Genomic DNA, 72,089 nt, shown 5'->3' on the forward strand with positions numbered 1-72,089 from the left:
TCCTGAGAGTTCTGACGTTGAAAGTGATACCACAGATGATTCTGATTCTGAAGCAGAAGGCGAAACAGAAAGTGAAATAATTCCAGATTCTGAAGATCGACAAGAAAGTCGACATCTGGAAACTGTGCCAGTGAATGGAAATTTGACAAGAAAAGACTTGGAAATAATTGAAATAGATTCTGAAGGTGAAGAGAATCTGTTAAAAGGAAAGATAACTGAGGATTCGGTTGTCTCCATTGAAGACAAAGAAGCAGAACAAAAAGAAGTTTCAGACCAGGAGAGTATCGAAAGGCAGAGAACAAACTCTGAAGTAAGGAACAGAAATCCGAAATCTGGGAAATTGGGGGTAATTGAGGAAGAGAAGGAAGACAAAGTGAAGTTCCTGAAGGAGTGAAATTGCCGAATAGAGAAGTTCCTGAGTCAATTGAAATTTCAGACTACGAAACTGAAGAAAGTGACGTGGAAGGTGAAAGTGAAAACAAAAAGAAAAGGACTTGGAAGTCAGAATCAAATAATTCTGAACCAAAGAAGAAGTACTTGAGAAAAGTAGACTACTGGCCAGGTGGAAGATTGAGAGTCAGATTGATCAAGAAGCCAAAAGAACAAGTTGAAGAAATCAGTAGTCAAAAGAGTCCTGGAAAAGAAGTTGGAGTTGGAAGAAAAATTGAAGTGATATCGAGAAAAGGGAAGAGAATAATAAGACCAAACCAAAAATACAAGTCTCCTGAGTGGACTTACTTAGTAATTCCACCTGTTATTGACATATATGATAGTAGTGAAGAAGAAAACGAAATCCAAGAAATTAGTGACAATGATTGAAGTATAGAAATATTAAATTGGCAAAAGGCTGAAGAAAATTTGTTAGTTGACACAAGGTCGAAGAAAAACTGTTTAGTTGAAGAAAACTTATGTATGACATAAGGTCGAAGAAATCTTGTCTAGGGTTTAAAAAAAAAAATATATATATATTTTAAAAGGGGGGTGTAAATATAAATTTAGAATTTTAAATTTTATTTTTATTTTTGAGACTAAAATTAACTAAAATTAACCAAGAATGCCTTATGTTAAGGAGAGCACTTCAAAGTGTTCTGTTTTTAAAAGATGCTGTAAGATGACTCTGGTGTGTCTGCTCATTTTAATTCTGCTCTGGTTGGTTCTAGCTGTGATTATCCCTTTAGAGATGAATAGAGAATTACACAAAGTTAACATAACAAGCAAAGCTCTGGTTAGTCAAACTAAACATAGTGCGTCTGCAAAAGTTATTGATCATCAGCCTAACATTCATCAAGATAAATCAATTGGTGATTTCTCAAGTAATACATTCACAAAGCTATTGAGTGAATATGTTAAGGTAATGGATGCAAAAGACTGCTACGTCTGTGTTAAGTTACCTGCTTCTGTTTCTGAGGGAGTAACATATAATATGCTTCCTCTCACTTATGCTGTAACATGTAGTGTGTTAACTAGTTTATTTTATCAAACTGGACGTTTAGAATATTACTATTCAAATTATGATGAAATTTTTGCAAATATTAAGATCGATAATGCTTTAAATAAGCATAAGAAAGCAAAACAAATGAGAGAATTTTTCCTTGTTACTAACGAGCTTACTTATGAGTATGCTTATAAGAATAATCTAACATGCAAATTAAGTGCTGAAGGAAAGAAATTTTTGAACATGGTTGAAGAGAGAAGAGCAATTTATAAGAGGAATTAATTAGTCAAGCAGACTAAGTCAAGTTTCTGGCAGAAAGAGGATGAGAAGTTAAATGGCAAAATGCTTGAAAATATTGCAATTCACATAGACAAACCAGTTAGTGGAAAGCTTTGCATTAGAAGAGATAATACACTTTTTGATAATTATTTTGTAGGTGCAAGTAACTGTGAAGATACTTATCAGATTTTGGGAGGTTGGGGATTTAAAGGTGGAAAAGATCCTATCTTTCCTGGGATTTATTTTGTTTGTGGTGACAAAGCCTACTACAACCTTCCAGACCACTGGTATGGAACTTGTTATGTGGGAATTGTTTTTCCTAAAGTGTTTCATGTTGACAGAGATTCAGAAGGATTGTTTAAAATTCATAATTATGTAAATAGAGTTAAAAGAGAAACTTTTACTGAAGTTCTGGGAGATATTTTTCAAGCTGTAATACCTTTTGTTGGTATAACCCTAAATGCAGGGAGAATCAGAAAATTGTCCACTATAGTTGATAGATTATCAACTGACACAGCTGATGGGTTTCAATTAGTGAATGTTGAAGTTATTGCAATTAGATCCATGGCAATTCAAGACCGCCTTGCTTTAGACATACTCCTAGCAAAAGAGGGAGGAGTCTGTGGCATTCTACATGTACAACATTGTTGTACATATATACCTGACGAAAGTAAGAATATTGAAATGTATATTAAGAATATTACACAAATGCATTCAGAGATAATTCCTTTAGAAGAAGATGATTTTACAGGGAAACTTTCAAAAAGGTTTCAAGCAATTAAAAACTGGTTTCATGATATCGGAAGTTCAATTCTTGGCAAGATTTTGGCACCTTTGATTATAATAGTATTCATTTTTATTTTGACCAAAATAGGTTGTTTGTTACATAAAAGAAAGAAACAGTTGAAAGAAAAGAAAAGAATCTATAAACTCAGAAAAGAAGAAGAAAGAGAGATAGAATTACAGGAGTTACATAGAGAGCGTTATGCTAATTCCAAAGATTATGCAGAAACAGACTTTTAGGTTTACTGATACAAATGAATTTGAATCGATTTCTTAAGAAATTTAAATTATCAAAATTTTGAGTGCTGGTGTGGTGATTTGTTAATCACCAGATGAGGGAGTTGATGGAGCGAGATAGAAAACAAAATTTTGTTTAAACTCGTGAAGTCACATTTCCATAACATGAATAATAATATTAATGATTTGTGATATGTCGTGCTAACACAACTTAGATTAAACTTTACACATGGGGGGACTAACATGTGTGCTCATAAACGTGCATAATTGTTGCATCTTTTTGTTCGTGCAAAAATAATAAAATAATTTATTGTTTTCGTTTTTGTCATTACTAACTGCTGCAAACTTAAAAGAAGCATGTGCTTGTTTTGCTTTTCCTTGTCTGTGTGATGTCGTTTCTACTATTCTAGGTGCATTTAAGTCTCATGGAATAACGGAGACTGGTAGATATAAACGCTGCTTTATTTGTTTGCAATGGCTAGGTAACATTTTGATTAATCGGGTGGGTTAATTAATTAGTAAATCTTGGGGTGGATACAGAATCTACATTATTTCTTACATTAATACTTTTCTTGTGTTTGTTTTATATTAGAAAACATAAGTTGTCTGGTTTTGGGCCTTGTCTGCCCGAGCTACAATATGATGAATTTTACTCCTGCAAAAGTGCTGAGACGCCCATTCTGAAATAAATTGTTCGTCAAAAGCTGCGTTCACAAAGCAAAAACTGACGTGCTATCATCATTCTGTCGGACATGACCAAGGTCGAAAAAGAACATTTTGTCAGTCTTTAACTTGGCATCCGCGGAAGTCAATTGGAAGTCAATGGACGCTGCGAGAATGACTTTATACAAATGTTGCAATCCTAGGAAGCTCCTGGTTGCACTCGGAAGGGACAATGGTCTCTAAGAAAAGTGACTTAATGGAAGTTTTGAAAAGTGGGTGACATGTCACTTGTCACTCTCAGCCAATGGGACGTCGAAGATTTCTGAAAACTTTCCTTTGCGTAGTTTAGTTAGCGTAGAAAGGTATAAAAAGTCATGCCCCTAGGGATGGGCTGGCTGCTGCTTTCTGACTTTCCGATGAGGGTGAAGTGCTGTCGGACTTTGCGTGGAGCACGTAAGAATCCTCAAAGAGCTTTACTTTAAATTCTATCTATTTAGCTTAGTTAGGGAATTAGGTTTTAGAAATGCTAAACTTTATATATTCACTTTAATTTTGATTCATTTGCTTAAATTGTATTTTACTCACGTTTCTTTACAATCATGCTAGCTTTATTGCTAATAAAATTCATTTATAAAACTATCAACTTATATACTATAATTTAGAAAATAAAATCTTACTTTTGACAAACAAGCTGGTCTTGGTTATTCAGGAGTGTAGGTTACTATTAGCTAGATCACGTCGCCAATGGTGGTCGTTTAAATGATTAAGTTTTATTTTAATGACAATATTCTTTCCGCAGATATATAAAATGTATATAGTTTGTAGATAATGTGTATATAGATTTAATCTGACCACCTGATTCAGTAGGCCCAAAATATGTCAGGTTTATAAATGGGTCCAAATTTTAGTATAGAATTTTGTTTATAGGTTATGAAGTTGGGTAGCGTTGTTTATGATATATTTTCTATAGGCCGCTGGATCAGTAGCTCGTGGGTTACGTTCTCTCTCTGGTGTATCCTTGCCTCAGATGTTTTGGTTGCTCTCTTTTTCTCCGATCAGGCCTTCGTGCCTTGATCTGTTCATTCTCTCTCTTTCTGTCCTTCACCAAAAATGGCACAGACTGGAGCTAAACCTAAGAGGCCTAAGAATAACCCGGCTTCCCCCATTAACTCTTCGTCTAATCCTGTCCTGGATTCCATCCTTGAGGAGGTGCGGGGTCTCCAACCTTTTATGACTGCTACTAATGCAAAATTACAGCAAATTGAGGAGCGTTGGGTGGTCATGGAGGGTAAGGTTTTGAGTCTGGAACAGCGTGTGAGCGATGTCCAGGATGTATCCACTAAAATTCCATTGTTGGAACAAGAGATCCATAAACTCAAGCTTCATATCGAGGATTTGGAAAATCGCAATCGAAGAAATCATCTATGCGTTTATGGTGTTCCGGAAAATTCGGAGGGTGTGGACATGGTATCCTTTATGCGGAAATTTCTTCAGGAACTTTTGGACCTTCAACCATTGTCACATCCTCTTAATATCCAAAGAGCCCATCGTCTTGGCCGTATGAACTCCAATTCCTCCAAACCACGTGGCATCATCATGCTGTTCCTGGAATTCATGGAGTTGATGACTGTCCTGAAGGCTGCCAGGATCAAACGCCGTCTTCAGTGGTCTGGTCATAACATCTTTATTTCACAGGATCTTTCATCGGCTACGAATGCTCGGCGCAAGGAATTCTTGAATCTTCGACCGTTGATGCGACAGCTGAACATTCAATATGGAATTCTGCATCCCTGCTACTGCAAGATCACGCATGGTGGCCGTACCAGATCTTATGATGATCCGCAGAAACTTCATGATTATCTCCTGAGTGCCTCTCCTCCCACTATGGACACTTCTAACTAATGTTTTTTCTCCGTGTTTTACTCTCTATCGTTGTTTTTACTTTTTCTACTCTTTCTGACCTCTTCTGATCCTTTCCTCTCTTCCTGACCTCCTTTTTGAGGTATTATCCTCACATCCTTGTGTCTTTTCTATCTGTAAAAGTCCTTTTCTTTGGTAGCTCGTGGGTTACGTTCTCTCTCTGGTGTATCCTTGCCTCAGATGTTTTGGTTGCTCTCTTTTTCTCCGATCAGGCCTTCGTGCCTTGATCTGTTCATTCTCTCTCTTTCTGTCCTTATCTATTTTTCCTCTTTTTCTCTTCTCTTTCTCCCTCTCCCTTTTTGGTTTCTTTACTCTGTTTCCCAGTCTCAATGCTATTCTAGTCCTAAACGATCTCTACCTCTGTTTTTGTTTTTCGTAATGTCATCTCTCTTATTTATGGGTCTATTTGGTCTAGATATTGTGAGCGTTATGGCAACCCACTTTCTCACTGGTATTTTTTGTCTTCCCTTTTGTAGTGATCTCCTTGCCATGTGTCTGATCCATTTGTTGCCCATCCTCCCCTCCTTCCAACATGTGTAACTTTGTCTCTTGGAACGTTCGAGGTCTTGGTCATCCTGTCAAGCGTCAAAAGGTATTGTCTCACTTATCCACATTTCATTCGCAGGTTGTATTTCTTCAAGAAACACATTGTTCTGATGTTGAATCTCTTAAGCTCAAAAGACATTGGGTGGGTCAGGTTGTGTTTTCACCTGCTGTTCACAATAAAGGAGGGGTTGCTATATTGTTTCATAAAGCCTTAAATGTTCAGATAATTTCTTCTCAAAGTGATAGTGAAGGGCGTTGGGCAATGGCTAAGGTTGTTATTCATAACAAGACAATAGTATTGCTTAATATATATGGTCCAGTCCGTCCGGATCCAAAATTTTGGAAAGATATCAAAGTTCTAATTGCTTCCATAGATTGCCCAGATGTCATCATTGCTGGTGATTTTAATCAATGGATAGACCCTTTTTCAGATCGATTATCCTCCAGTAAGTTTCAACCGGACAAGTCTCATAAGAGTTTTCAATCTGCCATTGCTTCTCGCCCTTTATATGATTCATGGAAAGTATGTAATCCTGATTTATTAGAATATATATTTTTTTCTAATGTTCATCACACACGTTCGAGAATTGATTACATCATGGTTAGTAAGTCTCTTTTGCCCTCCATTCAAAAATCAGATATTGGTTCTATTTTTATTTCTGATCACGCCCCTGTCTATACTACCCTGGATCTTTCTCTTATTTCCTCTAAATTTAGTCGTTGGAAATTTAATTATTTTCTTTTATCTGATACCATTTTCATGAAAAAAAGTGCAGAGTTTTTCAATGAATATTTCTCCTTTAATAATCCCTTGGACACCTCTATTCCCATCACTTGGGATGCTTTTAAGGCTTCTTTTCGAGCTTTTACTATATCCTATGTTGCTTCCAAAAAGAAGCTTAATAAACAAAAATATGAGGACCAGCTCAAAAAAATTAAAAACCTTGAACACTCCTATTTTACTTCTAAATCCTCCTCTGCCCTTCAGGAGTTAATTCTTGCCAAAACTGATCTTAATAAAATTATTACCAATGAAGCTTGTCACACCCTTCTCAAAATCAAATCTAAATTCCATGGTGGCCAGAACCAAGCAGGGAAAATGTTGGCAAATTATTTAAAAATAAAATCAGAACGTAAAACTGTTGGTCCCATCTTCAATGACTCTATCAATAAGTTAGTCACTTCTGATGAAGATATTGCTGAAGTATTTCACAATTATTACCAAACCTTATATTCTGATGATACTCATCCCTCGGAATCGAACTTACAAACATTTTTTGAGGGCCTTCCGTCTCCCCCTTCCCTTCCGGTAGACTTTGCTCTCCTGGAACGGGAAATTACTCTCCAGGAAATTACTACAGCCATTAACTCTCTTAAAAAGTCAAAAGCCCCTAGTCCTGATGGTTTACCTGTTGAGTTTTATTCCTCTTTTCATTCTTTTTTTGCACCTAAACTTCTTCAATTATTTAATTCATTTATTTCAGATGCCAAAGCCTCTGGATCCTTTTTGGATGCTCTCATTGTCATTATCCCCAAACCTGACAAAGACCACTCACAGTGTAAAAACTACCGCCCCATATCTTTAATTAATTATGATTGTAAAATTTTTGCTAAAATACTTGCCTCTCGTCTTGATTCAGTTATCCCCCGTTTAATCAATACAGACCAAGTGGGATTTGTGAAGGGTAGACTTGCTGCTGATAATGCTCGCCTCTTCTCTAATGTCATTGCTCATAGTAAAAATGTTAATGTTCCATTGGCAGCCTTATCTCTAGATGCTGAAAAAGCTTTTGATCGCATTAATTGGCAATATATGTTTCATACCCTCAAGTGGTTTGGTTTTGGCCCATTTTTTATATCCTTGGTTAAACTCCTTTATTCCTCCCCTCGTGCCAGTATATTTGTTAACAAACAATTTTCCAGATTTTTTTCATTAAATAGAGGCACAAAACAGGGTTGTCCCCTTTCCCCTTTGCTCTTTATTTTATGTCTTGAACCTTTTTTAGAACGTATTCGTTCCAACCCTGGTATTAATGGAATAAAACTTTCCTCTGTAGAAACTAAGTTATCTGCATATGCTGATGATGTCCTCATTTACATGTCCAACCCAGAATCCTCCCTCCCATATTTTCTCGATGAAGTGCATCTGTATTCCTCCATATCAGGTTATAAGCTTAATCTATCTAAAACAGAAGTTCTTCCCTTAATCCAATTTGTTTTCAATACATGTTTAATAATACTGATTTTGCATGGTGCCCCTCCAAAATCAAATATCTCGGTATTTGGTTTTCCTCCTCTCTAAAAGATACCCTCAAATTGACATTCGATCCTCTAACTAAGAAAATTCAATCCCTTCTTCAAATTTGGTCCCCCTTATTCCTTTCCTGGTGGGGTAGATTGGATACCATCAAAATGATGATTACCCCTCATGTTCTCTACACTGTTTCCATGCTTCCGTTTAAAATTCCTAAATCTTATTTTGCACGTATTAATTCTCTGTGTATAAAATTCCTTTGGAATAACAAACATCCACGAATTGCGTTACATAAGTTAATTCGACCCAAAAATGAAGGTGGTGTTCGATTTCCCGATTTTAATTCGTACCATTCGGCCTTTTTGATTAAACAATCCTTCTCCTTGGCATATGACTTCATGGATAATCCGATTCCTAAGTGGGTTCTTGTGGAACGCTCCCTTTTGAAAGAATTTTCATTCCAGCATGTTACTTTCATGTCAAATTGTACGTTTTTATCTAAATACCCTATTTTGAAATACTCCCAAGCTTTATTACAAAATGTCTTCTTCTCTACCCTATCCCCTCTTCAATGTTTTCTATCCTCTGTGGTGTGGTACAACAAATTTCTTAGATACAAAGGCAAATCTTTTTACTGTAAACACTGGAAAGAAAAGGATATCCTCTTTGTACATCAATTTTTTATTGGTTCCTCCCTCATTTCCTTTCCAGTATTGCAAAATATGTTTCATTTGCCTGCATCATGTCTCACTGAATATACTATTATAACTTCTGCAATTCAATCTTATTTGTCTTCCCTTTCTTCTACTGAGCCTTTCTCCTCCTTCACCCCTACCCCTCCATTGTATCCCCTATTTTCTACTCAATTACCTAAAGCTGCTCTAGTTTATTTAACTTTGTTAGCTACTATCTCAGATCGTCCTAAATCTAGTGTAGAGACTGTTTGGGAGACTGACCTTGATGTCTCCTTATCTATTGCATTGTGGGATCGATTATGGTCTAAACTTTTTAAAGTGTCTGTTGCTGCACGCGTTACGCAATCTTTACTCTTTATATATCATAGAGTTGTTATTACCCCGGTTAGTATTCATAAATTCTCTCTTGCTTCTTCACCTTTATGTTGGTCTTGCTCCAAGGAACTGGGTACCCTTAAACACCAATTATATGATTGTACCCCTGTTTTATCTTTTTGGACTGAAATATGGAATATTTGCATGCCAATGTTTTCTTGTTCTTCTCAATTATCTTTTTTAAATATATTCTTAGGTTCTTTATCCGATGAGATGAATATTGATGTATCTTCTTCTGCTAAATTATTAGACCTGTTTATTGCTCTTGCATTTAAAGTTATTTTATCGTGTTGGAAAGATAATTCTAAACTATCTGTCCATACTTGGTGGAACTATATTTGTGATGAACATAGAATTGCTTTTGCATCCTCTACCTCTGTCCCTCTAAAAATTAAGTCTGATCTATTATGGCTCCCTTTCACTTCTTATCTTTCCTCCAATCCTTTTCCCCTAACTCGTACTATTAATCCCACATGATATTTCCTTCTCTTTTCTTTTTCCTTCTTGTTTTCCCTCTCCTCTTCTCCCTCTTTCTTTCCTTTTCTTTTCCTTTTTCCTTCTTCCTTCTTTACTGTCCTTTTCCCCCTTTTATCATTTCTCATATACTTATTTTGATATGGTCATGGCTTTTCACATTACTTTCTTATGTATTTTTAGCTAATTACTTATGCCATGTTTCTATGCCACTTTTAAATTGCCTAATAAAAATTTCCTGAACAAAAAAAAAAAAAAGGTACCTACCTCTGCCAATTAGAGACCCCCAGTTCTAACAGAGCCTCTGCTCTCATCCGCGGGATCTCTGAGCTGCAGTTTTCCACTGGGGAGATCCCACCAGGTGTACTAAGCCCCCGCCATGAGTGCGGAGGCTCTTCGTATATCAGGCCATAGTTGTTTTCAGCATGTCATTAATTTGTTCTTTTCTGGCCTGACATGCATTCCCTAGCATTCCCAAACAGGAAACAATATGTGGGAACCTGTGCCCATATTAGGGCAAAACAACTGATGTACTTTGCCTGTCGGCCCAATGTAAGGCTGTTGGTAAAATGTTCCTAGCGGCAGAAGCTAAAAGAGAATCCCCTCGTGAAAACATTGTAGTTCCCACCAGACTCAAAATACAGTGGGGTAACTGCAAGCATTGTAGACATGGTACACCTCCAGGTTGGTGGCAGAGTACCCTAACTTCTAAATCCTAAAAAAAGGCCTTAAGTGTTGGAACATGTATTGAGAGAGAAGCTAAGCAAAGAACATGCAAGAAAATAAGCAGTAATGTGTCATGTATGGGGAGATGCACTACTCTACCCATCATGGCAATTACAGAGCAAAGAGTATAGCCTTTGTGGAATGTCTCACAGATCTTGAGTTTAGAGAGGTGGACAGACGCTGGGATCAAAGAATTTGTTTATGAACCTCCTTCAGATACCATGCATCATTTGGAAACATATATAGATCAGGGGTGAAAGTTTCACACAGCTTTTAGGAGAAGCAGGACATAGTGCAATATATAGTATATGTAATTACTTTCAGACCAAACTGTCCATGATATTTAGAATTTTGCAGCCTGAACTTAAAAAATCACTTCTTTGTTTTCAGCAGAGGCTTCCACCGTACTATCAGCAACAATTATATTTTCAGATGCTGCGCTGTTGACAAAGGGTTTGATTTGCAGGTTAATTTAGATCCACTCACATGTAGTGTGTCATTGGATTAAGCTCTATGCTCACCGAAGAATCGGGCATTGTTTATGGAAAAAATACAAAGGAAGAAATCAGAAGTAAGATATGAAAGAGATGGCTTTTAAGGATATCCCCAGAGAAAAGACGGGTGGTCAATTAGAAAATTCAAAGCCACAACAAGAAAAAGAAAGATGTTTGAGGCCCTAATTTAGAAACATGTAAATGTACAGCAATTTGTTTTTACATTACCGCACATGTTATTACAGTGTTACTGCAAATTTAGCTTTAAATTAGCAGGAGAAGAAACGTGAGAGTAACATTTTCATGATATACTCTGCGTAATAACAATAATTGATGATATTGAACATTTTATAGTTGGTCCAAATTTCAAAAGCATAGTCCATTTAGTGGTTATCAAACATATGAATTAAATCTGAGATTCATTTTAAAGTGATTGCAAAATTATTCAGCCAAATAAAACTTGTGGACACAAAAAACCTTTCATGCAAGATTTTCTGGTACATGAGGGCAGTTACACTGGTTTTAAGATTACTACACTACTGATGTTTGCGAAGGTGGGAGCCAGTCAAACAATTGCCAATGCACATACCATAGCGCCAGATTTAATCCTGGCCGGAGAGGACCTCCATTGCAATAGTCCCCAAGACTATTTAAATGTGGACCGAACGTAGTTTGATGCAGCATCGGCCGGCACTAATTGGAGGTAGGGGGCAGGGGATGGAGGAGTTAGGGGGCCTAGGACACGAGGGAAGCAGGAATAAAAAAAAATGAAATAAAAACTCACCCTCTCTCCGCTTCCTCGCCTCAATAGTCCTCCTTCACTAGGCCTTACCAGAAGTACACCCAGGCGACTAGTCAGCCAATCACAACACTGCCTTAGCAGCTATGCAATAGGTCTGAGAATTGTGTTTCAGTGCTCAGAAGCAGACAGGAGGCCTGGGCATGTTCTCCATATAGGCAGTGATGCAAACTGCATGGAGAACATGCAAAGTGTGCAAGACTGTTTTGGCTGGCCTGAGAGGGCTGGCCAAGCAGTCACACACACAAGATGCTGGACGGAATGTTGCACAATGGCAAAACATTCACCCCCAGTCACAGATCTGGGTTTAATCCATCGTTATTTTGCTCACCAAGCCAGCCCAGTTCAGACATGGCCAAATGCAAATCAGTCTTGACCCTGTGCCTCATGGGAACAGTCCAGCCCGAACTGCCAAGCCATGTCAGTTCGGTCTGGACTGTTCCCATGAGTCACAGGGTCAAGACTGATTTGCATATGGCCATGTCTGAACTGGGGTGGCTTGGTGAGCAAAATAACAATGGATTAAACCCAGATATGTGACTGGGGGTGAATGTTTTGCCATTGTGCAACATTCCGTCCATCAACCTTGTGTGTTTTGCTGTGCACCCTATGTGGGAAGGGTATGCCCAGATGTGGGTTCCGTGCTCACTACGCCACTGGAGTCAAGCTATCCTGGCTGAAGACGGCTGATAGCCAGAAACCGCTCCTAGGATGCTTGATTCCGGTCCAGGGAAGACACGGCTTGGCAGTTTGGTCTGGACCCTTCCCATGAGGCACAGGGTCAAGACTGATGTGCATATGGCCATGTATGAACTGGGGTGGCTTGGTGAGCAAAATAACGATGGATTAAACCCAGATCTGTGGCTGGGGGTAAATATTTTGCCATTGTGCAACATTACGTCCATCATCTTGTTTGTCAAACAGTCACTGCACACTTTAGGAGGGTGCTACCACTCTTCCCCTGCCCCTGCCTGCTAACACAAATTGGGCAGAAATAGGAGAAACTAAAATGATAATAACATGAGTTATTATCATTATATTTTTCCTTTGAGTCACTGCAAAAAAGCAGTGGGGCGATGCTCATCCGCCTTAGCGGAGAAGCCACCACTGGTTTGATGAGTGCGGAGGCAGGTGATCAAACTACTCCAATGACCTGATGAAATAAGGGGCGTCAAGGGTTTGACTATATGTCCACCCACCTAATTCAGATGGGCAGGCAGATAACAATTTTTCAATGCCTCTCACTGCCAACAAAAACCTGGCAGTAAGGGACATTAAAAACTGCCTAATGGCTCCTGGCCCATGGCAAGCATTTTCTTTATTCATGGGATTTTGTTTTTGTAAATAAAGAAAACTTTATTTATTGTGCCATATTTTGACTCGTCATGTTGTTGGAGTCGTGCAGCAAGTTTGCAATGCATTTGCAGAAACTGCCATGGCAGCAATTCTTGGCAATGCCAGAAATTTCTGCTGGGCCATTGAATATTTCTAAATTTGGCTGCCGGAACTTCCGCCCGGGTGACTGAGTAAATAATTTTGTTGCCTTAGGAGAGGACCTGCTGGCTGCCAAAATTGAAATCCAGACCATAGTTATGAAGGACTTACAATTATGGACATACACTTAAACGAAGTAGAATATTAGATCCTAAATACACCATCATTGCCTAAATATCAGGGGTGGGCGGAATTTGCGTAAAGCTCCGCAAAATGGTAAAAAATCTCCGCGAGCATGCAAAAGTTCCATGAACACGCGGAATTGCTTGTTCTGCCCGTTCGCGATGCTTTTTTCCTGTGCGCGAATGCTGTTTGCGTGCTCGGGGAGAAATAACTCATGAACTCAGATTTTGCATGTGCAAACCAGCAACAAATTCCACTAAGCAGCTGAATTTTTGGCAATTCCGTGATCTCCACGGAACGCGAAATTACTCAGATTCTGCATATTCCGCAAGCGGAACGGTATTTACCACCCAAGCCTACTAAATATGAGACTGAGTCTCACAATTGCCAAAGCATTTTCAAGAACGTGCCCAAGACAGAATGTGATCAACCACATAAAGTTAACTGTTATATGAAACATAACACACTTATACCTGAATGACATGTCAAGTAACAACACATTGCATGGAGACATGCAATACCTAAATAAAATATGTCTATTACTCCAATTGTCCAAAATACAAACACACTCAAAACTCTTGATAGTCAATAAGAAACACTGCAAGCCAGGAACTAAAATAGCAACACATTAATTCAGCAACGGAGGACCAACCATGTCCATTTTCGAACTACAAGGTACCTGATTCTTTATAACAAGATCATTTCAAAGTTGTGAGTTGCACTATTCATCTTGTGCAAAGTAACTTCTCTTTTACCAGGAAAGCCCCTACCACCTTGGTCGAAGTACAGTTTGGAAATCAGCCCTTCACCACTTAGTTGCTAGGAAGCACTTTTGATAGGCCAAAGCATGTTTGCTATGAGTGTTATTATACAATGACTGGGTGAAAGAGAAGTGGTTGTCAGGTTTACAGGAAGTTTCTGCCTTGCAATTAGCAAAGATCACAGAGAACTCACATAACTTGAGGCAATGGGCTGGAACACCACTCTCAGAACCCACCAACCCTAACACAGGAACAAACTCCCCAAAGCCATCAAGACTTTCAATAATTTGACCATCTCCTGTGCCAACTCCATGGGACCCCACAAACACAACAAAACATGATGCAGACATCACATTCAAATACTCCCAAAGATGTCACCACCAAATGATCCACACTACCAAATGCGCAGCTCTGGCATACCACATCAAAGCCAGCACCAACAGAAGCAAACATATATTCACCATTGCGAATATTTTCACTCCTTCACAGGACCACTGCAACAATCTTTCTCAATTCTTTACTGCCATTTACAACATCTTGAGCATCTTCAGCCTGCAGCCGGACCCTACAGACCTTGCCAAATGCATCCTGATCTTCCGGAAAGAAGCAATGCTAACTACATGGCCTGTCATCACCCAGGAAGAACCCCCCCACCAAAATGAAGTTCAAACACTCTGCGGCCTCATCAGACCCCTTCCCCCACCATGCCTACTACAGAAAACTGCCACCCATGCGTGTCATGTTCACACCCATTCTGAATGCCTCTCCCACTCCCATGATCTTCCCAGATGCTAGGAAACATGCTGCTAACTTCATAATGTTGAAGAAACCTTCTGCGGACCCTTTAACTCTAACCAACTACAGGCCGAACTCCCTGCTACCATTCCTGGCCAAGTTCTTGGAGAGAATCATCAAAATACAACAAATAAAATACTTCAATGTCCACCAACTCCTTGACACCAATCAGTCTGGTTTCAGACCCAATCACAGAATGGAAACTGCCTTCATCATGGCCACAGATGACATCCACATGACTTCAAACACAGTAGATAAAGCACCCTCATTCTCCTGGACCTCTTCACAGTATTTGAAACATTATCCTAGCCCTTTGTGATCCAATGCCTACAGACATCGGATTGCAAGGACTTGCAGTTCAATGGATGCACTCCTTCCTGACTGGAAGAACCCAGTCAGTTAGCCTGGCACCGTACACCTCTGATGCCAGCAACCTCATCTGCGGATTTCCGCAAGGATCCTTCCTGAGCCTGACCCTCTTCAATGCACACATGATCCCTCGAGCCAGCATCATCCATTCTCATTATATCATTGTCCTCTTGCACTCCAACAACATTCAACTCATTCTCACCCTAACGGCCAAGATGCCCAGTACCCGGATCAAGTTCAATGTCTGCATGACTGAAATTACCAACTGGATGAAGACCAACTGTCTAAAGCTGAACAACACAAACTGAAATCATGATCTTGAGGGAGAGCACATCACCATGGGACTCTACCTAGTGGCCAACAGAGCTAGGACTGACACCCACCATGCCAAGAACCTTGGGATCGTGATCAAAAGCAAACTCAACAGGAGTCAAGTCAATGCCGTCAATGCCTAATACTTTCATTCGATGGAGATGCTGAGAAATATTTTCAAATGCTTCCAACCAGGAACCATAAAACCATCATGCACACCCTGGACACAAGTAAGCTGCCCTACGGGAACACCGTCAATGCCAGAATCAACAAGAAACTCACCAGAAGTGTGCAGACCGCCAGAATCACTTACAACCTCTCACACTACACTACACCACACTTGAAGGAGCGCACTGGCTCCCTATTCACAAAAGAGCACATTTCAAACTACTCATTCACACTTTCAAAGCCCTTCATAACACTGCCCAGCATACCTCAATGATCTCATTTGTTTTCACAAACCTCCCAGACACCTCTGCTCACCTGGACTCCTACTTGCACAAACTCCATGCATACGGAAAGCCATATCCAGCAGCACAACCTTCTCTTACTTCGCTCCTAAACTGTGGAAGGACCTACCACTACATATAAGAGCCGCCTCCTCACTATTTGGATTCCCCAAGAAGCTGACCACCTGACTTTTCTAGTAGCCCCCTGGCCCCAGGGGGGGGGAGCTAGACTCACACCTACTTAGAGCCAGGATTCCCTCCCAGGTGATAGTGCAAATCTACAACTCTTCATACCATACTATAACATAACACAACAGGGTAGGTAAGTGAGAAAATGCACAAGGTGCACAGCTCTTTGAAATAACATTTTGTGAGAGTATTGGGGCTACTTTGGACTTCTAGCCTACCATGATTAGGTCCTGGTTGTCAACCTGCAGCGCAGCCTTCAGACTTTTCACCACAGTGATAAATGATTCTGTACGCTAAGCTGCACAGTGATTTAAGTAACAGCAACTAACACCAGGGTTCTGGAAATGGTGGTGGAGGGAAGGCTGACAAAGTTGAGAGAGTGATGTGTACCGGATGAGTTGTTTTGGACATGAGCATCATCAGTGTCCCCTAGCAGCTCCTGCCTACACACTATCCTAGATTGCAAAAATTTCTAGCTCTTAATGACTAGAGGAGGATGCAGTAGATGCTGGAGGAGCTGAATAGAAACAACATTCTACACTTGCTGATAGTAAAGGGGGCGAGGCAGCAGATTGGAGTGAGAGGAACAAAACAAGAATCAAGCAGCTTGACAACACTGCAGCTGCTTGGCCCTTATAAATAAATAAATAACAAGGAACATCAGGAACCGTGTTGACAGACTTTTGCTCAGTTACTCGTGCTTTCTTTTGCTCAGAGAAATATACCAAGAATACACAAAGTAAATTTTTTTTATATTTATTGAACCAGAGTGATTCTTGTATTAAATAAATGGGCTGCGATGATTAATAGACATAACCATATAAAAGTTACAAGAAGTGTCAACATAGAAAATAAAACAAAGAGTTTCACCTTCTTTTTGAGACAGGTTATATATGCATACATATAAGAGATTGCAACAATCAAAAATACCCCTATGATGCTAAACCTAACCTATATGTCAAGGGTGTGAATATATGGTTTGCCAAGAAATCCCCAGTCTGGATGATCTAACACTTTTACCTGATGGGTAAGAGTGTATGGCCCTGTCTTGGTCATGAACTGGACAGCACTCACAGAGATGTCAGTCAGTTGCAAGGCGAAAGCTTTAGCATGCAGGTACCCCTCGAGATCAGCAGAAGTGTCTCCTCTGATTATGTTAGGAAACAAAAGGCTATATACAGAAAATGCCATCATTGACTCAGGATTAGATTGTAATAGTTTGTGTTCTACAGATACCTGTATCACCATATGGATGTAACAATAAAACACATTTGTATTACGCATGTCAGAGGCCTTGTATTTTCGCCAAGGAAGTGTGATAGGATTCTCATGAAGTGTTTTATATGAGCAAAGTCAGTGTTTCTGCAAACCCAATCCAAGCACCATGAATGCAAAATGTGTGTCAAATGTTAATGTGGCAAAGAGAAGGCAACTTTAGGATGTTGGATTTGTGTACGTGCAGGAATTATGCTAATTCCTACCAGGCGTAACTCGGGCACATGACAAAACGTTAGTTTAGGAAAGTGCCCTTTTTTGTACGGTCACCATCCCCCCCCCCTCCCCCCCCACACACAATTTCTGCTCCAATAGTGATGGTTATGACTCTGTGAGTGCACTCGAGCCTGCTGCCCAAGATCTAGTGCCAGGGCTCTCTCCCTAAAACTGACATGTGCGAACTTGTAATCCCAATTGGCAAAGTAGCATTTGATACAAGTGGTACCAAGGGCATGGATGTTAATGGGGTCACCAGGACCTGAAGCACTGTTTGTGCCACCCTGAGTGACCCAAGTAAACTACTGACAGCAGACCTGCCATTGCAGACTGCTGGAAATTGCAAAAAACACAGTTGATGGACAGAATGTAGAACAATGTCATACATTCAGCCCAGTACAAGGATCTGGGATTAAATCCATCGTTTTTTTGCACTCCACACCACCCTGGGTTAGACACTGGCTATATGCAAATCAGCTCTGACCCTGTGCCTCATGGGAACAGTCCAGTCCGAACTACCAAGCCATGTCTTTCCCAGACCGGAATCAAGCATCCAAGGACCGGTTTCTGGCTATCAGCCTTCATTCAGCCTGGATAGCTTGACTCCAGTGGTGTGGAGAGCCTGGGACTCACGTCTGAGCATACCCAGCCCACTCGGGGTGAAAATTGCAAAAAACACAGTTGATGGACAGAATGTAGAACAATGTCATACATTCACCCCAGTACAAGGATCTGGGCCTAAATCCATCGTTTTTTTGCACTCCACACCACCCTGTTGCAGACTGCTGGAGCAGTGCAAACTGCTCAAACTCGACTTTCCCCTCAACATGTGTGGCAAACTCAATGCACTATTTTAAATATATGTCAGTCACCCCTAAGGGAAGCCTCCCGAGCCCAGGAGGCATGCTGCATTATATGAAAGGTGTAGAAATGTAAGTGCAAACTTATATATCCCAATAGTGTCTTTTACCATTAACACCTTAACCGCGGCGGTTTTTCCGCCGCGGTGCGTGCGTTCTAAAGGGTGGGCGGGGCCGCATCGGCCGTTGGACCCGCGCAGCACCAGGGAGGTAGCTTGCGTGACGTCCAACGGCCGACGGCAGCAGCGAAGGGGTTAAAGGACACCATAAGTGATAGACTGTCTATTGGAAAATATGGGCTGGAACTCTGGCAAACCCAAAGTTGACAGCTCCATTTTGGTACCGCCTAAATATATTATGTTTGGTATCAAACAATGTTCTTCATCACCACTGCCATGAATCTCGTGTTGAGGACGAGGTTGCATGCAACCAGGTGGCTACCTTAGTGGTTGCCTTCCTCATTGCGCCAGCCTTTTCTGTGCTCTGGCTGCCAGCACATGGCTGCTGCTGCCTAAACAGGTATCTGACCACCTGCCAGGAAGAGTGAACTCTCCCAGCAATCAGAAACAATAGCCTCAATGTGAAGAAGGTCACACCTCCCTCCCTGACAGGATGGCTAGTAAAGAGGCACATCAAGCAGGTGAGCTTTAAAGACTGCACCGCCTGTGATATGCAATCAGACTGTCACACAAAGGAGGAAGCAATATTTTCCCTACCCCCAGGCACATGTGCACCCAGGCAGGTGGCAAAAGTAGGTATTCAGGAGCCACACCTCTAGGGTGCAACTGCAGTGCCAATAGCATACTGCGTGAAAACACATGCCTTCACGCAGTACGCCATGTGCACTATAGTTCTCGCTGGTAATTATTTGAACCGAAGCAGCCAAACAGAGGAAGGCGAGTGGAGCAAGCCACAGCAATAGGAGCAGAGCAGGCAGGAGTCAGGACACAGTGCGACTGAAGGAGAACGGTAAGTCTCTAACTCCACTCAGCAATGCAGGCACTAGTCTACTATGTGGGGGGGTAGGGTGTTTAGTGGGGGTTTAGCAGGAGGATGGGAGGGAGAGGTGGCCGGGGTGTTAACCAGGGGTTGCGGGGAGAACGGGGGGCTATAAGTGACTCAGCCAGCCACGGAACCCTGCAGAATTTCCAGGACTTTTCTAGTAACTCCGTGAAATTCTGCAGAGTGCTACTACGCCAGCTCCACCCAGGGTTATTGAAAAGGTGACCCACACTCCTGGATGTGTTCACCTCAGGGTGGATTAGCCACTGGTGATAGTAGCCCATTAGCTGTGTGCACCTACTCCCCTAACACCCCTAAACCTAGGATTTAAGGGCTATCCCTGACACCAGAACCGAGACCGGAGTCTGTGACAACAGGAGTTATACAAACCAAAAGAGGGATAGTGTACACCTTGGCAATACTCCTGTAACTGCATGACTAGGACTCAATATATCCCAAAGTTCAGTTCCTCCTGACAGAGGGATCCCTATGAGGGTCAGAAGCAACCTCAGACTCCCCTTGGCCCAGTGGCACTAGTCCCCTGCAACTGCAGGAAACATAGTCCTGACCACCACGAAGCTTCAGGTGGCTACTGTGTTCATCCCGACCTCCGGACACTGAATTACCTTTCTACTGTGCTTAGTGCAGCCTAGATTTGTTGTTGTTGGTAACCAGTCCGGCAACCACCCCCTTTACTCGATGCTGCACCTCGAGGAAACTCCACAAAATATTCATCCGACACCAGCAGTGGCTTTGTTGTCAAATGTTTTCACCCAGTTCCCCACCAGCAATGTGCAAGCAGTAAAACCAGTTCTCCTGCGGCTCCCGCTTCACCAACAAGGACAGCCAGGACAACTCTGCACTCGGGCTTCTCCAGCCGGAAAACTTCAAACCGACTGTCATTCTTTGGTCTTGGGACCCGCATTACCTTTACCCTCTTTGGGTTCCATGCAACTCTTCCTGCAAAGGACCAATTGTCACTAATGCTCTTCCCATTGACTGCAATGATACAGTATTGCAGTACTGTTTTGCACTGATTTAATACTGCTTCTAAAATCCATAACTCTGGTTTATTGATCTGATCTACTTCATTGGGGTGTCTAAAATTTAAAAAAATATATTTTTAGAAATTGGTGTCTGATTTCTTTCCAGTAAAGTCAATTACTTATTGTCCATGTAGGTACAGGGAAATGCTTAACACATGTTCATCTAGTAGAGCCAGACTATTCTACCAGGACTGAGCTAAGGAGTTATTACTGTGAATCCCTGAACCATAGTTGGTGTGTTCTGAGAATATTGCATGATGAAGACAAACCAGCATCACCACATAATACTCCACCTTCTTACAGTTATTCCTTGCCCTAAAAAAAACAATGGAATCCACTAGTTATAGCTAATTTAAGGAACTTAAACTTGCGCAGTTTTGTCATCAATGAATTGATTTCAGATGTCATCAGTGACATTATCAATAATGTGATAGAATATCTCATGATTGTTGTAATATGTAAGGTGATAAGTAGTGCATGTGAAATTAAGGTTTAAATGTATGTATATTTCAGACCTTGGAGAATCAGTGTACCCAGCATATCAAAAGATTAGGTCTGATTGGCTGCCACCATCATCAACAAAGATGTTGCAGCAACCATTTTAGGACTCATAAACTCAACCTTATTCCTGATTTCTTTTTTTAAACATAGTGGGGGTGGGGTAGGGATCCCCTGATCCCCTTGGCCTGTTGGGTTGGGGGTAGAAACTGGTTACCTTCCCGTTCAGTGTTTTTATCAATGAAGCCATTTCAGATGTCATTAGTGAGGTTTTCAATGCAGTCATTAAACATGTAATGAGTGAAGTAATATGTGAGGGTGCAAGCAGTACATGGTGAGAGTGGTAGTTATGGTTACTTTAGGGCACAATTTTTAGTTACTTGATCTAACTATAACAGGTGTACTTTAGTGGTTTTGTCAGTTTAAAACAGTATGTAGTAACTCACATTTTCACCTAACTATAACTTTCCTTTAACATTTGTTTTCTTCAATAAATTTTTGTTTTAAAAAAAAATGGGAAGTAAGACATTATTACAACTTCTAACTATAAAATCTCTTGAACCATTATTTTGTTTCATTGAATTTATATTTTTTAACCTAAAGTAAGATGTCCATTACCATGCCCAGTGTGAGGTCGGCCACAGGGCTTGGACTCCAGCCAGGCCCTGCACTCAATCCTGGACTGCCACCCACCCCCGAGGATACTGCACAGATTTATACCTCTTTGCCTATTTAGGTTAAATAATTGTAATGATCTAAGTCTCTGGAGGGCTGAAGCAAAGTTATGGTAGGAGGGACATATAATGTATAAGAGGTTGCTTCCCTGGGCACTAGCCCTACCAGGGCACAAATTACAAAGAACGGGGCATACCACACTGGGCAAAATGGGAATGATCTTGATTTATTTATTTAGATGGATTTGTGGAGACTTTTAGAGGGCAAATATTCACCCATGGGTATATTTGAGCTTATGGCTTAAAAAGAAATAGCTGACCCAGCAAGCTTGTCTACATAAGTATGGGAAACGCCCGGTCTTTAGATCCGTTAGCAGCTCCTGGTTGATGGTGGTAAAGGGTCCACAATTTGGGGGGTGTTAGACCTGTCTGGCTTTTTGCGTAGTCCCTCCAATTTATTATTTATTTTGTCCCCTTTTTGCCCCTCATACCTTTAAAAATTTTTGTCCACTAACTTTTTCTAGGTGTTGGTCAAAGGGATAGGTGTTCTTTCCCCCCCTCATAGTTTTTCACCTTAGGCCCAGAGGCCTGTTCTGACAGGAAGATAGTTGGAACCACAAAATGGTGGCTACCAACTGCCCTAACTGCCAAACCCAGAACCTGCCCATAGACTAGTATAGGGCGTTCCAGAACCTTCTGGTCCCTTCTGGACCACTGAGGGACAGCCTATATAAGGCGGAATGCTGGACAGCCATTTTGTCTGTCAATGAGGAGCAGCTAGAGTGAAGGCTGAGGTCTGGTAGGGGTAGGATCCTGAAGGGTGGATTGCTCTACAAGGGTAGCCCTCTGTCAAGGCTTTCCCACCTCCCATTTCCTGTTGTCCTAGCCAAGTTAGTTCATCCTGCTGATCCTGGACAGATAGGGGAAGGAGTTAATTCCAGTAGTCTTGGGAACTGAGAAGGACTCTGCCCTGGGAGCAGAAGTAAGAGTTCCCTAGTGCCCCTAAGTCTGTTCAGTAAGGAGGGATAGGGGATTAGTGCTGAAGAAGAGCTCTGTGGCTCTACTCTGAAGGAGCCCCCCTTTTACCCCCCCTCCTCTCTAAAGTGTGGAAAGGAAGCACTTCCTCGATATAACAACGAGATATCCTTACCCCTGACTGGTCCTGCGGTGTGTGGCAAGCCTCCCAGCCTGTTAGGTGGAGAGTGAGGGGTTAGGAACTTGTTCTCTTCCTTGACCTGGGAGCGGGGCCCCTGAGGCACCAATCGCGCTCTGTATCAGCGCCTTCACAGGATCCACTGAGCCTGAGAAGCCTTGCGAGGCTTTCCTTCGTGAGCGGGACCCCGGGGGCGCCTGCCGCGTTCCAGTCGCGTTGCTGTGCAGCGCCCCGGTTGTCAGGGGAAAGTGAAGGTGAGACACTGCCAAAAGGCGCCTTCGCGCATGCCCCAGATCATTGCAGTCATTCCCTCAGGAGGGGCCTAGGACCGAGCAGGCCCGGGTGAAAAGCGTCACTCCTGAGAGCGGGCGCAGTGAGAGGCGGCACCAGCGCGAGCGCTACCGCGCATGACAGCGGGAATAGTGGCCCCGCCGATCAACACGGAGGAAGAGCGCCGGCTGCCACAGCAGCCAGAGTGAGTGTCCCGCCTTTTCCCTCTGCTCGCGCGCCACGCAGAGGAGCTGGCCCGAGTGGGGAGGGAGAGCAGAGGAGCTTCCAGAGGCCAGAGAGCCTTTTCCATACTCTGTTCCCTGGCCATATCGGCTGTTATTCCCCCTTGCTTCTGGCGTAAGACGATTTCAGCATACTCAACTACCAGTAAGGAGGTAAACATGTGGGGGAAGTGACTTCCTCAGGAGTAACTGGTGTCATAGCCTGAGACTTCAGAAGTGAGTAAACAGAGACTCTGTCTCCCGGAGTGCAATGTCCATGAGGAATCCCAGACAGGGTTTTATTGAATGCTGATTTAATTGATTACAACCAGTTCTTCTTTGGCAAGCTAAGAAGGGGAATTGTGGGATTATCAATGTGATGGATATTACCTACCTGACTAGTTATAAGTGCTGAACTTGCCTCTTCTAAAGTAATGCTGTGATGAGAAGTTGCTGAAGAGTAGAGCAGAGTACAGTAAATGCATATCTGGGCTAGTAGAGTAAAAGTGTTACCTGCCAGACTTGGTTAAGAGGCCTGACTAAATGTAATGTACTATAAATGCTGGTTGATAAAATGTTTTAGTAGCTTAAAAGTATAGTTATTGCTTCCAAGACAGTCTGAAATGCCTAAAGTGTAAATTTTGAAACCAAAGAGCAGAGATATTATTTTTATAAACCAGTACTTATTTTTCCAATATTGGTGTAGTGTCCTTTTTATGTGTTATTGCGTGGATTTACTGCTGGGTGGTTTGCAACCTTCACACTTGTGCCTCTAGGATTGCATGTCTTACCCTAGGCCAGACTACCCAAGGTGACCTGACATCCCAGGTTCCAACAGATTGGTGTCTAGCGGTGGGATCCTGACTTGGTTGCAGCTACTCAATAGTAATTCAACGCAATACACTGGCCTACACCAGGAGTTTTCTCCTTGCGGCCCTCCTAATTTGAATTTTGTTTTTCCAAATTTGTTCCTGGTGGGGGGGTGGAGGTAGCTTCAGGTTGCCCTTGCCACTCTATTCTTTTTGTGTGCTTAACCTTGTGTTGCCTTTTGCAAAATGGAATTTGCACTGGAAAAACTGGACACTTATTCATTGGCCCAGCTAAAAGATTTCTGTCAACAATTGGGAGTGTTCTTTAAGCGTGGTGCCAAGAAGGGGGAACTCCAGACCAGTTTGAGGGCTTGGGTGGAAGCGCGCAATGAGGAGGGAACGGTGGAAGAGGAGGAATCGGACAGAGGTACTGTCATTGATAGGACTGCGGAATGTCCCCCGGGGGTGGGTGAGATGTCAATCAGCCCCAAGGCAACCTCACGGGAGGGCAGCAGTGTGTCATCGAGAGGGTTGTCAGAAACCGAGTTAGCTGACAGGAGAGAGGATAGACTGTTAAGGTGGGAAATAGCAAAAATGGAGTTGGAAGAAAAGAGGGAGGGGAGGAGGTTAGAACAGGAGAAGGAAGAGCGGAGAATGGCTCATGAATTCAAACTAAAAGAGTTAGAACTCCAGGCCCTGCAACGGGGACCCTTTCCAACTCCAAATGGTGGCAGCGAAACCAGAGAACCAACCAGGGAGTCCAGACCCTACCTGCCTAAGGATATAATTGCCAGCTATAGTCAGGGGGATGACATAGCCAAGTGGCTGGCAGCCTATGAGGTCTCCTTAAGAGCCCATGGGATCCAGGAGAAGCACTGGGGGGGTGGGTTGTATAAGTACATGCCTCCTACTGGTCGGGACACATTGCTGGCCTTGGAATCAGAGGAGCAGACCAACTACCCCACCATGAAGCTAGCATTGGTCAGGAAGTTTGGCTTACCCCGGAAAGGTATCGCCAGAAGTTCAGGGGGAGCCACAAGTTAAGCACCCAGAACTGGGTGGACTTCCTTGACTACGCACGTAAGGCATTGGAGGGCTGGGTCAAGGGCAGTGAGGTGAAGGACTATGAGGGGTTGTATGATCTATTTTTGAAAGAGCACCTCCTCGAGAAATGCTTTCCCGAGCTGCGCCAACACCTGGTGGACAGCAAGCTGACCAATCCCCGGAAGCTTGCAGAGGAGGCGGACATCTGGGCAAGTACCCGGGTGTCCTCAAAGGGGACTGGAGGGGATTCCCAAAAGGCCGGACAGGGCGCCCCCCTGAAGAAGGAGGGAGGAGATAAAAAGAAGGAGTTCTCTAAAGGTCCCCAAAACAATTTCCAAGGAAAGGGAACAGGTTTCACCCCTAAGGTAAACCCGCCCAGAAACCCTAATCCTGGCCAAAGCCAGCAGCCAAGGGTTCTCCACTGTTTTGAATGTGGTGGTGTTGGACATTATAAGGGAGATGTCAGATGCCCAAAGAGACCACCCCCTCCCACCGGAGGAAAACCACCGGGAGTAGCTAGTGTAGCGCTCGGGGAGGAGTTGCCCTTAGATAAGGGGGGTGAGTGGGCGGGTGTCACCTTAGTGTCCCTGGGAGAACGGGAGATGGTTCCAAAGATCCAGGTGCCCCCAAATACTACAAAGTATGGGCAATGGGTCACCATCAATGGCCAAAGAGGGGAGGCTCTGAGAGATACAGGAGCCAGTATGACTATGGTGAGAAGTCGACTGGTGTCTCCAGAGCAGGTGGTTCCCAATGTACTCCACCCTGCCGCGATGGCTGACGGCAGAATGGGCCACTATCCAGTGGCTGAGGTTCCCTTTGAGTTGGAAGGGGTTGCAGGTTCACTTCGAGTTGCCGTAAGCCCTGCCGTGCCAGTTGATTGTCTGCTGGGGAATGACATGGAGCACAACACTTGGAGAGAGGTGGAATACCGGACGCACTCTGCGATGCTGGGTACACCTGATTGGGCCTGTGTGAGCACAAGGTCTGCGACTGCCCGGAGAGGGAGTTCGCCTGGGTTGGAGCCTGGAACAATGGCCCAACCCACTGCCAAAAAGGGACAGACCCGAAGACAGGAAGAGCCTGCTTCGGCTTCCACACCCCATGTGACAGATCGGCCACCTGCAGTGGTGGACCAGGAGTCTGTGGAGGGGGAAGTAGACTCTCTGGAGGATTTACCCATCCCTGCTGAGTGGCACGTGGAGGGAGGACCTACCAGAGAGGAATTCTGTAAGGGGCAGAGGGAGTGCCCTACCCTTGAGGGACTGAGGCGTCAGGCTGAAGCCCAGGCAGCAGGTGATGCTACAGGACACCACCATATTTACTGGGAGGATGGACTCCTCTACAGTGAACCCAAGGTACCCTTACCTGGCTCATCAAGGGCCTTGGTAGTCCCGCAGCAATACCAAGCCTTTCTGCTGGAATTGGCTCATGCAATACCCTTGGCAGGACACTTAGGCCAGGACAAGACCTTTGCTCGGCTTGTCCTCCACTTTTACTGGCCTCAGATGAAAGTGGCGTCCAACACTTACTGTCGGACATGTGTATCCTGCCAGGCCAGTGGGAAAACGGGGGTGAAGCTGAAAGCTCCCCTGGAACCCCTTCCAGTCGTTAGCACCCCCTTTGAAAGGGTGGGCATCGACATTGTAGGGCCATTGGATCCACCAACAACAGCTGGTCACAGGTTTATCCTGGTTCTGGTGGATCATGCCACACGTTATCCAGAGGCTATTCCTCTGAGGACTGTCACTGCACCTGTGGTGGCTAGGGCCCTGATGGGAATCTTTACCCGAGTAGGATTCACTAAGGAAGTTGTGTCCGATAGGGGGACCAACTTTCTGTCGGCTTACATGCGGGCGATGTGGAAGGAGTGTGGAGTGACTTACCGGTTCACCACTCCTTATCACCCCCAGTCGAATGGACTGGTAGAGAGGTTCAATAAGACCCCGAAGGGCATGATAAGAAGTCTGCCTGAGAGCCTACGGAGGAAATGGGACGTCCTCCTGCCCTGTTTGCTGTTTTCCTACCGAGAAGTGCCGCAGAAGGGAGTGGGCTTCAGCCCTTTTGAACTGTTGTACGGGCACCCTGTGCGTGGACCTCTCAGCCTGGTGAAGGATGGATGGGAAAAGTCTCCCAGAAAGCCTCCTCAAGATGTGGTGAGCTACATGCTGGCCTTCCGGAGCCAGATGGCAAAGTTGTGGAAGCAAGCTTCTGACAACTTGGAGGCCAGCCAGGCAGTAATGAAGGAATGGTACGATCACAATGCTCACCCGGTGGAATTGGAACCTGGCCAGAAAGTGTGGGTGATGTAACCTGGAGAGCTTAGTGCCCTCCAAGATCGCTGGGCAGGCCCATTTGAGGTGTTGGAAAAGAAGGGTAAGGCCACTTACTTGGTGGATCTTAAGACCCCGCGACAGCCCCTACGGGTGCTGCATGCCAATCGCCTCAAACCCCACCATGAGAGGCCAGAGGTCATCCTGATGATGGTGACTGATGGTGCCGAGGAAGCAGAAAGCGAGCCTCTACCTGATCTCTTCTCGTCTCAAGAGAAGGATGGGTCGGTGGAGGGAGTGATTCTCTCCCCATCCCTAACTCCTGAGCAGCGAGAGGATTGCCGCCAGGTATTGGAGCAGTACTCTTCGTTGTTCTCCCTTGTCCCGGGAAGGACCCACCTGTGTACCCATGATGTGGACACAGGGGACAGCCCACCAGTGAAGTCGAAGACCTACCGGCTGTCCGACAAGGTGAAGGCTAGCATCCATGGAGAGGTTGCCAAGATGCTAGAGCTGGGAGTTATCGAACCTTCCAACAGCCCTTGGTCCAGTCCGGTGGTGCTAGTGCCAAAAGCCGCCCCACCAGGCACCACACCAGAACTGAGGTTCTGTGTGGATTACCGAGGACTGAACTCAGTTACAAAGACTGATGCTCATCCGATCCCTAGGGCGGATGAGTTAATTGACCGGCTAGGAGCTGCCCAATACCTAAGTACCTTTGACCTCACTTCAGGGTACTGGCAGATCTCCTTGACAGATGGAGCAAAGGAAAGGTCAGCCTTCTCCACGCCCGAGGGACACTTCCAATTTTGTGTAATGCCCTTTGGGCTCAAAAATGCCCCTGCCACATTTCAGCGGCTGGTGAATCAGGTCCTCTCTGGAATGGAGAGTTTCTCTGCTGCCTACCTGGATGACATTGCTGTCTTCAGTAGCAGTTGGGGGGACCATTTGCAACATTTGCAAGCAGTTCTCCAGGCCCTGAAACAAGCTGGATTGACCATCAAAGCCAGCAAATGACAGATTGGGCAAGGGTCGGTTGTGTACCTTGGACACTTGGTGGGTAGGGGGTCAGTGCAGCCCCTGCAGGCAAAGATTGAGGCAATCATGGCCTGGGAACCCCCCAAGACACAGACTGAGGTCTGAGCTTTCCTGGGCCTCACAGGATACTACCGTCACTTTGTGAAGGGGTATGGCACTATTGTAGCGCCCCTCACAGAGCTCACCTCAAAGAAACAACCTCGACGGGTAGTTTGGACGAAGGCTTGTCAGCAAGCCTTTGAAAAGTTGAAGCAGGCAATGTGTGCAGCACCGGTCCTGAAGGCCCCAGACTTCTCCAAGGAGTTCATTGTCCAGACAGATGCATCAGAACATGGCATTGGGGCAGTGTTATCGCAACTAAATGAAGAGGGCCTGGATCAGCCTGTGGTCTTCTTATCCAGAAGACTGCTTCCCCGGGAACAGAAGTGGAGTGCAATTGAGAGGGAAGCTTTTGCGATGGTGTGGGCTCTGAAGAAGCTGCGGCCATACCTGTTTGGCTCGCACTTCCTGGTTCAGACTGACCATCGACCCCTTCGTTGGCTGATGCAAATGAAAGGGGAAAATCCCAAGCTGTTGAGGTGGTCCATCTCCCTACAGGGAATGGACTTCCGGGTGGAACATCGGCCTGGAGTGGACCACGCCAATGCAGACGGTCTCTCCAGGTATTTCCGCCTTAGTGATGAGGACTCCCAAGGGGTTGGGTAGTTCTCCCCACTTTCAGCTGGGGGGGACGCGTGTTAGACCTGTCTGGCTTTTTGCGTAGTCCCTCCAATTTATTATTTATTTTGTCCCCTTTTTGCCCCTCATACCTTTAATAATTTTTGTCCACTAACTTTTTCTAGGTGTTGGTCAAAGGGATAGGTGTTCTTTCCCCCCCTCATAGTTTTTCACCTTAGGCCCAGAGGCCTGTTCTGACAGGAAGATAGTTGGAACCACAAAATGGTGGCTACCAACTGCCCTAACTGCCAAACCCAGAACCTGCCCATAGACTAGTATAGGGCGTTCCAGAATCTTCTGGTCCCTTCTGGACCACTGAGGGACAGCCTATATAAGGCGGAATGCTGGACAGCCATTTTGTCTGTCAGTGAGGAGCAGCTAGAGTGAAGGCTGAGGTCTGGTAGGGGTAGGATCCTGAAGGGTGGATTGCTCTACAAGGGTAGCCCTCTGTCAAGGCTTTCCCACCTCCCATTTCCTGTTGTCCTAGCCAAGTTAGTTCATCCTGCTGATCCTGCACAGATAGGGGAAGGAGTTAATTCCAGTAGTCTTGGGAACTGAGAAGGACCCTGCCCTGGGAGCAGAAGTAAGAGTTCCCTAGTGCCCCTAAGTCTGTTCAGTAAGGAGGGATAGGGGATTAGTGCTGAAGAAGAGCTCTGTGGCTCTACTCTGAAGGAGACCCCCTTTTACCCCCCCTCCTCTCTAAAGTGTGGAAAGGAAGCACTTCCTCGATATAACAACGAGATATCCTTACCACTGACTGGTCCTGCGGTGTGTGGCAAGCCTCCCAGCCTGTTAGGTGGAGAGTGAGGGGTTAGGAACTTGTTCTCTTCCTTGACCTGGGAGCGGGGCCCCTGAGGCACCGATCGCGCTCTGTATCAGCGCCTTCACAGGATCCACTGAGCCTGAGAAGCCTTGCGAGGCTTTCCTTCGTGAGCGGGACCCCGGGGGCGCCTGCTGCGTTCCAGTCGCGTTGCTGTGCAGCGCCCCGGTTGTCAGGGGAAAGTGAAGGTGAGACACTGCCAAAAGGCGCCTTCGCGCATGCCCCAGATCGTTGCAGTCATTCCCTCAGGAGGGGCCTAGGACCGAGCAGGCCCGGGTGAAAAGCGTCACTCCTGAGAGCGGGCGCAGTGAGAGGCGGCACCAGCGCGAGCGCTACCGCGCATGACAGCGGGAATAGTGGCCCCGCCGATCAACACGGAGGAAGAGCGCCGGCTGCCACAGCAGCCAGAGTGAGTGTCCCGCCTTTTCCCTCTGCTCGCGCGCCACGCAGAGGAGCTGGCCCGAGTGGGGAGGGAGAGCAGAGGAGCTTCCAGAGGCGAGAGAGCCTTTTCCATACTCTGTTCCCTGGCCATATCGGCTGTTATTCCCCCTTGCTTCTGGCGTAAGACGATTTCAGCACACTCAACTACAAGTAAGGAGGTAAACATGTGGGGGAAGTGACTTCCACAGGAGTATCTGGTGTCATAGCCTGAGACTTCAGAAGTGAGTAAACAGAGACTCTGTCTCCCGGAGTGCAATGTCCATGAGGAATCCCAGACAGGGTTTTATTGAATGCTGATTTAATTGATTACAACCAGTTCTTCTTTGGCAAGCTAAGAAGGGGAATTGTGGGATTATCAATGTGATGGATATTACCTACCTGACTAGTTATAAGTGCTGAACGTGCCTCTTCTAAAGTAATGCTGTGATGAGAAGTTGCTGAAGAGTAGAGCAGAGTACAGTAAATGCATATCTGAGCTAGTAGAGTAAAAGTGTTACCTGCCAGACTTGGTTAAGAGGCCTGACTAAATGTAATGTACTATAAATGCTGGTTGATAAAATGTTTTAGTAGCTTAAAAGTATAGTTATTGCTTCCAAGACAGTCTGAAATGCCTAAAGTGTAAATTTTGAAACCAAAGAGCAGAGATATTATTTTTATAAACCAGTACTTATTTTTCCAATATTGGTGTAGTGTCCTTTTTATGTGTTATTGCGTGGATTTACTGCTGGGTGGTTTGCAACCTTCACACTTGTGCCTCTAGGATTGCATGTCTTACCCTAGACCAGGCTACCCTAGGTGACCTGACATCCCAGGTTCCAACAGGGGGCAACTGCTGGAAGTCAGGAATCTCTCAAGCAGAGGCCAGCAGAAGGCCTCAGGTAGGTCCAGGAAAGTCCAGTTGAAGGTGGTCAGATGAGTAGTTGCAGGAAAGTCTCTGGAAGCCTGTCGTTTCCCAGTAGCTTAAATTGGAGTTCAGCCAACTGACTCTTTGAGACACTTTTGGGGGTCCTGGGTTGAAGGCATCTTCCACAGGTCCAGGACTATTCTGATGAGACATTCTGAATGTGCTCTTTGTATACTCAGTGCAAGCCTAGCCATGTGGGATGCCCTCTTTGTCTAACCTTCCCGTTTTTGTGATTTTTTCTCGAAACTGTCTGGAGTAAATAGGACTGGCAGGTCTAGGTGTGAGCTGCATTTGTCAGTGACAGGGAAGGCAGCCTCAGAAGCCAACCTATCTTAAGAGTCTGAGACCCTTAACCTCAGCGCACTTTAGCTGTGCGCGGTTGTCTCTACGACACTCCGCATAAATTCTTAACACATTCAGAACTAGACTTTATCTTCTCAAGATTCAAATTTTATCATGTTTGTAACCAAAAATAATTCAAAACATTGTACAAATTTGCTCTAACAAAGTATTTTTCATTCAATACATGATTATTCTAAAGTTCACAAGTTTCAAAACAAACATATTTCTTTTGCATAGATGACTTTTTCTCTTGCGCCCAATGCATTTCAAGCTCTTGGAGCTCTTCCTCAGGGGCCTGTAAACTGAATAGTAATTTTGCATTACTGCCAACATTGTTTTATAAACACAGAAAACCAAAACATCATTATGTACAGGGAATTATTTCCAAAAAGCACTCAAGAAGACATGACGGAGTGTTAAGACCACAGATAACCCACACCACTGTGAAGAAAAATTTAATCACCCAAAGTTTCTAAAAAAACCGACTCACTGTTGTCAATGTCACCAAATGGCTCAATCTAAACCGGAAATAAACGCAAAACAAGGTGTTTGTACCTCGCAGCTACTTTACACTCGTTATCCCTAAATAAAACTAGACTTTCACAGTGTTCACCCTTCGCTTACCGCAAAATCTCTCGGAGGCTCAAAGCGGAATGTTCAGCTCAGTGGAGGCTCTTGTGGATTCTGAAAAAATAACAGTGAACAAATCTCTCACTACCGGGTTCACAACCCTCCTCACCAGGATTCTTCTGACACGCACTCTGTCTCTCAGCCTCTTACCTCAACTCGGTGTACTGTAGTTTCTAAATCCAACTCTCTATTCCGTTTCTGCTCACTATCTGCCACTCGAAAACTCCGACCAGCTACACTGAACCACCATGGCTCACGCTTCATGTATAGCGTGGCGCTGTAAACAAATACTGAAAAAGGACTCTGACAAAGCTCTGTGCTCACAAAAACTGCGGGCGCCATATTGGAGAGATGAAAAACGGCTTACTTAACAACACTAACCCACCTAAAGGTGTAATCCAAATCCCCAAAGAAAATCTAAATGAGAAATAATAAAAAAGGAACGTGGTGAAAGAAGGAAAGATAACAGATACGAAAAATAGATGAGAAAAATGGTGCAATAATTCATGTCTTTAACCTCTCATTCATGTTTCTGATATTATCAATATACAGCTTTATGAAATGCACGCATCTTGCTGATGCAGGTTCAACTGGCAAAAAGATTCAAATAAAACACGATAGATCTACTTTCTCATTTAACCCTTTAGGTTCTTGTGTTGACAAAAGCCTGATCCAATGTATCTCTCTTTGGAGGAGGGACCTGGTGAGATCAACCCCCTCGTATGTCTTAACAGCTTCCAGTATGGAGTACCTGATTTGAGCAATGCTGTGGTTATTGTCATTCCAGTGTTTTGCCAAATTGCTTTTTAAATTTTTGTTCCTTATTGTGCTCTTGTGTTCGGTTATTCTTTTTTTCAATTGTCTCTCCGTTTTCCCTACGTAAATTTTTCCGCAGGGGCATTTGATGTAGTAGATGAGGTTCTTGGAATTGCAGTCTCCATTATAATGAAGTATAATTTCTTTTCCAGTTTGTGGATGATGTAACTTGTTGCCTACGATTACATTGGAACAATGTACACAATTCTGGCATTTCTTCATTCCTCTGTAGGTTACTTCTGTCTCTCTTGTCGGAGTCATCAACAGTTCTTTAAGGTTCTTTGACCTTGTATATGCAAATATTGGTTTCTTGTCGAAAATGCCATTGAAGTCATCTTCGTTCTTTAACAGATCCCAATGTTTATTGATGATTGATTTCATTTTTTGAGAAGAGGTAGAAAATTTTGACACAAACACGTGCCTATCCATAGTTTTTTTGGGCTTCTGAATTAACAAGTTATCTCTGCTGTATGTATCGATCCTGTTTTTAGCTGTGGATAAGATGTCGTCAGGGTAACCTCGTTCTTTGTATCGTTGGTGTTGTACTATGAGATTCTCTTTTAGATCTTCCTCATGAGAACATATCCTTTTGATTCGCATATATTGTGACACCGGTAGGTTGTTTTTCAGGTTCTGGGGATGGAAACTTTGAAATAACAAAGAATTGTTCACATCTGTGTCTTTTCTAAAAACTTTAGTTTTAATCTGGGTATCTTCAATCTTAATCAGAACATCTAAAAATGGCAATTCCTTGTCACTTATAACATGAGTGAACTCAATGTTCTCTTCGCAGTGATTCAGTCTGTCGATTTCGTATTCTAGGCTTTCTTTTGTTCCAGACCATAATACAAATATGTCATCTATAAATCTGCGATATAAGATTGCATGTTCCTTCCAAGAGTCATTCGTATATATATGGTCCGCTTCAAATTTTGCCATAAAGGTATTCGCATATGCCGGTGCCCCAGCAAATCCCATAGACGTTCCGTTCTGTTGGAAATAGAACTTTGATGCCCATTCAAAATAACTGTGGTATAAACAAAAATGTAACAATTCCAAAATGAAGACTCTTTCCGCTTTTACTGATGGTTGTTGTAGCAAAGCCCACTCCACTGCCTCCATACCAGATTGATGAGGAATGGAGGTGTACAACGACTTTACGTCGATAGTGCACACCAAAGTAGAGCATGTTAATTGAATCTCTTTTAATGTGAGTAAAAAATCATTAGTGTCCTTGATATAAGACGGCCATTTCTGGACGAATTGTTGAAGAAATTTGTCGATGTATTGACCTAGTGGTTCAAATACTGTCCCACATCCAGTCACAATGGGACGCATAGGTGGATCGTATAGATTTTTATGCACCTTGGGGAGCATATAGAGGCGTGGTCTTCTCGGAAATTGCACGGTCAGATATTGTTTGGTCTTAGCAGTAATGTGCCCTGATTCAAGGGCGTTGGTCAAAATGTCATTGAGGGTAGCTTGTAAATCTTCAATCGGGTCTTTATCCAACTCAAAGTAAATAGAGGTGTCGGCCACATGTTCTTCCACTTTGTGATTGTACATTGTTCTGTCCATCACTATAATGGCACCTCCTTTATCTGCCTTCTGTATAAGAATACTCTGGTTTTCCTGAAGTCCTTTTAAGATGGTTTTATCATATACAGAAAGATTCTTTCTTTTGGATTTCCTCAAATTCAAACTTTCCAAATCGTTGATTACTGATTTTTCAAAAGCTTCCAATATTTTGTGGGTTGATGGTGCTTGGAATTTTGATTTGGGTTTGAATTCTAGAAATTCAGGTTCTTCTTTATCAGTTGAAGGTGGCATAATGTTGGTGAAAAAATGTCTTAATTTCAGAACACGCATGAATTTATAGAACGCTACCTCAATTTCAAGCTTGTTGGTATCATACGTAGGTACAAACCCTAATCCTTTATTGAGTACCCTCAAATTATTTTTGGTCAGTTCGGTTTTAGAAATGTTTAGTACCAAATTTATCTCATGCTCCTTGTGCGAGCTCCTTCGACCTCCTCTCCTTGTTTTTGCACTGATTGCTTTTTTGGTGGTTGTTTCCCTGGTGGTTGGCTGGAGTCTCCTCCCTGGGCTAAAAAAGAATTACTGGTGCCTGCAGTTTTTGATGAATCAATTGTGGTTGTTGATGCTTGTGGATCCGACATTTGAGTTTGAGCTGTTGGTCTGTTTGTATTTAACTCACTGTCTGAGACTAGACTTTCTTCAGATGTTGTGACTACTTTTTTCTTTTGATATGTTCTCCGTTGGGCATATACCTCGGCCCATGTATATACCTCGTTTAACTTATAGTCCAAGGTATCTCGTTTGAACTTTCGTAGTTTGCCTTCCTGCAGCTCTTTTGAATATTTATCTAGTTTGGTAGTGATGTCTTCCAGTGATTTATCCCAGTCTGCCTTATCCATCCGTGACTCCAAATTTTGTTTGATTTCTTCGATCTCATGCGCTAATTCATGAATAGCTTTTGCTAGTTCCTCCACCAGTAACAAAATCAAGTCCAAAGAGCATTTATTTAAGATGGAATACCACCTCTCCATAAACTCCTTGTTAAGGTGGAATCTATTCAACATAGGTTTAATTGACATCCTTAGCCCTCGTGGAATTCTTTTTACCCTGTGATACTGTACCAGGGTTGATGCGTGCAGTTTTTGGTTGATTTCCCGTTTTGCAAGAAATTCTAATTGTTTAAGTTGTTGGATGATAGTATTTCCCTGTACATTAGAAGACCTGACATCCTGTATAAGTGCGTAAATGTCATCCGCTTGTTCAGGTGTATACGCTAGAGTTGTAGCTCTGATGTCTGTGATACTCGAAATTTGCTCAAAGGCCATGGTTGGTGCTCTAACTCCTTATGGACAAAGTCTCAAAATGAATTATAGATGGGAGGAGGAGCACTCGAGCTTTTTCTCAAAAGTTATTGTGAATTTAAACTAATTTTTCAAATTATGATTTTTAAACTACCAGCGTGCTGCCGTGGTGGCACGTTTGTCCTGTGACGCGCCTAAACTGAATAACCTATCTTAAGAGTCTGAGACCCTTAACCTCAGCGCACTTTAGCTGTGCGCGGTTGTCTCTACGACACTCCGCATAAATTCTTAACACATTCAGAACTAGACTTTATCTTCTCAAGATTCAAATTTTATCATGTTTGTAACCAAAAATAATTCAAAACATTGTACAAATTTGCTCTAACAAAGTATTTTTCATTCAATACATGATTATTCTAAAGTTCACAAGTTTCAAAACAAACATATTTCTTTTGCATAGATGACTTTTTCTCTTGCGCCCAATGCATTTCAAGCTCTTGGAGCTCTTCCTCAGGGGCCTGTAAACTGAATAGTAATTTTGCATTACTGCCAACATTGTTTTATAAACACAGAAAACCAAAACATCATTATGTACAGGGAATTATTTCCAAAAAGCACTCAAGAAGACATGACGGAGTGTTAAGACCACAGATAACCCACACCACTGTGAAGAAAAATGTAATCACCCAAAGTTTCTAAAAAAACCGACTCACTGTTGTCAATGTCACCAAATGGTTCAATCTAAACCGGAAATAAACGCAAAACAAGGTGTTTGTACCTCGCAGCTACTTTACACTCGTTATCCCTAAATAAAACTAGACTTTCACAGTGTTCACCCTTCGCTTACCGCAAAATCTCTCGGAGGCTCAAAGCGGAATGTTCAGCTCAGTGGAGGCTCTTGTGGATTCTGAAAAAATAACAGTGAACAAATCTCTCACTACCGGGTTCACAACCCTCCTCACCAGGATTCTTCTGACACGCACTCTGTCTCTCAGCCTCTTACCTCAACTCGGTGTACTGTAGTTTCTAAATCCAACTCTCTATTCCGTTTCTGCTCACTATCTGCCACTCGAAAACTCCGACCAGCTACACTGAACCACCATGGCTCACGCTTCATGTATAGCGTGGCGCTGTAAACAAACACTGAAAAAGGACTCTGACAAAGCTCTGTGCTCACAAAAACTGCGGGCGCCATATTGGAGAGATGAAAAACGGCTTACTTAACAACACTAACCCACCTAAAGGTGTAATCCAAATCCCCAAAGAAAATCTAAATGAGAAATAATAAAAAAGGAACGTGGTGAAAGAAGGAAAGATAACAGATACGAAAAATAGATGAGAAAAATGGTGCAATAATTCATGTCTTTAACCTCTCATTCATGTTTCTGATATTATCAATATACAGCTTTATGAAATGCACGCATCTTGCTGATGCAGGTTCAACTGGCAAAAAGATTCAAATAAAACACGATAGATCTACTTTCTCATTTAACCCTTTAGGTTCTTGTGTTGACAAAAGCCTGATCCAATGTATCTCTCTTTGGAGGAGGGACCTGGTGAGATCAACCCCCTCGTATGTCTTAACAGCTTCCAGTATGGAGTACCTGATTTGAGCAATGCTGTGGTTATTGTCATTCCAGTGTTTTGCCAAATTGCTTTTTAAATTTTTGTTCCTTATTGTGCTCTTGTGTTCGGTTATTCTTTTTTTCAATTGTCTCTCCGTTTTCCCTACGTAAATTTTTCCGCAGGGGCATTTGATGTAGTAGATGAGGTTCTTGGAATTGCAGTCTCCATTATAATGAAGTATAATTTCTTTTCCAGTTTGTGGATGATGTAACTTGTTGCCTACGATTACATTGGAACAATGTACACAATTCTGGCATTTCTTCATTCCTCTGTAGGTTACTTCTGTCTCTCTTGTCGGAGTCATCAACAGTTCTTTAAGGTTCTTTGACCTTGTATATGCAAATATTGGTTTCTTGTCGAAAATGCCATTGAAGTCATCTTCGTTCTTTAACAGATCCCAATGTTTATTGATGATTGATTTCATTTTTTGAGAAGAGGTAGAAAATTTTGACACAAACACGTGCCTATCCATAGTTTTTTTGGGCTTCTGAATTAACAAGTTATCTCTGCTGTATGTATCGATCCTGTTTTTAGCTGTGGATAAGATGTCGTCAGGGTAACCTCGTTCTTTGTATCGTTGGTGTTGTACTATGAGATTCTCTTTTAGATCTTCCTCATGAGAACATATCCTTTTGATTCGCATATATTGTGACACCGGTAGGTTGTTTTTCAGGTTCTGGGGATGGAAACTTTGAAATAACAAAGAATTGTTCACATCTGTGTCTTTTCTAAAAACTTTAGTTTTAATCTGGGTATCTTCAATCTTAATCAGAACATCTAAAAATGGCAATTCCTTGTCACTTATAACATGAGTGAACTCAATGTTCTCTTCGCAGTGATTCAGTCTGTCGATTTCGTATTCTAGGCTTTCTTTTGTTCCAGACCATAATACAAATATGTCATCTATAAATCTGCGATATAAGATTGCATGTTCCTTCCAAGAGTCATTCGTATATATATGGTCCGCTTCAAATTTTGCCATAAAGGTATTCGCATATGCCGGTGCCCCAGCAAATCCCATAGACGTTCCGTTCTGTTGGAAATAGAACTTTGATGCCCATTCAAAATAACTGTGGTATAAACAAAAATGTAACAATTCCAAAATGAAGACTCTTTCCGCTTTTACTGATGGTTGTTGTAGCAAAGCCCACTCCACTGCCTCCATACCAGATTGATGAGGAATGGAGGTGTACAACGACTTTACGTCGATAGTGCACACCAAAGTAGAGCATGTTAATTGAATCTCTTTTAATGCGTGCATTTCATAAAGCTGTATATTGATAATATCAGAAACATGAATGAGAGGTTAAAGACATGAATTATTTCACCATTTTTCTCATCTATTTTTCGTATCTGTTATCTTTCCTTCTTTCACCACGTTCCTTTTTTATTATTTCTCATTTAGATTTTCTTTGGGGATTTGGATTACACCTTTAGGTGGGTTAGTGTTGTTAAGTAAGCCGTTTTTCATCTCTCCAATATGGCGCCCGCAGTTTTTGTGAGCACAGAGCTTTGTCAGAGTCCTTTTTCAGTGTTTGTTTACAGCGCCACGCTATACATGAAGCGTGAGCCATGGTGGTTCAGTGTAGCTGGTCGGAGTTTTCGAGTGGCAGATAGTGAGCAGAAACGGAATAGAGAGTTGGATTTAGAAACTACAGTACACCGAGTTGAGGTAAGAGGCTGAGAGACAGAGTGCGTGTCAGAAGAATCCTGGTGAGGAGGGTTGTGAACCCGGTAGTGAGAGATTTGTTCACTGTTATTTTTTCAGAATCCACAAGAGCCTCCACTGAGCTGAACATTCCGCTTTGAGCCTCCGAGAGATTTTGCGGTAAGCGAAGGGTGAACACTGTGAAAGTCTAGTTTTATTTAGGGATAACGAGTGTAAAGTAGCTGCGAGGTACAAACACCTTGTTTTGCGTTTATTTCCGGTTTAGATTGAGCCATTTGGTGACATTGACAACAGTGAGTCGGTTTTTTTAGAAACTTTGGGTGATTAAATTTTTCTTCACAGTGGTGTGGGTTATCTGTGGTCTTAACACTCCGTCATGTCTTCTTGAGTGCTTTTTGGAAATAATTCCCTGTACATAATGATGTTTTGGTTTTCTGTGTTTATAAAACAATGTTGGCAGTAATGCAAAATTACTATTCAGTTTACAGGCCCCTGAGGAAGAGCTCCAAGAGCTTGAAATGCATTGGGCGCAAGAGAAAAAGTCATCTATGCAAAAGAAATATGTTTGTTTTGAAACTTGTGAACTTTAAAATAATCATGTATTGAATGAAAAATACTTTGTTAGAGCAAATTTGTACAATGTTTTGAATTATTTTTGGTTACAAACATGATAAAATTTGAATCTTGAGAAGATAAAGTCTAGTTCTGAATGTGTTAAGAATTTATGCGGAGTGTCGTAGAGACAACCGCGCACAGCTAAAGTGCGCTGAGGTTAAGGGTCTCAGACTCTTAAGATAGGTTATTCCGTTTAGGCGCGTCACAGGACAAACGTGCCACCACGGCAGCACGCTGGTAGTTTAAAAATCATATTTTGAAAAATTAGTTTAAATCCACAATAACTTTTGAGAAAAAGCTCGAGTGCTCCTCCTCCCATCTATAATTCATTTTGAGACTTTGTCCATAAGGAGTTAGAGCACCAACCATGGCCTTTGAGCAAATTTCGAGTATCACAGACATCAGAGCTACAACTCTAGCGTATACACCTGAACAAGCGGATGACATTTACGCACTTATACAGGATGTCAGGTCTTCTAATGTACAGGGAAATACTATCATCCAACAACTTAAACAATTAGAATTTCTTGCAAAACGGGAAATCAACCAAAAACTGCACGCATCAACCCTGGTACAGTATCACAGGGTAACAAGAATTCCACGAGGGCTAAGGATGTCAATTAAACCTATGTTGAATAGATTCCACCTTAACAAGGAGTTTATGGAGAGGTGGTATTCCATCTTAAATAAATGCTCTTTGGACTTGATTTTGTTACTGGTGGAGGAACTAGCAAAAGCTATTCATGAATTAGCGCATGAGATCGGAGAAATCAAACAAAATTTGGAGTCACGGATGGATAAGGCAGACTGGGATAAATCACTGGAAGACATCACTACCAAACTAGATAAATATTCAAAAGAGCTGCAGGAAGGCAAACTACGAAAGTTCAAACGAGATACCTTGGACTATAAGTTAAACGAGGTATATACATGGGCCGAGGTATATGCCCAACGGAGAACATATCAAAAGAAAAAAGTAGTCACAACATCTGAAGAAAGTCTAGTCTCAGACAGTGAGTTAAATACAAACAGACCAACAGCTCAAACTCAAATGTCGGATCCACAAGCATCAACAACCACAATTGATTCATCAAAAACTGCAGGCACCAGTAATTCTTTTTTAGCCCAGGGAGGAGACTCCAGCCAACCACCAGGGAAACAACCACCAAAAAAGCAATCAGTGCAAAAACAAGGAGAGGAGGTCGAAGGAGCTCGCACAAGGAGCATGAGATAAATTTGGTACTAAACATTTCTAAAACCGAACTGACCAAAGATGAATTGAGGGTACTCAATAAAGGATTAGGGTTTGTACCTACGTATGATACCAACAAGCTTGAAATTGAGGTAGCGTTCTATAAATTCATGCGTGTTCTGAAATTAAGACATTTTTTCACCAACATTATGCCACCTTCAACTGATAAAGAAGAACCTGAATTTCTAGAATTCAAACCCAAATCAAAATTCCAAGCACCATCAACCCACAAAATATTGGAAGCTTTTGAAAAATCAGTAATCAACGATTTGGAAAGTTTGAATTTGAGGAAATCCAAAAGAAAGAATCTTTCTGTATATGATAAAACCATCTTAAAAGGACTTCAGGAAAACCAGAGTATTCTTATACAGAAGGCAGATAAAGGAGGTGCCATTATAGTGATGGACAGAACAATGTACAATCACAAAGTGGAAGAACATGTGGCCGACACCTCTATTTACTTTGAGTTGGATAAAGACCCGATTGAAGATTTACAAGCTACCCTCAATGACATTTTGACCAACGCCCTTGAATCAGGGCACATTACTGCTAAGACCAAACAATATCTGACCGTGCAATTTCCGAGAAGACCACGCCTCTATATGCTCCCCAAGGTGCATAAAAATCTATACGATCCACCTATGCGTCCCATTGTGACTGGATGTGGGACAGTATTTGAACCACTAGGTCAATACATCGACAAATTTCTTCAACAATTCGTCCAGAAATGGCCGTCTTATATCAAGGACACTAATGATTTTTTACTCACATTAAAAAAGATTCAATTAACATGCTCTACTTTGGTGTGCACTATCGACGTAAAGTCGTTGTACACCTCCATTCCTCATCAATCTGGTATGGAGGCAGTGGAGTGGGCTTTGCTACAACAACCATCAGTAAAAGCGGAAAGAGTCTTCATTTTGGAATTGTTACATTTTTGTTTATACCACAGTTATTTTGAATGGGCATCAAAGTTCTATTTCCAACAGAACGGAACGTCTATGGGATTTGCTGGGGCACCGGCATATGCGAATACCTTTATGGCAAAATTTGAAGCGGACCATATATATACGAATGACTCTTGGAAGGAACATGCAATCTTATATCGCAGATTTATAGATGACATATTTGTATTATGGTCTGGAACAAAAGAAAGCCTAGAATACGAAATCGACAGACTGAATCACTGCGAAGAGAACATTGAGTTCACTCATGTTATAAGTGACAAGGAATTGCCATTTTTAGATGTTCTGATTAAGATTGAAGATACCCAGATTAAAACTAAAGTTTTTAGAAAAGACACAGATGTGAACAATTCTTTGTTATTTCAAAGTTTCCATCCCCAGAACCTGAAAAACAACCTACCGGTGTCACAATATATGCGAATCAAAAGGATATGTTCTCATGAGGAAGATCTAAAAGAGAATCTCATAGTACAACACCAACGATACAAAGAACGAGGTTACCCTGACGACATCTTATCCACAGCTAAAAACAGGATCGATACATACAGCAGAGATAACTTGTTAATTCAGAAGCCCAAAAAAACTATGGATAGGCACGTGTTTGTGTCAAAATTTTCTACCTCTTCTCAAAAAATGAAATCAATCATCAATAAACATTGGGATCTGTTAAAGAACGAAGATGACTTCAATGGCATTTTCGACAAGAAACCAATATTTGCATATACAAGGTCAAAGAACCTTAAAGAACTGTTGATGACTCCGACAAGAGAGACAGAAGTAACCTACAGAGGAATGAAGAAATGCCAGAATTGTGTACATTGTTCCAATGTAATCGTAGGCAACAAGTTACATCATCCACAAACTGGAAAAGAAATTATACTTCATTATAATGGAGACTGCAATTCCAAGAACCTCATCTACTACATCAAATGCCCCTGCGGAAAAATTTACGTAGGGAAAACGGAGAGACAATTGAAAAAAAGAATAACCGAACACAAGAGCACAATAAGGAACAAAAATTTAAAAAGCAATTTGGCAAAACACTGGAATGACAATAACCACAGCATTGCTCAAATCAGGTACTCCATACTGGAAGCTGTTAAGACATACGAGGGGGTTGATCTCACCAGGTCCCTCCTCCAAAGAGAGATACATTGGATCAGGCTTTTGTCAACACAAGAACCTAAAGGGTTAAATGAGAAAGTAGATCTATCGTGTTTTATTTGAATCTTTTTGCCAGTTGAACCTGCATCAGCAAGATGCGTGCATTTCATAAAGCTGTATATTGATAATATCAGAAACATGAATGAGAGGTTAAAGACATGAATTATTGCACCATTTTTCTCATCTATTTTTCGTATCTGTTATCTTTCCTTCTTTCACCACGTTCCTTTTTTATTATTTCTCATTTAGATTTTCTTTGGGGATTTGGATTACACCTTTAGGTGGGTTAGTGTTGTTAAGTAAGCCGTTTTTCATCTCTCCAATATGGCGCCCGCAGTTTTTGTGAGCACAGAGCTTTGTCAGAGTCCTTTTTCAGTGTTTGTTTACAGCGCCACGCTATACATGAAGCGTGAGCCATGGTGGTTCAGTGTAGCTGGTCGGAGTTTTCGAGTGGCAGATAGTGAGCAGAAACGGAATAGAGAGTTGGATTTAGAAACTACAGTACACCGAGTTGAGGTAAGAGGCTGAGAGACAGAGTGCGTGTCAGAAGAATCCTGGTGAGGAGGGTTGTGAACCCGGTAGTGAGAGATTTGTTCACTGTTATTTTTTCAGAATCCACAAGAGCCTCCACTGAGCTGAACATTCCGCTTTGAGCCTCCGAGAGATTTTGCGGTAAGCGAAGGGTGAACACTGTGAAAGTCTAGTTTTATTTAGGGATAACGAGTGTAAAGTAGCTGCGAGGTACAAACACCTTGTTTTGCGTTTATTTCCGGTTTAGATTGAGCCATTTGGTGACATTGACAACAGTGAGTCGGTTTTTTTAGAAACTTTGGGTGATTAAATTTTTCTTCACAGTGGTGTGGGTTATCTGTGGTCTTAACACTCCGTCATGTCTTCTTGAGTGCTTTTTGGAAATAATTCCCTGTACATAATGATGTTTTGGTTTTCTGTGTTTATAAAACAATGTTGGCAGTAATGCAAAATTACTATTCAGTTTACAGGCCCCTGAGGAAGAGCTCCAAGAGCTTGAAATGCATTGGGCGCAAGAGAAAAAGTCATCTATGCAAAAGAAATATGTTTGTTTTGAAACTTGTGAACTTTAGAATAATCATGTATTGAATGAAAAATACTTTGTTAGAGCAAATTTGTACAATGTTTTGAATTATTTTTGGTTACAAACATGATAAAATTTGAATCTTGAGAAGATAAAGTCTAGTTCTGAATGTGTTAAGAATTTATGCGGAGTGTCGTAGAGACAACCGCGCACAGCTAAAGTGCGCTGAGGTTAAGGGTCTCAGACTCTTAAGATAGGTTATTCAGTTTAGGCGCGTCACAGGACAAACGTGCCACCACGGCAGCACGCTGGTAGTTTAAAAATCATAATTTGAAAAATTAGTTTAAATTCACAATAACTTTTGAGAAAAAGCTCGAGTGCTCCTCCTCCCATCTATAATTCATTTTGAGCCTCAGAAGCCAAGACGCTCTGCCCAACACCCAAGGCCCTTTTGTCCCCATGTCTAGAAGGAATGCACAACACACCATTGGACAGCCATTCATATTCATTTGACCCTGGACACTGGCAGAAAAGCACATTTGGTTTAGGGAGTAGAATGCCAATGTTCTATAAGTGGCAGTTTCAGAATAGTAACTTAAAACCTGACTTTACCAATAAAAAAAATTTGAACTTACAATTCAAATGAGTAGAAGAAGAATTTCTCTATCTGTTCCCAAATAGTTATCACTTATTACGTGTATTAAGGTAATCCAGTGTTAGTCTATGGTAATGACAGCTTTACATTGAAAAAATACTTTATGAGTTTTTCACTGCCAGGACATGTAAAACATATGCACACATGTCCTACATTTTAAATACCATGCATCCTACCCTTTGAGCCTTTAGAGACTACCCAAGGGGTTACTTACAAGTACTGAAAAGGCAGATTAAGCCTGGCAAAAAAGTGTATTTTGCTAGGTCGAAATGGAAGTTTCAAACTGCACTACATGTTGTAGTGGCAGGCCTGGGGCATGTTTTACAGTGTTACTTTAGTGGGTGGCACAATTGGTGCTTCAGCCCACTAGTCATTTTTAACTTACAGATCCTTGGTAAATATAGTACTATTTACTAGGGACCTATAAGTAAATTAAGTGTGTCATTAAGGTCTAGGCCCATTTTACCATGTTTTAAGGGAGGGCACGTGCACTTTACAATTGATTAGCAGGAGTAAAGTGTCCAGAGGCCTAAACACCAACAAAAACGGGTTAGGCAAAGAAAGGCAAAAATCTTGGAGGGGCCTGCAAAGAGGGCATGGTCAAGAAGCACGCTCAGGCTGAAACAGGCAAGAATTTGTTTCTGAGTTCACTTAGTACTTCATTGTTCACTTAGTACTTCATTGTTAAAGAAGGGCGCCTAGATAACTCACATTGTGAGCTGCGGCAGGTTGTTGTCCTAGAAAGGGAGGGTAGAAGTAAAGATTCCAGATTTAGGTGTGATTTAGGGACAATAGGATCTCGTTTTTTTCCTCCTTTAAGTTTCAGCTGGTTATATAACATCCAGCTATAGATTTCCGTCAAGCAGTTTACGGAATTTGCTTGTCTCTTAAACATATCATGCAGAGACGAGTTCCTGCTGTACATCATAAGAGTAGGTAATGTTTATGAGAATGACACGGGTACTTTTACATCTATATTCTCAAAAGAAAAAGTGGTTAGTTCCTGGAGAGTTAGATATTTCTGATGAAGATGACATTGTGCTAATAATGCTCCATCTTTTCTTCTTTATACAGTGATACACACATTCTTTAAGAGAAAATAGGGGCAAAAAAGGCATGAGGCAAACTCTTTGCAACAGGATTCAACAAGCTCCTTAGGTAAGTTGTTATTAGTTTGGGATTATAATATTTCGAAATTCCTGAGGTATGTTCGTCAACAAAATTTTTTAGAGTTCACAAAAATAGATTTTGTGTAAATAATGACTTTTTGTCCTTTTCTTTTTAACACCTTCCATGCTGGTGACGGAACCGCTCCGTCACCAGCCTCGGTCGCGCTGTGCTGGTGACTGAGCGGTTCCGTCACGGCCCGCTCGGTCGCCTGCGCAGCGCTGATTTTGCGCCTGCGCGGCATGTTCTATTGAGCGGGCAGGGCCGTGACGGAACTGCTCTGTCACAAGCACAGCGCAACCGAGGCTCGTGACGGAGCGATTCCGTCACGAGCATGGCAGTGCCGCGCGGCCCCCTCCTCCCCCCTAGCGCTGCGGCGGAATTGCCGCCGCAGCAAAGGGGTTAAATGAAAGCTGAGTGGGAGAGGAATTTTGATGATTGTCTTTAATCATCTAGCTCTTCTAACACAGCATGTTTCGAGACAAAGATTGGACTTCTGGGTTTCGATATTGGTAATGATCCTCTTAGAGAGAGAGATGTGGTCATCGAATATGGTTTTGCGAGATGAGTTGTGCTGTTAAAAAACGGTTGCGTTCATTGGAAGTCAGTGGTCTGTCCAAAGACGAAGAGATGGAACTGGCCACGACTAATTTATCAAAGGTTTATACAGTAAAAACCCCACGATATTGAACAGATTGTAAGAGGCTGCTTAGAAGCCATTTTTAATTTCCAATCTGGTAAGATTGACTGCTCAAATACGGAAACCATAGATATGTACTGACAAAAATTGTTATCACCAATTCGATTGATGTTAGACTATCAAAGATATGTTGCATATTCTAGAGTTTGATATAGCCTTCTGTGATAATAAATTCCTGGCGAACTTAAAAATCTTTTAGTATTTTAGCATGCAGATTAAAATACAATTATATAATGACACTCTCAAGATTAACCTTTGAGAAGAAGTTTTGTTTATCCTTCTTTCTTTAATATAATGACGAATGCAGTTAGCATTACTGCAGACACTTTTGTTGCTTGATTAGCAAATACATGTTGTGTTTTTCAATAATTGAGGGTGTGCTGTAGTTTTCAAACAATTACAAGGCCTTTTCAACAATATTGTTTTATTCTATCTTATTTTTTTCAATGCTCAGCAAACTGCTACAGTCTAGGAGATTGCAAAGGCTGGATTATATTAAACGATAATGCGTTTTTTCAAGAAAGAACCTTGTAAAGTGTGTTTTAAAATAATTTTATGTGTAGCCATATCGGATTAGACATTTCTCTACTTTCCTTTGTCAGGAAAAAAAGACCTGATGAAAAATGTTTACCCGCTGCCTTCAGCACAGCAAACGCAGTGAATCATACAATAACATTCAATTTAAGTCTTCCCTTGTCATTGCTGCTATAGTGTTTCCTTTATTTGCTCAATCTGGCCGTAAATCATCAATTTTTCGGATGTTATTTAGTCTTGCGGCCCATATCGCACGCTTTAGCACAAAAAGAGAAGCTTTCTCCTGAGTGATATTGCTGAAACATTTCAACGTTGCTGCAGGAACAACAATCTTCCCGAAATAACATTCAGTGAAATATTAATAGTATCACAAAATGTCATCTACTTACATTTGCATGAATAGTCATTGTTATCATTTTGTGTATAAGGGAGTTCTGAACGGAAACACAGAATAAAATTATAAACCATGCAAAGGGTTCGAAGTGAAGCTTTGGAAATGGCAGTAGAAATGCAGAACTGTACATAGCAACATGTTAGTTGAATTGGAAAATCTGTTTTTGCTGTTTTAAAAATAGTGTAGACTTGCATTATGGATCTGCCTTGGTGGATGTCATACATTCCACCCAGAAACAAATAGGTCCATGTTTTCTCCAACAAACTTTGGCAATACAACATGGGGCATATTTATGGGAATTGTGGCGCAGGGGGGCACAGCAAGTCACCTTATTGTGCTGCCTTACGTCACACGTAAAGGGATGGAATGCACTGTATTTATCCAATATGGTGCATTCTTGTCCTTTCCACCTGCACTTGTGTCATTTCGGCAGCCTAGCGTGGATACAGGCACCCCAGCATCATGGTGTAAAGGGTGCCTGTGTTGCAGGCAGGATTGTTTTTGTGCAGGATGGGGCCCCATCCTGCTAAAAAACAATCCATTGAGGTGTTTACCACTTTCTATAGCCCTCATTTATGCGGGTTTGGCATATGACAGTGCAGCCAGTCAGTTTGCTGAGCTGCCCTATGCCAAAGATAAAGGGCAGGAATGCACAGTATTTAGTCAAGTCAAGTCAAGTCAAGTCAAGTCAAGTCAAAAAGTTTATTTGTGTTGGTACTCTACTGAGGACCACAAAAGAGTTTTTTACATTTTACATATATAAAAGATTCAGTTTTATCAGTACAAAGGTAAAAAAGATGTTAAAAATTTGTACAGATTATAACAGACAAATTCATTCGGGGGATGTTTGCACAAAGATATAAGTTCTCTCACTGTTGTAATTCTACAGAAGCGATAGATAGGTTCTAGAAATCTAGTACGAGCTAAGATTACTTTGTGGTTCGGACATACAAATAAAACATGCTCCAAAGTCTGATCGCCCCCTGCGCACAATGTACATAGAGGAGATCCTCCCATGCGCCATCCTGAAGTATATGATAGTACGGGTAGAATTCCTAATCGAAGCATGGCGATTGCCCTCCTTGCACCATGAGACAAAGTAAACCCAATATAGGGCCGATTTTGTTTGTATTCTATGGATTCGGCAAAGGGTTTATAAGTAGCTAGTTTGTCACAATGTCGAGAATCCATTTCATAGCTCAACTTTGGGGTGAAGCATTTTAAGAACAGTTTTACTTGGGCTGGTGTCCAAGTCAGCAGCAATTTAGTACTGATATTTGCTATACGAAATGCTTCAACCATGTTGTCAAGGAAAATTTGCTTTTTTGCATCAGACCCAAAAGTCTCTTTTTTTAGCAATGACCTTAAAGTATTCTCTTTTGCGTGTAATAAGTTATAGGCCCACCTAATTACATTTGCTATTGCTACAGCGTAGGAACTTGTGACTGATAGTTCCAGTCTCAATGCTTGAACAGGTACAGCATCTGACACTTTCATAATTTTTCTTACAATTTTTCCCTCTTTACGCTCCATAAAGGCCCATTGTTTTATCGGGATGTACTCCGTCGCATAAGATAATACAGGTGGTATTTTTACTCTGTAGATGTTTATCAATGAGGAGAAATGTCTGTTCCCTGTTGCGGTATAGAGTCTCTGGAGGGCTATGGCATGTATGTCAGATTTCCTTTGTAAGTTTTTCAACTGTATTGTATTTGTTAAATTTTTAGAAAGGATCCTGCCAAGGTAGGGATAATCATTAACTTCTTCTATCCTTTCTCCTCCTATACTCCAAGTATATTTGGCGCTTTGTTTCCTCCCCGAGAAAGCTATTACTTTTGTTTTGTTAATGTTTGGAACTAGGTAGTTTTCTTCGGAGTATTTGTGCAGGATATCCAATGATATTTGTAATCCGAAAGGAGTGAGATCCAATAACACTATGTCGTCCGCATAAAGTAATGCGTGTATGGATTGATTGGCAATTTTAGGAGGTAGGCTGGAGCCTAATTGCAGCTGATAACACAAGTCACTTAAGTAGAGGGAGAATAGGATCGGGGCTAGAAGGCACCCTTGTTTTAATCCATTTTCGGTTTTAATTCTTTTCGTATGACCTTTTTCTCCCCCCATTTGAACTTGACACCAGGTATTGGTATGTAGACTTACTATAGATTGTAACAGTTGTTCGTGTATTCCAAGCCTCCTCAATTTGCTCCATAGTGTTGGTCGGTCTACCCGATCAAATGCCGTAGTGTAATCTATAAAAGCCGCGTACACGACCTGAGTTTTTCGGGTTACATATTTGTCAAGGATGACCTGGATAACAGCAATATTGTCTGTGACCGAATGTTTAGGTCTGAAACCTGCTTGAAACATAGGTATCTGGCCTGTCGTAAAAGCCCATTCTTTCAAACGATATAATAATTCTGCTGCAAATACTTTTCCCACAGCGTCCATGAGCGCTATTTGGCGGTAATTGCTTGCTTGGGTTTTGCTTCCCTTTTTGTGAATGGGGATAATAATGCTTCCCTGCGACGATTTTGGTACTGGGCCGCCATCAAAAATATAATTGAATAGTGGACATAGCAGCTGACTCCATTCCTTCGGGGCAACTTGTAATGCTTTTATCGGGATTTGGTCCGGGCCAGAAGCGCCAGTTGTTCTTGCATTACGTATATTCAGTTCGCTGATATAGCTGTTATTTTATTTATTGGACGTTCTTTACCTTTGGTGTTAATCTCCCTGCTTTCAGATGGTGTTATTAAGTTTGTTTTGTAAAGATCTGTCAAGAAAATTTCCCAGTCGTTCGGAGGGACCGGTATTGTTTGTAGTTTCTTTTTTGATCCAGTTAGTTTTGCAATTAGATACCAGTATTTGCGCTGATTATACTTTTTCGCTGCTATCTGGATATCGACCCAATTGCGATCTTGAAAGGCTTTTTTATTTCTTTGATTCTCTCGTCTCAATTGATTTTTCAATTTGTTTATTTCCTTCTTCACATATGGAGTGGAGTTGATATATTGGGAGTGTATGCATTTGTTTAACATTTTCTTTACTTCAGAGTTCTTAATAGTACGCATATTTTTATCCTTCTTCTTAATGTTACCTACTGCATCCTTTGTTGTCATATTTAGGATTATATTTTTGAAATCCTTTATAATAAATTCAAAATTTTCAATAGGATTTTCAGAAAATATTTTTGATAAAAATTGAGAATGATCGATCAGTGAAATAATTTTATTGAGAGTCGAAGAATTCCAGAAGATGCGTCTCTGATCGCTGTTTATCACTATTTTACTTTTATAGTAGATGATATGACAGGCTGGAGAGGATTTAGGTATCCAATCTGTATTTAAGATCATTAATGCGTGATCACTTTCTTGGTGAAACTGGTTATGCAAATACGTGACTGTGTCTAGCAGATCCATACTGCAGATGATATAGTCAATAATGGATAGAGTCCCGTTTCCACACCTGGTAAAATTTGCTGGAATGTCCCCTTCCATGTTACCATTCACTATTACTCCATTCATATTAGTCAGTGTTGATAATAGCAGTTTACCTCTTTTGTCGGTTAATATGCCTTCAGGAAATTGCGGGATTTTAGTTTCCATACCTTCTTCCAAGTATGATTTTGCCCACTTATTGATTTCTGAATTAGAGATTTTACTATTGAAATCACCCGTGATTAAGAAGGATGAATAAGGATGGTTTTCTATTATATTCACGATTTTTTCCATGATTTCTAAAAATACTATATCGTACTTTGTGCCTGGGGGGGCATATACGTTAAAGAGGAGAATTGCCTTTAGGGGGGCCGTGTTATGTGTTTTTACAAAGATTTTAATACACTGTAGATTTTCTAGATTAGTATCTACTATTTCCTGTGCCCACTGATAATCTTCACTCAGAAAAATGGCCAAACCACCTTTGGCATGACCTCGTTTAGTAGGTGTTGCTGGAATTTCATATACATAATAGTTTTTGAGAGTGGTAGACTCAGTTGCCCACGTTTCTTGTATGATTAGAATATCTGGCAAATTTCTCAAGGCCGTAGGCAGTTTGTTCTTAATTCTGCCTGCGATATTCCAAGATGTAATTTTTAAGCCTGGGCTAAACAGATTGTTGTTGAGTACTCATGATTTTGTTTCTATTCAAAGTCTCAGGAACCCACGCCCAGGATTTTATGTTGTTACTATTGTCGGGTTTTTTAGGTGCATGGTACCAAACTGCCCTTTGTCCTTTATCCACCAAAATTTTTAGTTTTTCTTGCCCTACAGAATGTATATCAAAGTCCGTATTTTCATGATGTTCTATTGCGTCATGATTTCTCTGGTATTCTTTCACATGTGAATTAGAAAGTGCACGTATTTGAGCGTTATACCAAATTGGAGTTTTACTGGCCGTTAGTTCCAGTTTTTCAACTACATCGTATCCATATTTATGTAGTGTCTCCTTTTCCTTAAGTATAATTCCTGGGAGAACAGACGACCAGAATGATACCCTTGCCAATTTGATATTATCTTTGTTAGGGAAGATTACTAGATCAAGATCATTACTGGTCATAGATTGTAAAGACCTTAAATGACGTAATAGATGAATTATCCTTCCTCTATTAAGTGGAGCTAAATCAGTGGGAAAGAGTTCCTCAAATTGCAGAATTTTGGAGGGAAGCTCTTCCTCCCTTTGATTGTACTTGTTTATGACTTCACTAGTATTTCTGTTGTTGCTATGATCAAGTTCCTCTGGAAGTCTAAGTGGGACGTATTCGTTAGCTCTAGGATCTAATTGAGGCATCTTTTCTTTAAAGGTTTTGCTGTTTGCTAGCTTTTCAGTGCTTGGAGATGATATTATGTTGTCACCGTGATCCTCTTCCAAAGTATGTATTGTAACTGTTTTTCGAAATTTTAGTTTGCGAGTGTTCTTTTTTTGAATCCTTCTTACTGGTTTTTTCCTCCTTCTTTTCTTTCCTTCTTTGTTATTTTCTTGTTTCTTTTTAACTATCGATTCTCCATTTCCTTGATTTGATATATTAATGACATGTATTTCCTGAGTATCTAATACTGAATCATTTGCGAGTTTATTTGTTTCCTTAGTTTTTGTAAATATTGGGAAGTGTCTGATTTTTTGCTGATGTTTTTCTTTAAAAAGTTTTTTTAAACAGTATGTTGTTGAATCGTTTAGATTATCCATGTACTGGTTTTGTTGTATTTGGATCTTTGATGTTTGTGTACTGAAATCACGTGTTCTTTTCTTCTGATCTTTGATATAATCTTTTGGTATATCATTTCGCTCAGGGTTGGTCTTCGATGGTGTGTTATTTTTCTCTATTGTGAAGAAGTCTTTTTTCTTTTTTTCTTCAACTAGATGTTTTAGAATCCCTATTTGAACGTCCAAAGTGTGATCTGAGTTCTCTAGAATATTTCCCAGAAAAGAAAGAACTGATTCCAAAATCTCTTGTAGTGAGAACAGTGCTTTAGATATAGGTAAGGTTGTATTATTGATATTATTATTTATTTTGAGATTGAAGGGGTCTAGCGAAAGATCTAGTGAAGTGATTGGGAGAGGTGTTTTTTCCAGAGTATTTTTACTTGTTCCAAGTTCCAACTTTTGCATCCCAGAGTTAGATTTGTTAATATTTGAATCTTCGAGTATCATTGAGCTCCCTCTATTTTTTATCGGTGTTGAGGTTTTTAGGGTAGATGTTTCCTGGTCAAGGTTTTGTAGATCTTTTGGGGTACAAAGTGATTTATTGCTTGACTCAGGCTCCAAGTGACCCAATTTGGATTGTGAATTAGGTATCGTTGAAGCACTTTCGGTTTCCCCAAAAATTGCTGAAGAATTAAGAGATAAATCTTTGCCTAATATATGAGATTCTTGGGTATCTTTTGCGACAAGCGTGGTGAAATATGTGCTGATTGCCGGCGTTTGAATTATACGACCAGGTTTTATAGCTTTATTTGACGATTTCCGGATCGCATTCTCCGTCCCCATTCTTTTCATAAATATAGTGCGGGATCGCAGCTTTTTGAAACCCATTTATTAACTGATAAGCGTTTGTGAATTTATTGTATATTTGGCTCAATTCAACAATGATTTGATGGGTATTCTACGATTGTGTGAAATTTATCGGCTTACCCCGAAGCAAGTTGGAAGAGGGGGGGCCCGTCCCGTCCTCGTACGTCCCCGGACGGCCACAGACGGCCCGCCCTTTGCCCGGGCTTCGCTCCGCGCTTGGTCCCGCGCGCGTCCCGCGTCGCGGGGGACTTGTAGTTATTTTATACGTATCGCCGGTGGGCGTGTCTGTGGGCGTGTCGCCTGGGGGAAGAGGAACCAACTGCTCCAGGCAGGGGTTGCTGGTCCTCGCAGTCCCCCGGGCTAGATGTAGTTGTATGCCCTGGCCTCGACCCTGTAGACTCGAGCTGGGAGCGTAGAACAGAGCGTGCCGACAGCAGCTCTCGCTCACACCAGCGAGTCCACGGGGAGGCAGCAACACGGAACACGAAGAGTTGTTGGATCCTCTTTGTCAGCGCAGAGAACAGGCAGCAATGAGCTGTTTAGCTCGCAGAGCACAATCAGGGAACAGGAGTTCAAGTGAGTGGCGCCCGCGAAGCGGGTGTCACGAAGTTAAATTCTTAAATCGCCGGTGGGCGTGTCCGTGGGCGTGTCGCCTGGGGGAAGAGGAACCAGCTGCTCCAGGCAGGGGTTGCTGGTCCTCGCAGTCCCCCGGGCTAGATGTAGTTGTATGCCCTGGCCTCGACCCTGTAGACTCGAGCTGGGAGCGTAGAACAGAGTGTGCCGACAGCAGCTCTCGCTCACACCAGCGAGTCCACGGGGAGGCAGCAACACGGAACACGAAGAGTTGTTGGATCCTCTTTGTCAGCTCAGAGAACAGGCAGCAATGAGCTGTTTAGCTCGCAGAGCACAATCAGGGAACAGGAGTTCAAGTGAGTGGCGCCCGCGAAGCGGGTGTCACGAAGTTAAATTCTTAAATCGCCGGTGGGCGTGTCCGTGGGCGTGTCGCCTGGGGGAATTGAATTGAATTGAATTGAAACAGCACTTGTATAGCGCTAACTACCCGGAGGCCTCGTAGCGCTTATGACAGGAACTTAATTAGCGAGGGCTCAAGGTAGGTCAACAGAGTGTAGCATACAAGTGAGTTTTTAGAGTTTTCCTAAAAGAGAAATGGTTTACAGTTTCTCGCAGAGGCAGAGGAAGGGTGTTCCAGAATTTTGCCGCAGTGTGTGAGAAGGAGCGGCCACCCCAACGAGCCTTCTTGACTCTGAAGGGAGTAGCCAGCTGGGCGGAGCTGGAACGAAGGGAACAAGGTGGGGCATAGGGGGTGACCAGTGACTGAAGAATTGCAGGGCCAGTACGGTGGAAGGCCTTGTGTAAAATACACATGGCCTTAAATTGTATTCTTCCGGCTATAGGGAGCCAGTGAAGTTCCCTTAAAGCATTCCTCGCTGACTGCCAACGGGGGAGGTTATAAAGTAGGCGGGCTGCGCTGTTCTGGGTGACTTGGAGCCTCTGGATGGTATAGGCAGGAGCTCCCATGTAGAGGACATTCCCATAGTCCAGGCGAGATAGTATAAGGGCCTGGACCAGGATCCTCCTTGCCTGGAAAGGGAGCAGGGGAAGAGGAACCAGCTGCTCCAGGCAGGGGTTGCTGGTCCTCGCAGTCCCCCGGGCTAGATGTAGTTGTATGCCCTGGCCTCGACCCTGTAGACTCGAGCTGGGAGCGTAGAACAGAGCGTGCCGACAGCAGCTCTCGCTCACACCAGCGAGTCCACGGGGAGGCAGCAACACGGAACACGAAGAGTTGTTGGATCCTCTTTGTCAGCGCAGAGAACAGGCAGCAATGAGCTGTTTAGCTCGCAGAGCACAATCAGGGAACAGGAGTTCAAGTGAGTGGCGCCCGCGAAGCGGGTGTCACGAAGTTAAATTCTTAAATCGCCGGTGGGCGTGTCCGTGGGCGTGTCGCCTGGGGGAAGAGGAACCAGCTGCTCCAGGCAGGCGTTGCTGGTCCTCGCAGTCCCCCGGGCTAGATGTAGTTGTATGCCCTGGCCTCGACCCTGTAGACTCGAGCTGGGAGCGTAGAACAGAGCGTGCCGACAGCAGCTCTCGCTCACACCAGCGAGTCCACGGGGAGGCAGCAACATGGAACACGAAGAGTTGTTGGATCCTCTTTGTCAACGCAGAGAACAGGCAGCAATGAGCTGTTTAGCTCGCAGAGCACAATCAGGGAACAGGAGTTCAAGTGAGTGGCGCCCGCGAAGCGGGTGTCACGAAGTTAAATTCTTAAATCGCCGGTGGGCGTGTCCGTGGGCGTGTCGCCTGGGGGAAGAGGAACCAGCTGCTCCAGGCAGGGGTTGCTGGTCCTCGCAGTCCCCCGGGCTAGATGTAGTTGTATGCCCTGGCCTCGACCCTGTAGACTCGAGCTGGGAGCGTAGAACAGAGCGTGCCGACAGCAGCTCTCGCTCACACCAGCGAGTCCACGGGGAGGCAGCAACACGGAACACGAAGAGTTGCTGGATCCTCTTTGTCAGCGCAGAGAACAGGCAGCAATGAGCTGTTTAGCTCGCAGAGCACAATCAGGGAACAGGAGTTTAAGTGAGTGCACAGTATTTATGCAAAACGAATTATTCATTTCCCACTGCGCTTGTGCCATTTCTGCAGCCTAGTGCCAACACAGGTACCCTTACACCATGGTATAAAGGGTACCTGTGTTGCAGGCAGGATTATATTTGTGCAGGAACAGGCCCCCTCCTGCACTAATACAATCCTTAGAGGCGTTTTCCTCTTTCTATCGCCCTTATTTATGTGGATTTGGCACAGTACAGTGCAGCAACTCAGCTTGCTGAGGGCAGGAATGCACAGTATCTATGCAATACAGTGCATTTCTGTACGTTGCCCCACTGCTGGCAGTAAAGCCTGAGACATATTTATGGGATTTGTGGTGCAGGGCACCGCAGCAAGTCCCCTTATTGCGCTGCCTTACATCATAAGGAAAGGGTAGTAAAGCACTGTATTTATCTAATACGTTGCATTCTTGTCCTTTCCCCCGGCACTTGCTGCATTTCGGCAGCTTAGGACCAGCGCAGGCACCCTTGCACCATGATTCAAGGGTGCCTGTGTTGACAACAGGATTATTTTTGTGCAGGAAGGGGTCCCATCCTGCACAGAAACAATCCTAAGAGGCGCTTTCCTCTTTCTATGTGTGCAGCAGAATGCATCACATATAGAAAGAAGAAAAAACAAGGAGAAATAAAGTTATTTCCCCTCCTCACCCATCAACTCGGGAGGCATACGGATTTGGGGCTTCCCCAGGTTTAAATGTTCTTGTAAATCATGGAAAGCGACTAAATCCATGAGTGTTGCATGGATAATTATTGCTGTAATTTTGTTTATAAGGGAGTTCTGAACAGAAACACAGAGTAAAACTATGAACCATGCAATGGTCTCAAAGCGGGTATATTTGGAAAAGAGTGTCTGCCACACACCTTTGAAAATGGCAGTCCAAATGCAGAACTGTACAAAGCAACATGTTAGTTGAATGGGAAAATCTGGCATTGCTGTTTTAAAATAGTGTATACATGCATTATGGACCTGCCACTCATGGATGTCATACATTCCTCCAAGAAATAAATAGGTCTATATTTTCTCCATCGAACTTTGGCACTAAACCATAGGGAATATTTATGGGAATTGTGGTGCAGGAGAGCACAGCAAGTCACCTTATTGCACTGCCTGAAATCACTGGAAAAGAGCAGGAATGCACTGTATATATCCAATACAGTGCATTCCTGTCCTTTCCTCCTGTGCTTGTGCCATTTCGGCAGCCAAGCGCCAATGCAGGAACCTTTGCACCATGATATAAAGGGTACCTGTGTTGCAGGCAGAATTGTTTTTGTGTAGGAAGCGTCACTCTCCTGCAGAAAAACAATTCATAGAGGCGTTTTCCTCTTTCTATGGTCCTCATTTATGCAGATTTGGCCGAGGACAGGGCAGCAAGTAAGCTTGCTGAGCTGCCTTACGCAAAAGTTAAAGTGCATTCCTGTACTTTCCCCCTGTGCTAGAGCCATTTTGGCAGCCTAGCGCCTGCACAGGTACCCTTGCACCATGCTGCAAGGGTGTCTGTGATGTGGACAGGATTGTTTTTGTACAGGAAAGGGCACTTTCCTCCACAGAAACAATCCTAAGAGGCTTTTTTCTCATTCTATGTGTGCTGCAGAATGCATCACATATAGAAAGAGCAAAAAGGGGTGCTTCCCAGGTTTACATGGTCTTGGAAATCTGGAGCAGCAGCAAAATCCATGAGTGTTGCATGGGACATCTCCCGAGGTCAGAGTTAGGCAACGCAGCGATTTAGGTTGCCTTGCCATACTCCATATCTATGAGGCCATTCAAAGTCATGCATAATGGCTGTGCGCGGACTAATAGATATGATTTTGTAACCTTTGCCACCAGAACATCACATAAAAGTGACACCTGGTGGTGCAAGGGGCTCTTAAATAAGCCCCAATGTGGCCTGCAGAATGCAGCACCCACAGAAAGAGGAAAAACAAGGAGAAATAAAAATGTCTCCTTTTTAAACCTCACCTGGGAAAGCTTATCTTTTTGGCACATTCCCAGGTTTTCCAGGTTTGGTAAATCTGGGAATGTGTCACAAACCATGGGATTTGCATGGGAACACCCACCACAATGCCCATGGAATGCCTTTATGCTGTGTTACATTACTCCATATTTATGAAGCTGTTCAAAGCCACGCAGAGTGGCTTTGCATGGCTGCATAAATATGACTTTGAGCTTTCCATCGTGCATGTACCATGTTGTATGGTACAAGCATGATTCAAGGCCCACAGAAATATGGCCCCATGTGCATGAATGTAACCATCAACAACGCAGCCCAATAGCCCACCATAGCGGACTTTGCCACATTTAAATTACTCTTGTTGCTATTTCCAAGGATATATAAAGAGTGAAGCCTACAAGACTTTAAAAACATGTATTCCCTATGAGTTTAGAAAATAGTGATAAACCTTCTTGGAAGCTTTAGGAGGTGTATATGTACAAATGTATGCCACTGACTACCACCATTCAGATCTTGCATTCAATGTTTGCAGTCCCTACAACTGCTGTTACAGTGGACGCTGGGGCTGTGAAGGGGCAACCTCTAGAAAATATTTCTCCATCTGCCCTGCTAAAGTGGGCAGGGCTGAAGGACAGAAGTTTCAGAGGCTTCCCACTATCCTTCAGGGGTTTTTCTAATGACATTGCCCCTGTGGGACAGTGACAGTATGAACCTTTGGAGGAGGGAGAATGCATTTTTTTCCTACCATTCACCATAGGATTTGACTCTCCCTGATTTCTAGTACTGGCAATGGAGAGAGATAGAGAGAGGGATAGAGAAGTGAGAGAGAGAGACAGAGAGAGAGAGAGAGAGAGAGAGACAGAAAGACATATATATAAATATATATACATATTTTGCACATGTAAATAGGGGTGAAAACTGGAATATGACTAGGGATTTATCCTGGGAATTGTCTTTATCCTTATCCTTTATCCTTATATTTGTTTGGTACTAGTTTTTATCAAAAGCAGCGAAACAAATATAGGAAAACAAGAACCTACTAAATGGATAAAATAGTACTCACCACTCATGGGACTTCAAAGACCAGCATGCCGCTGGTAGTTATGATGTTGCCACACCCACTTAGGGCGTTGTTCATTGAATAAAAACGTGCAATGAATGGAGTGGTGCGATCTTCTCCTTTTTTTCCCATGCAGAGTCCTGATGAAGAGGCATTCCCGCCTTGAAACGCGTCGACATGGTAATAATATGAAGAAGGATGTAATCGCGTGTGACAGAAAGGCATGCATACCGGAGGTGGGGAGAGTGCTGTGTGCCTTCTTGGACCGGAGGGGTTCATTGGTTGAACATATATATATATATATATATATATAGGAATCCACAATCCTGAAGCGCCGAACACCAACAGCAACGGACACAGCCAGGTACAGACCACAAACCAAGGTTTCACAACGAAATAGTGTGCTTTATTCCATCAATGGGGATGGCGGCATTAAATATATATGAAAGCTCGCGTGTCCAAGAACACATGCCAAACTCGCGGGGCTACTTTGACAAGGCTTTATTCCAATCACAAAGAAGCTTGGATAGCTTGACAAACAGGGAGACTTCGATTCAGTTTTGTTTCGCCCAAATACCCTGACGCGTTTCGAAGGCGTCTGCCTTCTTCCTCAGAGGGTGACGATATGATTAACAGGTGAGCAGCAGGACGGGCCTTAATGAATGATGATGGCACGCCCCTGGATGGGTTGTGCTGATGCAGCAGTGCCTCATGGTCCTTGTAGTCCTGCTGATGATTTTTTGCCGCATATTGCGTCACTCTCCCACTTTGTCAACTGTGGAGGCAAAGTCTCGCTTAGAAGCCCCTCGCCAGCCAGGTAACGTTTTGGTCGATGAGCAGGAAAACGGTAAATACCATGAAACCAACGAGCTGAATGCTCGTCCTATCTGGACTCCTCCCTCGACGATGTCTGGCGGTGCTAGGCGCAATGCAGTTGCCCTGCGACGCTCCGTTTCCCCATCAAGGCGCTGGCACTCTTGTGGCGGGTGCGGCTGGGAAGGTGATGGGACCGTCCAAAAATGAAAGCTCGCGTGTCCAAGAACACATGCCAAACTCGCGGGGCTACTTTGACAAGGCTTTATTCCAACCACAAAGAAGCTTGGATAGCTTGACAAACAGGGAGACTTCGATTCAGTTCTGTTTCGCCCAAATACCCTGACGCGTTTCGAAGGCGTCTGCCTTCTTCCTCAGAGAGTGACGATATGATTAACAGGTGAGCAGCAGGACGGGCCTTAATGAATGATGATGGCACGCCCCTGGATGGGTTGTGCTGATGCAGCAGTGCCTCATGGTCCTTGTAGTCCTGCTGATGATTTTTTGCCGCATATTGCGTCACTCTCCCACTTTGTCAACTGTGGAGGCAAAGTCTCGCTTAGAAGCCCCTCGCCAGCCAGGTAACGTTTTGGTCGATGAGCAGGAAAACGGTAAATACCGTGAAACCAACGAGCTGAATGCTCGTCCTATCTGGACTCCTCCCTCGACGATGTCTGGCGGTGCTAGGCGCAATGCAGTTGCCCTGCGACGCTCCGTTTCCCCATCAAGGCGCTGGCACTCTTGTGGCGGGTGCGGCTGGGAAGGTGATGGGACCGTCCAAAAATGAAAGCTCGCGTGTCCAAGAACACATGCCAAACTCGCGGGGCTACTTTGACAAGGCTTTATTCCAACCACAAAGAAGCTTGGATAGCTTGACAAACAGGGAGACTTCGATTCAGTTCTGTTTCGCCCAAATACCCTGACGCGTTTCGAAGGCGTCTGCCTTCTTCCTCAGAGGGTGACGATATGATTAACAGGTGAGCAGCAGGACGGGCCTTAATGAATGATGATGGCACGCCCCTGGATGGGTTGTGCTGATGCAGCAGTGCCTCATGGTCCTTGTAGTCCTGCTGATGATTTTTTGCCGCATATTGCGTCACTCTCCCACTTTGTCAACTGTGGAGGCAAAGTCTCGCTTAGAAGCCCCTCGCCAGCCAGGTAACGTTTTGGTCTATGAGCAGGAAAACGGTAAATACCGTGAAACCAACCAGCTGAATGCTCGTCCTATCTGGACTCCTCCCTCGACGATGTCTGGCGGTGCTAGGCGCAATGCAGTTGCCCTGCGACGCTCCGTTTCCCCATCAAGGCGCTGGCACTCTTGTGGCGGGTGCGGCTGGGAAGGTGATGGGACCGTCCAAAAATGAAAGCTCGCGTGTCCAAGAACACATGCCAAACTCGCGGGGCTACTTTGACAAGGCTTTATTCCAACCACAAAGAAGCTTGGATAGCTTGACAAACAGGGAGACTTCGATTCAGTTCTGTTTCGCCCAAATACCCTGACGCGTTTCGAAGGCGTCTGCCTTCTTCCTCAGAGGGTGACGATATGATTAACAGGTGAGCAGCAGGACGGGCCTTAATGAATGATGATGGCACGCCCCTGGATGGGTTGTGCTGATGCAGCAGTGCCTCATGGTCCTTGTAGTCCTGCTGATGATTTTTTGCCGCATATTGCGTCACTCTCCCACTTTGTCAACTGTGGAGGCAAAGTCTCGCTTAGAAGCCCCTCGCCAGCCAGGTAACGTTTTGGTCGATGAGCAGGAAAACGGTAAATACCGTGAAACCAACGAGCTGAATGCTCGTCCTATCTGGACTCCTCCCTCGACGATGTCTGGCGGTGCTAGGCGCAATGCAGTTGCCCTGCGACGCTCCGTTTCCCCATCAAGGCGCTGGCACTCTTGTGGCGGGTGCGGCTGGGAAGGTGATGGGACCGTCCAAAAATGAAAGCTCGCGTGTCCAAGAACACATGCCAAACTCGCGGGGCTACTTTGACAAGGCTTTATTCCAACCACAAAGAAGCTTGGATAGCTTGACAAAATATATATATATATCGTCGAAACACTTGATCCTTTTCCTGAACAAAGTAGACGGCACTCCGAGCTTGTATGCAAAAAAGGGATTTATTGGCAGACCCCCCTGCCCCCAAAAAGACAGACGCGTTTCGCCGTGAAGGCTTCCTCAGTGTCAACAGTATGTTACAATAAACGCCATTTTATCTCCACCTCTCTATCAACATAAACAGAGGACTAAGGTACCATGATATTTTTAGCGGCCATCTTGCAATGTGCATAGGTACCAATATAAGTTAAAATACATTTTCAAGTAGTAAATCAAGGAGTTTGACGTTTATAAAGTGCTCGTGCAATTAAAAACAGTATTGGTTCACCCATTAAAATCCATTGTAAATTACATTACATTGCGTAATACAAAATTGATTCGATTATAAGGGCAATTAATCGAAAAAAGGACGATTACAAAATAGAATACGCCTCTTTTGTTCCAGGAGGTTACTTTTCACATACATATTAATATATTCATCAAGATTATCCCTCTCTACTGGATTCCACGGTGTTTTTATCAAAAGAAGTTTTACATATTATTTGAACAAAACATTGTTTCACATCATGTTCATTTTCATGTTAAGCCCTATACATTTTCACTCATTTCGAATATAGTGATACGCATGTAATATCTCGCCCTGTATGGGCAGTTACTGTCTCCTCCTCCCGTCTAGCCCTGAATGGGCATAAATATCAATAAAGTTTGATTTACATTCAACACGGAAATTAGAGTGGGAATCGTGCGGAAGATGTTATATAACGTTTAACTACATTCTCTGTATGACTTATCATTTCATTGGGGTGTGTGGAAAGATCTTATATAACATAGACAGTTGTTTTTAATCACAAAAATTCAATTTCCTCATCTAATCTAAATGCACCCAAAGTTCCTCATCGTTATTCAGCCCACCGGGTTTCATGGTCTGGAGGTCGATAATATATTTCGATTCCAGTGCCCTCAATGCTCTTACTTTGTCTCTACCCCGTTCTTTCCTCTCTAGTTGATCTATGAGAAAGAAAGAAAGTAAATCCCTATTGCTGTTATGGTGGGTTTCAAAGTGGCGTGCCACAGGGTAGTTCTTATCTCTATTAGTAATGGCACGCATGCGCTCTAAGATACGTTTTTTAGATGGGTTATTGGTACTCCCGATATATCTTTTTGAGCATGGGCAGACCAAACAGTATATTACAAACTCTGAATTACAATTCAAAAATTTGGTGATAGGTCTGGTGGGCCGAGGATCATTGGGTCTACCCTCATATTTGATTTTTTTCTGGCTATATTTGCACGCTTTGCAATGCATGCATGGGTAGAAACCTTGAACAGGTTTGGTTTTAGATGATTTAGGAGGATCCTCAAAGTGACTCCTCGTTAGATGGTCACCGAGTGATTGACTCCGTCTATAAGTTATAGAAGGTTTCGGGGGAAACTTGTTTTTCAAGACTATATCTGTTTTAAGGATATGCCAGTTGTTGTTGAAAATTTGGACCAATTCATTAGATCTCATGTTATAGGTTGTGATCATTCTTGTAACTTTCTCAGATTCCATTGTTTTGTTTGTGTTTTTATTTTTGTTTTGTTGGAGGTCCTTTCTGTCTGTGAGCTCTACTCTCTTAGAGGCATTCGTTAACAATGTTTTGAATAGCCTCTTTCCAAAAATCTGGAGACAGCTGCATCTTGTGCATGTAAGAAATCATTGTGATCAGAACAATTTCTCTTCAGGCGAAGCATTTCACCGAAAGGAATGTTCCTTATCATGCTCTTTGGGTGATGACTCGCCGCGTGAAGCACGGCATTGCCTGCCGTTGGCTTTCGGTAGAGTTTCGTTCGTATGGAGCCATTTGCTACAAAGACCTCCAAATCAAGATAGTGTACTGATCTGTCACTGATTGTGCTCGTGAATCTTAAATTGAGACCGTTGTTGTTTAGTGTCGCGACATACTCCTCAGCCGAGGCCCTGTCGCCCCTCCAGACAACAAACAGGTCATCAATATATCTTGTCCAGATCATAATATGATCCAACCATTTTTCATTGGTCCCCCCCCAGGCCACGTGCTTCTCCCACCAGCCTACGAAGAGATTCGCATAGCTGGGGGTGAAGCACGTGCCCATGGCGGTCCCCCTGGTTTGACGATACATCACACCTGCAAACAGAAAAGTATTGTTAAAGAGGCAAAACTCAGTTATTTTGAGAAGCATACGATTGTGCTGATGATATTGTATGTTTTTCTTCCCAAGAAACCAATCAATTGCTGAGAGTCCCTCTCGGTGTCCAATACAGGTATATAGATTGGCGACATCAAGGGTAATCAGGAGCATATCCGTTTCCCACTTGATGCCGTCAATGAGCCTCAGAAAGTCTTGAGTATCCCTCACGACAGAAGGCAGATCTTTGACAAAGGGGGATAAGTAATTGTCAATAAACCTTGAAGAGGCTTCCAAGAGACTACCTATTGAGGAGACAATAAGTCTCCCTGGTGGATTTTTGGTATCTTTATGTACCTTCGGCAAATGGTAGAAGGTCGGAATTATTGGATGCTCACAGTATAGATAATCAAATTCGCTTTTGTTAAGCATACCTTCATCCCTCCACCCCTTCAACATTGCATGATATTCCGAGGTACATTTCTCAAAATCCTTTTTGTTAATTGTCACATAGCAGTCTCTATCTTGTAGTTCTTTCAAAGCTTCTTGTTAATACTTGGCTTTACTGAAAATCACAATATTCCCCCCCTTGTCCGAAGGTTTTATTTCGATTGTACTGTCCTCTTTCAGCGATTTAATGGCTTGCCATTCCATTCGCGAGATGTTCGAATTTTCTTTTGTTAATTCCATGTTTTTTGTCATCATTTTGTCCAAATCTTGTAGGACTGCATCGTTAAAGACATCGATGGCATCATGCGCAGCATGTGGTAGAAATCTTGATTTTCGTTTAAAATTGCTGGGATCTCTCTTCTGTACAATTTCTTCCCTCCTTAATACTTCGTTTGAGCTCGGCACTTCATCCATATCTGTCAAAGCATGTGTTACTGTAAGGAGTGATAGATCATTATCAGTGAGATCGTTTCCAAATTCCTCCACTTCCTCCAGGTTAGTTATTGATCCTGGTTGTGGGCGGGATGCAAAAATCTTGTCCAGTTTAAGTTTCCGCACAAACTTGAAGATGTCAATTCTTGTTTGTACAGGGTCAAACTTGGCCGTTGGGCAGAAGGTCATCCCCCTTTTAAATCTGTCTCTTCGTGTTCTGTCAATTTTCTTTCTGAGAGATTTATGATGGTGTTTTCTTGTTTTACCATCTCCCCCTCCTGCCTCTGCTGCGGGTTAACATAGGTGGTGCACCTTGCGCGGCCCCTTCTCCCGCGCCTGGTTTTCCTCCTTTTTTTGCTGCCGCTTTTTTCGGCATTTGGGACTGTGGTTGTTGTTGAGTTTCCTTCATGACCTGAAATTGGTCTAAAAAAGGAACTGTGGTGGTAGGTCCCATGTTTTGTCTCCCGCTTACGTTGTTCCTAGTTGACTCATCCTCTGAAGTCGATACCTCAGACTCTGATGTGACTGTTGCGGTTGCAGACTGGGCTCCCTGGGAAAGTCTTTTTCTTGTGGCATCGAATTTTTTTCGCAAAGGTGAGTATCCGAAAAAAAAATATATATATATATATATATATATTCATTGAAAAAACCATAGGTTATAGACCATATATAGTTAGGAATTAGCATTTACAAAACCTTGAAAATTCACTGAAAAAACCATGGGTTATAGACCATATATAGTTAGGAATTAGCATTTACAAAACCTTATTTTACTCACACAAAACCATTGAAATTCCATATATAGTTAGTTGCACTAACTATATATCGCGCACCCGCAATCCACTGCTGATCATGTCACATATTACATCATTCATGACATGGTCAGTGGCATCACTGATGACATCACTGATGACATATCAAATGACATCACTGATGACATCACTGATGACATCATCCAGTGACTGTGTGTTTCTGTAAAGTTTAAATATGTTTTACATATTGAAAAATGAGTAGATGTAGAAGTGTCTAAATAAAAGATTTAGTAGGTGTGTGACTGACTTTATGAGTGAGTGATTAAATGTGTCTCACTGAGTGCATGGGTTAGTGACTAAACTGTCTTAATTTGTGCATCATTATGTCTGTTGTTCTGTAAACTGCTGCATGTGTTGATCAGTAGCTATATGAGTAACTATATGGGTTATTGATTGATTGTCCAAGTATTTGTATGGGAGACTGAGTGTGTGTGTGGCTGGCTGGGAGATGTGTGACTCTGTGCAGATCAATGTGTTCTTGTATCAATGATTGTATAAGAGAGTAAGAATGTGTTAGTATATATTTGAAAATGTAAGGTACTCTATGTTTAACTGTATAGATTAGAAAATGGAAGTGTGATTGATTCTTTACAGGACTGACTAGGTGTGTGAGTAACTCCATGGATGAGTGGCAGAGTGTGAGTGTCTGTATAGGTGTATGAGTGCATATGATAGTGTTGTAAAGATGAGTGATTGTATGTATGAATGATTGTATGGGTGAATGAGTGAATGTGTGTGTAGACATAGGAATCAGTGAGTGCGTATGTAGTAACTAGTATTGGTGTGTCAATGGTTTAAAAAATTATATTCTGTATTTAACACTGGGTGTAACAGAGGTTATATTAAAGTGTGAGGAGATGCATTGTATTGTCACATGAATGATATCATCAGTGATGTGACCATTGATGTCAAATGAGATGTCATCAGTGATGTCATCAGTGATGTCATTTGAGATGTTATCAATGATGTCATTTGGGATGTCATCAGTGATGTCATCAGTGATGTCATTTGAGATATCATCAGTGATGTCCTTAGTGATGTCATTTGAGATGTCATCAGTGATGTCATCAGTGATGTCACTGACCATATCATGAATGATGTAATATGTGACATGATCAGCAGTGGATTGCGGGTGCGCAATATATAGTTAGTGCAACTAACTATATATGGAATTTCAATGGTTTTGTGTGAGTAAAATAAGGTTTTGTAAATGCTAATTCCTAACTATATATGGTCTATAACCCATGGTTTTTTCAGTGAATTTTCAAGGTTTTGTAAATGCTAATTCCTAACTATATATGGTCTATAACCTATGGTTTTTTCAATGAATTTCAATGGTTTTTTATTAGCAAATATCAAAAGCTTTAAAATGTCAAGTACGTGGTAGGTAAAAACATTTTCGTGTTTATGCACGCTGATGTGCTTTCAACGCTGCCCCCCCCCCTCTTTTCTTTTAGGAGTATTCTCTCTTTGCAGATAGTGAAGGGTAGGTAACGCAGGCCTTTGCCCCTGTTGTAATCCGTCGTGCCTGCTTCCCTCTCCATTTGATTGATTGTTATCCAAGCATTTACTGTTTTGGAATTGGTTCTCTTTGGTTCATTCTCTATTTACAAACAAGCACAGAGTCGCAATACTCTGTTTAGTCTTTGCAGATAGTGAAAAATCGTTAGAAAAAACAAAAGGAATCAAGCAAAATCAGTAGGCCACTAATGGGATCTCTTTTTGACCTCGCTAAAATAGAAACATTAGGAACAACCCCTCATGAGAAATATGAAACTAGTGAGAGGAACCGAGCTCGACGCCATGATGGCTGCAATACAGCTCGGCTCCGCCGCCCACCCCGCCCAAAATAACAACAAACCCTATGCAAATATTAAAAATATATACAACACACCAGCAAAGTAACAGGGTCAAACGTTTTATTAAATAACTATTTACATGGCAGCCTGCTGCAACATCGATCCAAATGCATGCCGCCGTTCCCGGGATTTCTCCCCGACTACTCTGCGGCCTACGAGATGGAGAGGCCGGGGCATTGACTAGGCGGGGCCTCCGGCCGCAACCACAGCGCCAACGATCGCTGCTGACGGAGGGGAGCCTTGCAGGTGAGACCACTGATCTGAAGAACCGCTGCCTGCGGTGCCTCCATGAGCCGCTTGATGGAGGCCCCCGAGGGGCGGTGTGGTGGCGCGGACTCGGAGGGGGCGCTTGGCTCCTGCCCCCTCCCCAAGTCTTGTTGCCCTGGTGTGGCCTGAGATCGCCCCCGACATAGGCGGCCGGCTCTCGGGGTCCGGCGGAACTTTTAGCCTTTTGGTAACTCTTCCATTCTGGACCTTGTCCCACAATCCGTTTGACCTGAAGACACGTCCTGCGGTGCCCTGGTCCGACCATCACATATACCTGCGCCAGGAGACGATGTGGGGTGCACTGGAAGGGAGAGGCGGCGCGAACGAGCCTCCCCCACCTCCCCAGGTGGAGGTTTCTCAGCTGCACCCCAGCGCTTCACTCGGCACCTGAGTTACGCCCACTCTTGCGGCACAGTGCCTCGCTCGGCCAGCTGAGTTGCGCCTGCTCTTGCTATTACAGCGTCTCACCCGCCATCCGGCTGAATTGCACCCACTCTTGCGGTACAGCGACAGGCGGCTGCCACGGAGCTCACGAAATGGCGGTCGGCTCCACAGACTTGGGCCTGGCCTGCAAGGACGGCTCTGGGCAACCCTGGAACTCGGACGCTTGACTGCTAGGGCATGGGCCCCATTCCCAAAAGCGTCCCCTCAGCCTTGAAGATTCTACAAGAGTCACCGGGGCCCCCGACTCCCGCAGACTTCGGTGGGGAGCGACTGCCATGATTGCTCGCGGAATGGCCACGACGTAGCCACGGGGTGCTCTCATGCTGACGCCAGCTTCAGTCTGAAACATCCAGAAACACTGTAGTATCGCGTTGTCGCGTAAAGCGTCATATGACGCGCCGCGTTAGCGCACCCGCTGCGCGAAGCGAGGCGCGAAGCGCAGCTTCCCGGAAGCGATCCGGGGCGCGGCGCGGAACGCGGAACTTAAGCATAACAGGTCATGTGACTTGTTAATAAAAATTTTCATTGGTTTATTTCACTTTTGGTTTCCTAATGATGTAAGGCTAGGTCATGTGACCTAAAAATGACACTTTTCATTGGTTTAGAACTATTTTTTGTTCCAAATGATGAAAACCCCTCCTTGTTTCCTCACTCTGACTTTCATCTTTGTGAGAGGAAGACCTACAGTGCCTCGCTCGGCCACCTGAGTTACGCCCGCTCTTGCGGCACAGTGCCTCGCTCGGTCAGCTGAGTTACGCCCACTCTTGCGGCACAGTGCCTCGCTCGGCCAGCTGAGTTACGCCCACTCTTGCGGCACAGTGCCTCGCTCGGCCAGCTGAGTTACGCCCGCTCTTGCGGCACAGTGCCTCGCTCGGCCACCTGAGTTACGCCCACTCTTGCGGCACAGTGCCTCGCTCGGCCAGCTGAGTTACGCCCCCGCTCTTGCGGCACAGTGCCTCGCTCGGCCACCTGAGTTACGCCCGCTCTTGCGGCACAGTGCCTCTCTCGGCCAGCTGAGTTACGCCCACTCTTGCGACACAGTGCCTCGCTCGGCCAGCTGAGTTACGCCCGCTTTTGCGGCACAGTGCCTCACTCGGCCGGTTGAGTTTCGCCTGCTCTTGCGGCTACAGCGTCTCACCCGCCATCCGGCTGAATTGCACCCACTCTTGCGGTACAGCGACAGGCGGCTGCCACGGAGCTCACGAAATGGTGGTCGCCTCCACAGACTTGGGCCTGGCCTGCAAGGATGGCTCTGGGCAACCCTGGAACTCGGACGCTTGACTGCTAGGGCATGGGCCCCATTCCCAAAAGCGTCCCCTCAGCCTTGAAGATTCTACAAGAGTCACCGGGGCCCCCGACTCCCGCAGGCTTCCGGTGGGGAGCGACTGCCATGATTGCTCGCGGAATAGCCACGACGTAGCCACGGAATGGTGGTGCTCTCATGCTGACGCCAGCTTCAGTCTGAAACATCCAGAAACACTGTAGGCTACCAATTCAATCAGTTCCGGTGGAGCCCCAACGTGACCCGGTAGGGAAGAACTTGCCTTCCCCTCTTTGACTGATGGTTCTTGTTGCCTGTCCCTTCTGTTGTCATTTAACAGAACTTTTTGGACTACTCAAAGGGGTTCTGGTCCGACCGCTGCTTGGTGGAGACATTTTGACTATATTCTGGACCTGCCCGGCCTCCCCCAAAATGACCAGACATCCCTCACTTCCAATTACAGCATACACTCCTTTATCAATATCTTCTTTGATGTTCCTCTTGAATATGTAATTTTGTAGAACCTCATACAGACAAACATTCTCGAGGTGACTGCTTCTATTTGGATAATATGTATCCCACATGTTGGCAACTCCTTGATGTGTACTGGTTGCTCAGCCTTGATATCACGAGATATGTATTCAGTTTTGAAGCACATGGCGGGCGGGGACGGTACTGATTGAACATTTGGACATCCATATTGATATTAAGTTCTGATGTATTATTGATTACTGTACTATTAAAAATTCGAATTAACGTTACTCATGGTACTTGCCCGGAAATGTATATCTAGATAATTTCATTGTAACTGGTCCTGTCGTACTTTGATTATAAAATTAACGTCCACCAATTCCGCAACTGTTAGACACCTTAATTCCTGCAACTTAATGGCCCGCCCGTTACGTTTTTCTACAGTGTAAATGTCCCCTCATCATATACGATTCCAGTTTGCTCCGTGGCCGGCCCATGTGGTTGTAGGCCCGTATTTGTATACTGACATTTTTGCAATAAACAGTTTTCAAAGGAAGTATGGAATCAGCGTCATAACAATCGTCTAGGTTGGTTGGGTTTTTGAATAATGGCTGTTATTCCCAAACAATAGAAAACAGATAATGCAGACCCTTTGCCTGAATTTTGGATTGATTGAAATTTGTATCCGTCACACCTGCCCTTTTTCCAGAATTGTTAGAAAATGGTCGACCGTAGCTTAAGGTATCTGCCGAATGTAAGGTGTGGTATTTTGTCCCATAAAATACGACTAATTGAGAAACAAATACACGAAGAGGGAACTCGAATTTAGAGACAAACAAAATGAAACATTTTTTTGCATCATAAGAAGGGGAGGATATGTTACACAGAAAAATAATGCGAAAGGGATAGCCAAGATCTGTTGTATCACACGTTCCTGCAGCTAGTCTGATACATGATAAGTAGAAGCTTTTTCGTGTTTGCGCGCGCTGACATGCTCTGAATGCTGTATCCCCCCCTTTCTTTTCTCCTCTGTAGGTTACATCGGAGTTACGACTGAAGAATGGAGTGGACATGGACCGCACCGTGCTCCATGTAGGGAAAGACATAGACAAGCGCTGTGAGATATTGCATGGAGTGCAGACCATCACTGGGAGCGTGAAAGATTGTATGGTGTGAGTGAGCGTACATGCCCTGATTGTATGGTATGAATGTGTATGTATTCCATATGCCCGGCCGATAAACGTTCTGTTTGCGCAACTGCCGCGTTAGAAAACAACATCGTGACGCGTCGCGTAACCGCGACATATCGCGTTGTCGCGTAATGCGTCATATGACGAGCCGCGTTAGCGCACCCGGAAGTGCTCCGGTGCGCGAGGCGCGAAGCACAGCTTCCCGGAAGCGATCCGGGGCGCGGCGCGGAGCGCGTAACGTAAGCATAACAGGTCATGTGACTTGTTAATAAAACTTTTCATTGGTTCATTTCACTTTTGGGTTCCTAATGATGTAAGGCTAGGTCATGTGACCTAAAAATAACACTTTTCATTGGTTTAGAACTATTTTTTTGTCTCAAATG

Source organism: Lissotriton helveticus, chromosome 7 (genome assembly GCF_964261635.1).
Source record: "Lissotriton helveticus chromosome 7, aLisHel1.1, whole genome shotgun sequence".
Taxonomy (NCBI): Eukaryota; Metazoa; Chordata; class Amphibia; order Caudata; family Salamandridae; genus Lissotriton; species Lissotriton helveticus.